Here is a 72,089-nt window from a genome sequence, read left to right as displayed (position 1 = left end):
ACAATTACAAGAGGTATTTTCGTCTTTCTACGTGTGCTACAGAATGCAGCACACATATAAAGAGGAAAAACGTGGAACAATCAAGATATTTCTCCCAGTTGTGTCACTCTTATGCCACCCCTGAGGTGGCATAGGAATCTGCTGCATTCCCAGACTTGTAAATCTGGGAATGCGTCTGATTCCTTCGGGTTCCATGGGTGTTGCATGGGAACAACCCAAGCAACACTCATGGAACACCCCTTTCACACAGTGTTATGCATGAAAGGGTCCCTATTTACAAGGCCATAAAAAGCCTTGCAAGGTGGCTTTGCGCTGCCTTGTAAGTATGGGCTGGCACACAGCGCCACTGGAGCATACAAAAAAGTGATGCACAGGTGGCACAGTGCGCCATTAGGGCCTCATAAATGAGGTCCATAGTTTATCATCAGTAAGAACAGAAAGGCAGAAGAGGAATAACAGCAGAGGTAGAAGAATATAAAAAAACAATGAGAGAGAGCAAAGGCTTTAAAAATCACCTGCAAGACAGAGATAAAGGGACAAGAAGTGTAGAGTGGTGAGAGAGATGGGCATGAGGTGGTCTCAAGGTTAGGCAGCCTTGATATTCAGATATCTTGGTAACTAAGCACTGACTCCAGTACCATCCTCCTCTTTATGTTTGACAACACTCCACCATGATGAATGCCAGATCATCCATTCGTTCATTCATGTTTGGATGCAAATTCTCCTTGGCCACCTGACCTGTAGCTGAGCACATTCCCAAATGATCAACGTGTGACTCCATTCCGCGCCCTCTCGTTGATCAATATCTGACTATAGTCAATCATGATCAGTGTGGCCACATCCCTGAATGATGTGTGACCACCAACCAGAAAATGTCTCATCACATCTCCCCTCTTCACTATCTGGCTGCATGACCTCGTCAGAACCCTCGACCGGTTGTAGACACCATGCCCTTCATCAATGGCTGCCCATTAGAACTCACGCTGCACCTCAATGACACCTTCTCTTGCTCTCTGAAGGAGATACGTTTTGTAATCTGGATCAGCACTTCTGCTCAAGACATTCTCGCAGCATTAGACATGCTCTTCGGAAAGTCTCAACAGATGATGGAAATTTGACATTTCCTGAATCCGTGGTCGGGATTTGGCATGTGGGCAGGACATCTGCGACAGAAGCTCCTTGAATGAGTCACACTCTCCTTTCGCTTCTGGTGGATTTTATTTGAAAGAAAAGGGCATCGTTTGTCAACTTTCTTTGATTGAATATTTACTGGTATTCAGTTCAGCAAATGTTGATTCCTTTTATAAAAATACTTCTAAAAAAGTAAGGTCTCGGATTATTTGTTTTTGGGGAGTTGACAGGGGAAATATGATTAGATTGATCCTACTTGACAGAGCATATACTGCCTGTTGCAAGGCAGAGGGACTTGGAGCCCACCCAATGCTTACCATTTGTTGAGTTTCCTTGCCAGTCTCATTTGCCTGCTTCCTATTCGTGTTCCAACTTGTCATTGTTGTGTTTGTTCCTCACATGGAGCACTGCCTCTGTACAATCTCTTTGATTACATGGCATCACTGCTTCCACTGCTTGCTTCAAGCACTACTTTTTTTCTCTATGTTTAAAGCTTTCCATGAGATTGCATGTGTTTTCGAGCTATCCCTTTTGTGTATGTCTCTTTCCCTCCCCATGTGCTTCTGCTCCCCCAGCTTCCTCGATGTTGCTTCCCTCTTCACTGCTCACTCCCACCTCACTGTATTGCTTCACCGTTCTCCCACCAAGGCTAATATTGCTTCCAGTCCCTTCGTCCATCCACTTAAAACAAATCCTTTTGAGGGTGTTATTTTGTTTTTAGTTACACATTCAAATTAGATTGGTAACTTAATAGAAAAAAAACAAGCAGCTGTGTCATTTTGTAGGTATGCGCATGTATGGTGCATGCACCTACAAAATGACACGGAAAGCCAAGGTAAAGTATTTTTTTTAACTATAGCTGTGCTGCATAATATCTTGGAGGCTGTGCCTGTGGCTAAACATCATTGGCAAAGCCAATAGGTCACAAAGGCGAGACTATTGTCTTAGCTAATGCTTATATTTTCTAGCTGTTCAGCAAGCCTCTAAAAGAATTATGTTGGTGCACCGTTAATCTTCCAACAGCTTGCAGAACCCCTGCAGTTTTCCTTTTCTTTCCTCCACACCAGTACTGCTTAAAAAAACAAACTTACAACTTCTGACTTTTTACCCTACAGGTTTTTACATTCTCTATCAGGGGGGCTTGTTCTTATAATACTAAAAACAAAATGACACTTCCCAGAATGCATTATGCAGATAACCTAAAAAGAGGGACAATTTTTAAGGTGTTTCACAGAAGACAGATATACAGTTATGCCTTCTTGATCTGAGAGCTGGACAAGAGAGGCAAGTGGTCGACTTTTCACAGTCTTCAGTTACCAGGCGCTATAGGGCATTTTACAAGCCCCTTGCGCCACCCTTGTGTCATTTTTGTTACGCTAAGGAGGTGTTAAGGGTGGTCCCCACCATGCACCATATTTACAAAGTAGTGCAATGTGCCAGGTATAATGTATGTGAGGGGGCTGTTCACATACCGGGAGGCACAAAAAAAGGGCGTAGTGAAATGTACAGAATTTCACTGCGCCATTTGTTTCTGTCGTTTTGAATGCCTTCACAGGGCAGGCGTTAAAGTGACACTCCCATAATAACCTATGGGCCTCCCTGTGCTTTGCTGGACTAGTGCCATCATTTATGGCGCTTATCCAGCAAAGTGCCACAATAGCATCATAAATTATGACGCTGTTGTGCTAAGGTACGCCATGGTGCACTGTATAGTAAATACAGCACTACCATGGTGATGTTTGGGGTGGGCAGGGTGTGACGCAAGAAAAGAGGCGCAGTAGAGCTGATGGGCCACTTTCTTGTAAATATGCCCCTGTATGTCTGCAAAGTACAACAAACCTATTGAAAAGGACTATTACAACAACTTCAACAGTTGAGTGGACACACTGTCAAGCTGACCCTGCTGCAGCTTTGTGCCCCACGTGAAAATCAAAAGCTTTTGCTATTTTGTAGTTTTTGATGTAGCTTTACATGGCCCCAATAGAGGGCAGTGAATTTTTAAGACGTGGGCAAAGTGGGCTATAGACAAGGGGCCCAGCCTTTAAGCTCTGTCACTCCCCCTCCCGCACCCCACCCCCCATCCCAACCAATAGAGCCAGCTCTGTTCTGTAAAGTCTTGCCCTGATGAACTTGAACAATTCTTAAACAGTGCTGGTAAAAATACCATTATCTTTTAATTTATTTTTGATATGGGTGAGTCTATTGCAGATATTTTGCAGAGAAATGTTGTGTTTATGTACATCCATAAAAAAGTATTTTAGGTCAAAATTGGAGACTTCACATATGAGAAATTTGAGGGCATCACACGGATTATTTGCAGTAATATTAGTTGGCTACTGCTTTGTTACAATGTTAAAAGAGCATTTCACTATCCCTGAATATTAGCTGCAAACACATAGAATTTGGACGTGCCTGAGGGCTGTCAGTGACCTGGCCAAAGAGGGCATGAAAGAGCTGAAAATGGATCATAAATTCAAAGCTGTTCTGAACAGGGGGCCCTAAAATAAGTTTGGCCCAGGGTCCCCAACATCCTTAAGCTGTCCCCGGCAGAGGGTAAAGCGCGTTATGACGAATGGAAAACATAAGAGCTGGCAAAAGCCACATCTGCAAGTGGAAGATAAATGGCATAAATGGCTTATTAACTACTTAAGTGAGGCCAGTGAGAGTTACATACATTGGTGGTTGGCATGATTATAAACTTAGTGCATTTAAAAAATACACCCTTTTGTTGTCCATACAAACTAAACGTAGGGGGTCTATTTAAAATCTGCATTTTTTAGCACATAAAGAGGTACTACAGTAGTACTACTCACATATTATAAAATGCTACTCACAAACATTCTTGCCACTCCTAGCTTTTCTTTGAGGAGATCTCTGTCCAAATAGGTATATGTTTTATAGGAAATGTGATAGTAACAAAGGAGAGTGGCTGGAAAAACGGGGATACTTGCTACTAAATTGGAGGGGTTATGGAACTTTAAGGGGGGTTTAGGGAGGACTGTGGTAGTACAACCACACATCCAAAAAGGAGTAAGACCATTGCTATTCACAAACTTCACACTGAAAATACTAGTCATAAACGTCGCAAAACAGCACTAAATGCTAGTGAGAATATTTGTAAAATAAATTCAGATTAAGTATTTAACAAACATTTAATGTGAAGAGTTAATGTTTTCTAAAATTGTATTTAATAAGCTGTAGGATACAACTATTTGCTTTTATATATTTTACACATATATTACACATATTTTAGTAACAATATTTGAAATAATTGTTTTATAAAAAATAATAGACTTTAATAATTTTCTGTGTACTTTACCAAAGAGAGATCTCTGTCACATGGCATAGATCTCAACTACATCTGAAAAAGTTGCTAGTATTAACTTTCAACTTGTAAATTTAGGGGCATATTGATGAAAAGTGGCACTGCACTATTACAGCGCCACATTTCTTGCACCCCTTAGCGCCCCCATAATGCCACAATGGTAGCGGCATATTTATAAAACGGCGCACCTTGGTGGTAGTTAGGGTGACTCGCATCATAATTTGTGAAGCTAGTCCGGTGCTTTGCAGGACTACCTTCACAAATTTATGCTAATCCTGCAAAGTACCCAGAGGCCCATTGTAATCAAGGGAGCCTCTTTATAATGCCTGCACTTAGCAGGCGTTATAAAATGGGGCAAAGGAATCTCATAGATTCCTTTGCGTGATTTTTACGCCCCCGTGTCAGAATGCTCCAGTGCATACATTATGCCTAGCGCAGGCATAATGTGGTGCAAGGAGTTACAGAGTGGCGCAATGCAAGTATTGAGTCACATTGTAAATATAGCACATAAGGAAATGCCACCTTAACTCCACATTTGCTTCAAAATAAATGCCGCAAATGTGGCACAAGGTGGCGCTAGGGGCTCATAAATATGCTCCTAAGTCTTAGTTAGCTCCAGTGCATTAGCTGAGGAGAAATTAGACGTAAGGGGTGTATGTCTACACTCGGAAATGGTGAATAGGGAAAAAGTGTTGACTTACACCAAGTGCATGATTATATTTACATATGCGTAAATCTATAGCTGTAAATTTAAAATTGTGAATTGGGCCCGCAGAGAACAGCAGCAAAATAGTAAGATATATAAGATATATACACTTGTGTTGAGTAAAGGTTGTGATTGAAGGAGACATGGAGCTCACTTGAACCTCTGTGTGGTGATAGGAATTTCAAATAATGTGTGTAGTTGAGCTGCTACAGACAGGTTCTATAGATTTGAGGTCAGCAGCAATCCAACAGTATTCCAACAGTGGGAAGTATAGATCATCAGCAAGTGTGAACAAAGTGAACAATGGTAGGGCAGGGTTAAGAGGACATAATTTTAGTTTGCCTTTAAAGAATGGTAATAAGGGAGCAAGTCTTAAAGCGGTTGGAAGGGCATACCAGATCCACGCGGCACTTCCAGAAGAAGGTATGCTTGATGATGGATAGTTTTTGGAAATAATGTTTTTTGAGAAGTAGTTTGAATTTGTTTCCTTAACAGTTTCAGTTTTTATGTAGGGTGGGGGTAGAGAAAGTGGGAGTTCAGGTGAAACACTTTGTATGTTGAATAAGATTAAAGTGTGAAGTTTAGAGCGGGTGTAATTTTGTTAAATTTTCTCATATAAGTGACTGGCCAGGTTGCTGATTGGAGGATGGCTTTGACAGGGTTTATGCAGGATTTAGGAAGTCTGATTTTTATAGAGTCCCTAATAGAGTCAATTACATTCCACACATCCTAATTTTCTTCCAGCATTGACTGAGCAAGAATGTTGTATGTTATACTGATAGCATAGTGGAAGAAACTTAGGTTGTGTGGAATATTTTCAACAAGGGTTCGACACCCGACATGGTGCGATCATTAATATTATTGCTATTATTATTTTTAAGTTGGTAAGGGCAGAGGCATTGGCTAAGCAAGCTTGTTGTATGTTATACTGATAGCGTAGCTGTTGGAAATGGCCCTTTCTGCAAAGTTATCCCCAAACATTTTGCCTTCATCCTCCTACTTTTCGGACCTTCTTTTTTTGGGCACAATTTTACTGCCACACTGACTTGGCATTTCAAACTACTTGCCAAGGCCTAAGTTCCCCTTTTACTACACCTAAGTCACCCCTACGGTAGGTCTAGATAGCCCTATGGACAGGGTGCTGTGTATGTAAAAGGTAGGACATGTACCTTTATGTTTTACATGTCCTAGTAGTGACCAACAGCCTATTTGGTTTTACACTATTGCGAGAGCTGCTCCTCTCATAGGTTAGTATTGTGAATTTCCTTACATATTTTTAAGTGGCAATTTCTAATCTGAAAGGAGTTGCGTTGCCAGGTTTTGTATGTTTGGAATGGTAGTGAGAAATCCTGCTTACTGGTGTAACTTTACATTACTATTTAAGAAATGCCTCTTTTAGAAAGTGGGCATTTCTCTGTGGTTACTACTCTCTGTGCTTTGCAGCCTGACTCCAGTCCACGTCTAGGGCTGAGTGACAGTTATATTTTGTGCATAATTTCCAGACAGCCTCAACACAATAAGAGCTGGATGTGACAGGAGATACACCTGCATTCATCTGGATACTGGTAGTCATTCTGGGCTGGGAGAGGTCTTTTCACCTTACAGGTTGTGTTTTGCCTTCACACAAAGGGCTGATTTACCTCCTACTGATGTTTGGAGCCAGAGCTGGATTGAACGAGGTTTATGTTACATTTGAAAGGGTTCTGTTGAAGTCACCCCTTACATCAAAGGCATTTTCGAGTATAAGTACAGGGGCTCGTACCCCATGTTTAGTGAACACTTTTGGAACTGGTACTGAACCTCTGTCAGAAGGACTGCTGTGCTGCCCAAAGGACTCATCTGGACTGCACTTCTGTTGTTGCTCTGCTGCCTGCTACTTGCTGGATAGCCTAAAAGGACTCACTGGATTGCTTTTCTGCTTGTTGCCCTGCTGCCAGCTACTCCTTGACTGTGGATCACCAGGCACTGTTAGACTGCCAGGAGAAACTGTCATTGTTTGCCCTGATGTGCTGGCCTGCCCCTTTGTGTCCCCAAGTGTCCTCATAGGACAGGGCTGATCCAGAAGTGGCCAGGAGACCATGAGTCCAGCCCTCACAGTCCCCTTAAACAGCGCGTGTTCAGCGCTGCCTTTTTTATTTCCTCTTTTAAACTAGTACATGGTGAGTCCTTCAGTTTTTGCTCTCTCATTACTAGCATGTGATGAGTGCTTTAAGCATAGGCACTGATAACCAGCGTGACCCCCGCTGCTGTCTCGTGCTTTATGGGCAATGTGTGCCGAGCCAACAATCCACATGATCACTGAGGCGCATCACCTAGGCAATAGGGAGCCGCCTCATGGTAACAAAGCTGCTGAGCACAGCCTGACAGAGGAAGCTGGCGTGTGAGTGCTGGGGGCCCTAGTCCCACTCCGGCCCCTCGCAGGAATCACCAGCGCTCCTGGGACCATGCAGGGGAGCCTCCTTGTCCCGACCAGTGCCTAGGTCAGAAGAGACCTCCAATGCGCTCAGGCCATGGTATAGCCAAGCTACGTCCTAGTGGGCGTTCTACTGGGGGAGTCGCATCATTCACCACCACTGGGCACACCGGGTCCAGGAGCTACATTCTTATTGCGCATGTGGCCAAACAACAAGGATCTCCCCGGTGACTTCCCTTTTGCAGCTGGGAGTGAATTTCTTTACAGGGACTGGCTCCTGACAGTTGGATCCTTCCACAGCTGTGCTGTGCACTCGCTGCTTCTTCTACAATCTGTACGTGGGGGCCGGCTCCCTGCAATACTCCTCCATGGGTGTGTGAGTCCCATCCCTCCTTATCTTGGGCAGGTCCTGGGGGCATTGTTTGTCAGGGGTAACATTGCCATAGCACCATTTAGTGAGGTGCTGGAGTGCCCCAAGGAACTCCACCAAAATTACTGCAATACATATAGTAGGCAAGCAGGTGTTCCTACGGCCTATGACTTCTGCCAAACTACCATATCACCTTTAGTAGAAGTACAGGTAGCTCTGTGCTCTGCACTTGGAAGCAAGAAAGCCATATAAAATATGGTAGGACAACAGGTGTGCTGCACCCTATGTGTTTATAGTGTTATTCAATGTGCAATGTGCTTAGGAGGATATTGAGTAATTTATGTGTTGCACACTATGATTATTTGTCTGTTCCATTACTGCATGTTCTGATGCTATCATGAATGTTGTTTGGACACTTGCACAGTCAGTACAATGAGTACCACGACAGCAATCACATAATATGCACATAATGTGTAATTTGTATTGTTTTTGGTCATGGGACATGTATAATACAGACACAGATATGTATCCAGTGTGGACTCTCTTTTGTGGAGTAATTATTGTTCACTGGTGTGAGTGTGCTGCACAAACACTTTACACATTGCCTCTGGGGGTAAGCACAGGTTATCTTTGGTGTGTAGCTTACTTGCCCTAACTAAAGTGGTGGGCTCTACCTGGCTTAGGTGCATACCTTTGCCAACAAGAAACCCCATTTCTAACAGTAGCAGAAGAAAAGTAGGATGTGTGGAACCTAAGGGTTCGATCCCCAGAATGGTGTGATTATTATTATTATTTTTAGTTTAATTAGGTTCTTTATATTGTTTGTGGATTTTCTTTGAATTATTGGAAAAGACTAGAATTGTTTTATGTTTGTTATCTCACTGGCACACTAGGAGAAGAGACAGTTAGTATCCATTAGGCTACTAATCATGAGTTCAAGTGTATTGATTGGTTCCTTAAAAAATCTGTTTAGATCTTCTGATTAGCAAAATGATCAGGTGTCACTGATGATACTTATTAGACTTGTTTCACTGTTATATAAATAGGGAGCTGGCTTTTCTCTGTTTGGTTGCATCTGACGACGAAGGCAGAAGCTATTTGATGATATTGATTGTTTTTGCTTTCAAGGTAAGAATCTAAACCTGGTAGGCATGTGTTGTGAGCTTAACGATTGATTTTTAATTAAGGTGTATGTAGTTATTTGGGTGATTTGGCTCTTTTCCTTTAATTGTGTTGCTAGATGAATTATGGTATTAAGACCTGAAGAGACAGCTATTGTTCGATTGGGAGAACCCCAAGCACAAAGGTCAGACGAACATGAACGCAAACGGAGGAGTGATACATTGTTTCAAGTAGATGCGGACATATGTTTGATGAAGTTATTCATATATCAAGCATACCTGTGGTAAATTGGGGTGTGCTTGTGTACCTGCTAGGCACATTTGTTAATTTTAGGAATTTAAGAATAGGAATCTGTATTCAGTTCTGATATGTTGTTACTAGTAAAGTGGGATAAAAATTGACCGTGGTGCCTATGATCACTCTATTGGGTTGGTGTACCTGGGATTATTGCAGGTTATAAACTGTTTCTTTTAGCTTTGTGGTTATGTATGTAAGATTACATAATGCACTATTAGTTTTTGAAAAGAGTTTCTGTTTTGAGACTTTGAGGCAGATGGCAAAGTTTTGTCATATTCTCTGTGTACACAAAATTATTTTGACATTAATCTTGGTCTGGGGCATCATTGTGCAGTAATGGTTGGAGGTGGGCTTCTTATGAGATTGGGGAATATTGGGCACTGGATATGATGATTGTTTTGAATATGCAACCAAATGTTCTTCAGAAACATTAGGTTTCACATTTTTTATGATTATTCCTATTAATCTTTGCATGCAATATGCCTTTTTGTGTGTGATTTTATTAATTTTTCCTTCATACCCTTAGAATTATCAGTATATTATGTATTTGATGAAAAGTGTTGACAACGTTTCTGTGAATTTGGAGATGTATAGATATCCTTATGGTGTATTTATTTAAAGATAATGGGGGTCATTCTGACCTCGGCGGTAAAATGCCCTTACCGCCGGTCATAAGACCGCCATAACACCGCCGCGGCCGCGGTCAACCGCCACGGTCATTCTGACCCACAACGGCCAAACCTCCAAAAATCCGTCCTCCACTGCAGCCCGCCACATCTGCGGGCAGCGATAAACTGGAGATGACCAAACCTCCACCGTCACGCCAACAGAAATACGCCCATGCCATTACGACCCACGAATCCACACGGCGGTCATTCAAACGCGGTATTCCATTGGCGCTACACACCGCCGCGATCAGAATACACACACATCACCAAAACACAGCCACATTGGACAATTTGAAATACACACACCTGATACACATACACACACCACTCCCACACAATCAACCAACTATAAAACACACACCCACATCACCCACAAACCCCTGCGACCATAATTACTGAGAGAAGGAGAGAGAGACACAGCAGACAATCCATAGCAAGACACACTGAGGCACACTACACCATCACACACACCACATAGTAGCACAAAGCACCACTCACCAACATACTCCTCATCACATACACCACCCCACACCTCACCCACACCACCCCATGGCACCCCAAAGGCACCCACGCTTTTCGGACCAAGAACTCCGGGTCATGGTGGAGGAAATCCTAAGAGTGGAACCCCAGCTCTTCGGCTCGCAGGTGCAGCACACCAGTATAGCCAGGAAGGCGGAGCTATGGCAGCGGATCGTGGACAGGGTCAACGCGGTGGGACAGCATCCCAGGAATAGGGAGGACATCCGCAAAAGATGGAACGACCTACGGGGGAAGGTCCGATCGATGGTCTCCAGGCACAACATCGCGGTCCAGAAGACTGGCGGCGGACCCCCACCCACCCCTCCCGAATTTACATCGTGGGAGCAAGAGGTCTTGAACATCCTGCATCCTCAGGGCCTCGCTGGAGTAGCCGGAGGAATGGACTCTGGTAAGTCCCATCTCAACTACTATATCCCCCCCACCCCACCAGCATGCCAACCCACACCCCCACCCTCACCCCCAACCCCCCAGCACACATCCTCCCTGACAATGTCTCACCAGCACAACCCACCCATCCCAACACCAACTCCTGCATGCCAACACAAATCATGGGCACCCATCACCTAAGCATGACCACTGCACTAACCACCCCCCCCCCACTAACTACCCTCACAACACCTCCCTCAAGGGAATGCCTGCACTGGGGGACAAGGGCACCCATAACACGCACGCTATTGCACACACAGAAACAATAACCAAACTCTCTTACCCCATGCAGGACCCGAACGACAACACACCAGCCAGGAGGGTCCAGAAGTGTCCATCCCACCACCGGAACAGGCCCACACTGAGGATAGCAGCTCTGTCGACAGTGAACCTGATGACCAGCCCGGACCATCGGGGACCTCTGGGCAGTCGGTTCCCCTCAGGCAGCCACAGGCCACACCAGACCCGAACCCCTCTGCCAACACCAGCACAGCTCCCACCCAGCTGGCCCATGCCTCTGTCTCTAGGACAGCTCAATCAGCGGTGTGTCTGCCACTACAGGGCACCCAGGCTAACCCAACACCCCAACAACAACAGGGACCTGGGGGCAGTGGTAGGGGGCACACCGTCCAGGGGACAGAGGCCGGGGGAAACCGGGCAGCTCGGAGGGCTGCTGTGCGACAGGGGGGGGAGGAGAGGCCCAGGGAACCCACTCTCCAAGAGGCCCTCACCACCATCATGGGGGCCTACCACCACTCCCAAGAGACGATGGCGACGGTACTGGCCAGGTTCACGGAGATCCAGGCACAGCAGGAGGAACGCTACATGGGGTTCAGGGAGGAGCTGAGAATCATCGGGACCGCAATGGGGACCATCGTCCTGGCCCTCAACAGGATAGAAGACGCGTTGCGGGACCATGTGGCACCACACAGGGCCCCTGTCACTAGCCCGGACCAGGAACAGCCTACCACCTCCGCCAGCGCTAGTGGACAGGAGGCCCCAACACCACGGCAGGCCACCAGAACCCCACCTCCTGCTGAAGAACAACCACCCCGTAAGAGGAGCCTGAGATCCAAAAAAAAGACAGAGTAGGATGTCAAGACCCCCGCCAGCAGGACATACCCCCTGAACTCTTCCCACTGTCCCACATTGCCACCCTGTCCAACCATGAACTGCCTCTGCTCCATCCTTCCACAGGCAAAAGGACAATGCACCTGTGAGACTGAGAACTGGACTCTGCCATGGACATTACTCCACCCCCACCCACCACCCTTAGAATCACATGTACCAATATCTAGCCCTGTAAATAAATCACATATTGCACACAAATCAGTTTGGAGTCATGCTGTATTATTAGCAAATGTATTACATATTACTGTTCAATATCTGTTCTGTCAATTAGTGATGACAACATACCAATGTCAATACGCTGTAGTTCATGGGCAAACCAAGCAGAAGTCAGGCACTGCGTCATACAGCACTGAGAAGGGAAGGGAAAATCAAAAATTACCCAAAAATATCTGGTGGGAACTACAGAAAGTACAGATGCAGGAGGCTAGAAGCAATTGGGAAATGGCGTGGGTGATTCTTACCTGGGTGTTACTGGAAATACTGTTGTATCACTCTGTCCCTATTGTCTGTGTCGTCCTCTGAGTCTTCCTCCTCTTCACTCTCCACAGGCTCCACGGCTTCTACAACACCACCATCTGGACCATCCTCCTGCAGGAAAGGCACCTGGCGTCGCAAAGCCAGGTTGTGAAGCATACAGCACGCCACGATGATATGGCACACCTTCTTTGGTGAGTACATTAGGGATCCACCTGTCATATGCAGGCACCTAAACCTGGCCTTCAGGAGGCCAAAGGTTCGCTCAATCACCCTCCTAGTACGCCCATGGGCCTCATTGTAGCGTTCCTCTGCCCTTGTCCGGGGATTCCTCACTGGAGTCAGTAGCCACGGCAGGTTGGGGTAACCAGAGTCACCTATTAGCCACACACGTTGTCTCTGTAGCTGCTCCATCACATAGGGGATGCTGCTATTTCGCATCACATACGCGTCATGCACTGACCCTGGGAACTTGGCATTTACATGGGAGATGTACTGGTCAGCCAAACAGACCACCTGGACATTCATCGAATGATAATTTTTTCTGTTTCGGTACACCTGCTCATCGTCTTTTGGGGGTACCAAAGCCACATGGGTCCCATCAATGGCACCAATGATGTTGGGGATATGTCCAAGGGCATAGAAATCACCCTTCACTGTAGGCAAGTCACCCTCCTCGGGGAAAATGATGTAGCTCCGCATGAGTTTCATCAGGGCAGACAACACTCTGCTCAAAATCTTAGAAAACATAGGCTGAGACATTCCAGATGACATGGCCACTGTGGTCTGGAATGACCCACTGGTCAAAAAATGGAGGACTGACAAAACCTGCACCAGAGGGGGAATCCCTGTGGGTTGGCGGATGGGGGACATCAGGGCTGGCTCCAGCTGGGCACACAGTTCATGGATAGTGGCACGGTCAAGTCTGTATCGAAGTATTATATGGCGTTCTTCCATTGTCGACAGGTCCACCAGCGGTCGGTACACGCGAGGATTCCTCCTTCTCATCGCAAGTCCCAGCGGACGGTGCCTAGGAAGGACAACATGGAGCACAGAGTCAGCCAAACCACAGGTACGTACAGACAGCTTGCACAGTTAAAGAATGGCAATGGGTTGAAAGGCGTGTATGTGTGGCAATGCAAGGCCTAGGCCTGTGTGTCGCAGTCAAAATTAAGCCATGTAGGCCCTTGAAATGGCGGCTGCCTGACCTGTGAAGTCGGACAATGGGATGTGAGGTCAATGCGCTGGCGGGGCACACCGTGGCGGTAGGCGGTCGAAGACCGCGGCGCAAAGCCGCATTGGTTAACATTGAAGCCTATGGGTTTCAGGAGCCAATGACGAAGTGCGCCGGCGGTCGCGGTACGCACCGCCGCGGTACGCACCGCCGCGGGCGTGACCGCCATTTTCTATCTGCTTAATCACTCGAGACCTGATCATCCACAGGAGAGGACCTATACTGCAAGTGCTGCTGTGACCTCGGTCTGGAAGATACAATGGCTGCTGCGACTGGGGAAAGGGCCCCTGCCTTCACGTCTGAAGAGTTGGAGAAGCTCGTGGATGGGGTCCTCCCCCAGTATGCGCTACTCTACGGTCCTCCAGACCAACAAGTGAGTACACCGGGTGCACATGGAATGGGCTATGCCTGTGTGGATTGGGGTGGATGTAAGTTGGTGGGGTGGGGGGCGAATGAGGAGTGCAACGCCCGACAGATGAGAGCATGTGCCATATGGCAAAGTGGGTGGGGGGGGCCAATTACATCTAACATGCAGGTCATTGATGATTTCCTCCTTTCCACCCTGTACATGTCAAATAGGTCAGCGCCCATCAGAAGATCGAGATTTGGCGTGCCATCGCCAAGGAAGTCCGGAACTTGGGGGTCCACAACAGACGGGGCACCCACTGCCGCAAGAGGTGGGAGGACATCCGCCGCGGAACAAGGAAGACCGCAGAAACACTGCTGGGGATGGCCTCCCAACCTAGGAGGGGTGCCAGTCCCACCATGACCCCCCTGATGTCCCGGATCCTGGCGGTGGCCTACCCTGAATTGGATGGGCGCTTTAAGACATCACAGCAGACACAAGGGGGTGAGTATCAGCACATTCTCCTATCTTTCTGCGCAGTGGAGGCGTCTGGGTGGGGGAGGAGGGCTGTGGGTGACATTAGGCCAGGGCGCTTTCTGTAGTGTAGTCCTCTCCCTTAGGCATGGCCCTGTGCCCCCGGCCCCCACCTCGGTAGGGTGACAAGTACAGCCATTGAAGGTCCAGCATCTCCCATGTGCGCGTTTGACGTCTCTTGGCCTGTTGTCTTAGTCAGTAGTACTGAGTAGTGTACCCCGAATGCGCGGCTTAGTGCATTAGGCACCTGTGTCTGTCCTCTCCGCCAACGGTGTTGACATTGCATGCACTCAACCTGGTCTTCTTTTTTCTCCCCCCACCCTTTCTCTTCATCTTCTTGTGCATGTGTGCATTAGCATCATCAGGCGGAGGACATTTTGCATCGGAGCACGAGGGAGCTGCAGGACACAAGGCCCTGGTGGGCCCAGGAACAGACACCGAGGGCACCAGTGATCCGGAGGACGAGGGGAGCACCACGACGGGGACCGCTGGTGAGAGCAGCGAAAGCGACACGTCCTCGGATGGGAGCTCCCTAGGGGTGGCGGCAACATCCGTGCCCCCCGCCTCTACAGGTACAGCCGCCACCCAGCGCACCAGCCCCGCCCTCCCAGCAGCCCCTCAGTCTTCGCTCCGTGCCGGTTCGCCCAGGAAGGCGTGCGTCTCCTTCGCCCCAGGCACCTCAGCCCCTGCCCCTGTTGCCCCTGCTGCCCTCAGTGCGGAGCTCATTGACCTGGTAAGGAAGCTCATTGTTGGGCAGACGACCCTTTTGAATGCCATCCAGGGTGTGCAAAGGGAGGTGCAACAGAGCAATGCGTACCTGGAGGGCATTCATTCGGGTCAGGCTGCCCATCAACGAGCGTTCACTGCTCTGGCCTCAGCACTGACGGCAGCCATTGTCCCTGTTTCCAGCCTCCCTCTTCTTACTGCCTCCAGCCTTTCTCTGTCTCCTGTTCCTCAGCCTATCCCATCCACACCATCAGACCAGCCTGCACACACCTCAACACCCAAGAGCAGCTCATCCAAACACAAGCACCACAGATCCCACAAACACTCACCCAAGCAACACCAAGATGCAGACATGCCAACAGCCACTGCCACCCCTGTGTCCCCCTCCTCCTCGTCTCCCTCCTCCCTCCCTGTGACGTCTACACTCACACCTGCATGCACCCCAACATCAGCCAGTGCTTCCATCACCACCTCACCCTCCAGGACAGTCCACACTCGTGCAGTCACCACCCCCACTGCCATTTACACGTCCCCTGTGTCCTCTCCCACTGTGTCTGTCACACCCTCTTCCAAGACACACAAACGCAGGCAGACACCCACCCAACAGCCATCCACCTCACGACAGCCTACAGCACCAGCACCTTCACCCAATGACAGCACACCTGACTCTCCTACAACCACCTCCTCTACCTCCACTTCCATCTCCACTTCTCCTACCCTTTACCTTGGCCCTAAAAAACTTTTCCTGGCTAACCTTAACCTCTTTCCCCCCGATGAGCTCCCCCATCCATCTTCAAAGAGTCCCAAGAGCACCGCAGCCACCACCAGCCCAGCTTCGGGTGTCACTGTTGTGCCTGGGTTCTGGAGCCCACCCTTTGCCAGCAGTGACACATCGATCAGCAGCAAGGACACGTCCAGCCCCCCCCCCGGCAAGAGGACCCGCAAAAACAAGGGCCGCCGTGCGAGGACCGACAGGGCTGCCCCCAAGGAGCAATGTGCGGCCACTTCACCACCCACACCATGTAGGGGAGGCAAGGGCCCGAGAGCCCCATCAAAGGAGCGGAAGGGCAGCAGGAGCGCGGAGAAGGTGGACCCCACATGCCACATCCCAGCTGGGAAGGAGGACACTAAGGAGGCCAGGAGTCCGTCCCCGAAGGGTCCAGAAACGTCACGGTCCGAGGGCGACTGAGCAGGGGGTCGAGGCCAGGTCTGGCTCCCTTGACCTGCTGGATGAGCACCGCTGAACAGGGCCCGCGGTGCAGAAGAGCACCGCTGAACAGGGCCCCGCCGTGGAGGAGAGCACCGCTGAACAGGGCCCGCGGTGCAGAAGAGCACCGCTGAACAGGGCCCGCGGTGCAGAAGAGCACCGCTGAACAGGGCCCGCCGTGGAGATAGGCACCGCTGAACAGGGCCCCGCCGTGGAGAAGAGCACCGCTGAACAGGGCCCGCCGTGGAGATAGGCACCGCTGAACAGGGCTCCGCCGTGGAGAAGAGCACCGCTGAACAGGGCCCGCGGTGCAGAAGAGCACCGCTGAACAGGGCCCCACCGTGGAGAAGAGCACCGCTGAACAGGGCCCGCGGTGCAGAAGAGCACCGCTGAACAGGGCCCGCCGTGGAGATAGGCACCGCTCAACAGGGCCCGCCGTGCAGAAGAGCACCGCTGAACAGGGCCCGCCGTGGAGATAGGCACCGCTGAACAGGGCCCCGCCGTGGAGAAGAGCACCGCTGAACAGGGCCCGCGGTGCAGAAGAGCACCGCTGAACAGGGCCCGCCGTCTCAAGCACCGCTCCGCTGGGCACCGCCGTCTCAAGCACCGCTCCGCTGGGCCCTTCCTCTCAAGCACCGCTCCGCTGGGCCCTTCCTCTCAAGCACCGCTCCGCTGGGCACCGGCGTCTCAAGCACCGCTCCGCTGGGCCCTTCCTCTCAAGCACCGCTCCGCTGGGCCCTTCCTCTCAAGCACCGCTCCGCTGGGCCCTTCCTCTCAAGCACCGCTCCGCTGGGCCCTTCCTCTCAAGCACCGCTCCGCTGGGCACCGCCGTCTCAAGCACCGCTCCGCTGGGCCCTTCCTCTCAAGCACCGCTCCGCTGGGCCCTTCCTCTCAAGCACTGCTCCGCTGGGCCCTTCCTCTCAAGCACCGCTCCGCTGGGCACCGGCATCTCAAGCACCGCTCCGCTGGGCCCTTCCTCTCAAGCACCGCTCCGCTGGGCACCGGCGTCTCAAGCACCGCTCCGCTGGGCCCTTCCTCTGAAGCACCGCTCCGCTGGGCCCTTCCTCTCAAGCACCGCTCCGCTGGGCCCTTCCTCTCAAGCACCGCTCCGCTGGGCACCGCTCCGCTGGGCACCGCCGTCTCAAGCACCGCTCCGCTGGGCCCTTCCTCTCAAGCACCGCTCCGCTGGGCACCGGCGTCTCAAGCACCGCTCCGCTGGGCCCTTCCTCTCAAGCACCGCTCCGCTGGGCACCGGCGTCTCAAGCACCGCTCCGCTGGGCCCTTCCTCTCAAGCACCGCTCCGCTGGGCACCGCCGTCTCAAGCACCGTTTATGGTTCACTGTGCCCACCATGCCTCCTCCTTGACCAGTGGAGACTGTCATCCACCTGATGGACTGTGGCTTTGCACTCTCCAGGATGGTCCAGTGGGCAGCCCACCCACTGTAGAGACATTGAGAGACTGTGGCTTTGCACTCCCCAGGATGGTCCAGTGGGCAGCCCACCCACTGTAGAGACATTGAGAGACTGTGGCTTTGCACTCCCCAGGATGGTCCAGTGGGCAGCCCACCCACTGTAGAGACATTGAGAGACTGTGGCTTTGCACTCCCCAGGATGGTCCAGTGGGCAGCCCACCCACTGTAGAGACATTGAGAGACTGTGGCTTTGCACTCCCCAGGATGGTCCAGTGGGCATGGTGGCTCCTCGTGGATCTGGTGTCGTGGACTCATGTGGCTGTGGTGCCCCCCCCTTCCCTTCCCCCTGAGGTGCCTGTAGTTTTTACATCTGATGCCCCTGCAGTGTTCTCTCCAAAGGACTCAGGTCTCCTGTGTGGGCTTTGCCCTTATTTCTCAAGACTTTGGCCCACGGACATGCTGAATTCGTAGGATGTGCAGGACTTGGTACTTCAGTTATACACTGATGTGTATGTCATTAGTTTTGTTGTGAATATCTTTCATGGTTGACGATAATTTTCTGGAGCTTTTTGGTACATAAATATTTATTCCAAATATGATTATGTCCTAGCATTTTTCAGGGGTGTTTGGATGGTGTCACTGTGACTTGGTGCTCTGCATTGGTGAGTACATAGTTGGGGGGGGGGGGGGTCGCATATGTGTGTGCCCGTAACCTTTCGTCCTCCCCCTCCCGTGTGTCGTAGGTGCAGTACTCACCGTTGTCGTCTGCGCCGGACTTCGTACTCGTGGTAGATGAGAAGGTAGACGAGAGCAGGTAGGATGTTTAATTCGGGTTCCATGCTGTCCTCCTTCCTCCTGGAGTGCGTAGTGGTGAGCGTTTTCCCGTCCGTAGTCTGTTTCCGCCGTGTTTTTATCGGCGGTGCTCCCGCCCCGGAAAAGGTGGCGTATTGGTGAGTTGGAATAGTGTGGGCGGTACATTGTCTGCCGCCTGTCTGTTGGCGGTGACCGCCGCGCTGTTTGTTTGTACCGCCGTGGCGGTCGGAGTGTTAAGGTGGCTGTCTGTGTTGGCGGTTCCCGCCAGGCTCAGAATCCCATTTTTTTTACCGCCAGCCTGTTGGCGGGTTGGCCGCCGCTTTAACACCGACCGCCAGGGTTAGAATCACCCCCAATGTCTGTTATTTTTACCACAATGTCTGCAGTATACATTTACTTCTTATAATTAAACTTCTTATTTTTTGCCATTAGTACTAGTTGTTGCAGACTCCTGTTCCCCCTATCCAAATACATTGATGTATTCTATTCCATCTTTTCACATTCATTTTTATCTTTGTGCTCTTTAAGCTACATGATGTTCTAGTTTTTCTGAAACTATGTTGGGGATCTATTTCTTCTTCCTTCTGTCTGGTTTTGCTTCTTTCTTTGATTGTTCTTTTTCTTTCTCTTATAGTACTGTTGTGGTATATATCATTATTGTATTAGATTATGCTGTAACCAGGTTTGTTTCAAAATTTGCTTTTCTTTGAAATTCTGTGTTTTTATTTCTTATTTGCATTTTTTAGTTAAACGTATAATTATATCATTTATATCATTTTCAGCCTTAAAGAAGCAGATTGAATCCACAAAACACATGTTGGCTCCTTCGGCTGCTGGGAATTTCTGTACTGCAAATTCTTATGTACTGCTCACAACTCTTGTGTCGTTGTATGAAACTTATCACATTGTACAATAATTTCATGTAATTACTGTCTTCAGATTTAGTTCAGGATGATGATATGGATGTGTGATGTATATGTATAAATATTGACCTAATTCAAGCAAATTATTTGAATACTCACTTTGGTGAATTGTGATTTATGAGCCCAAGTAATACTTTCTGTTAATTCATGTGGACCCCCCACCACTCCAGAATATTACCTTTCATTACCTGTCTTTCTATAGCGAATTGGCATAGATCCATTTATTATGACATTCTTCAGAGTAATGTTGTTTCCTCCAAACTTTCCCTACCTGACTTCCCTTGCCATTTATTATTCTTCAGTAGGTTACTGACCTCTTCCTGCAGTCCAGTTAAATCCGCCACCAGAGTGGTACTGTCTGGAAACGGAAAACTGGTTAATTTAAATCTGTTTTACTTGATGAGGTTATGCAGCACCCAGCCACCTATCAATTAGTATAGCAGTAGTTAGTTTAATAACTGCCCTTGTCCTACATATGGCCTGTAACTATTTGCCCAGTAGGTGTCTGCCAGTATAGACAAAAATATCATTTTTCTCTCCTTCCAAACCTAACCTCTAAATTAACAAATTCCTCTAGTTCTTTCTTGCCTGAATTGATTAGGTAATGGTACTGATAGAGATAAAATTTTACTAATACATTAGTGGCAAAGAAGTTAGTATATGGCAATTTACAGCTTTTCATTTACGAGCCTAACAGAGAAATTAATCTGGAAATGTAGAATGTGCAGGTTTGAATTATGATGGACAATGTGTCCTCCATTCGTATTTGGCATCACATTTTAACATGAAAGATATTGTGCATTCATATTCAAGTGAATTACTGAAAAGAATTAACATTGAAAGTATTATTTTTAAGAGAAACAGTAGAAATGAAGCATATTATGATTATTGAATGAACAAAAATTTATCGTACTTATATTGAATTAAATTAATTTATTAACATGAGTTACATGTGTGCAGAAAAATAAATGCCCATTTAAAAGTTTTCTAATATGTTGTGAATAATGATTGCAATTAAATAATTTGCTTTGCTTATTTGATTCAAATTGTAAGGTGCGCAATAGGTTGTATGAGTACTAACTGTATTAATGTGTATTTAGGCTTTCTTAGCTAGACTAGGCCTGAAGATTCGTTTTGCAGCAGTAAAGGAAAATTACTCGCTTATTCTGTTCCCTATGACCTGAATTATTTCCCTAGGTTGCCGACATGCTGTTGAATGTCCTATTGTATTAGAGACACGGAGCATGTTTCAATGTTAACTAAATAACGATATTTGTTCTAACTGTCGAAAAAGTAGGAAGCCTTATTAATTTCATATGAGAATTGTCCAGCTCATCATGTGTACCATGAGAAAAGATCCCCAAGTAACAATCAACTAGAAAATGTAGATTTTGGTGGAACTGTATGAATTCATTGAAATTACCAAATACTCTCTCTGAGAAAATCTGAAATAGTTGCAAACTTGATGGTGTCAGCGGCTACCATTGGATGCTGAATCTTATGCATAAGATGACTCCGCCTGGAGGACTATTTGAAAACCTGTGGATATTTCTAGTTAGAGAAAGACTTTCAAAACTTTCAGTGAGTCAGTCTTGTCATGCCGATGATCTCGGACATGTTGCTGCTCTCTGCTTCTTATAAATCTCTCTCACCTTTCTGAAAAGTAAAGTCATCCTTTCTATATGCCCCACTTGCTTATGCTGGTCAGTGTTAATATGCCCAACTCAATTCTGAACAGCTAACTTTCCTATGTGCAGCCCGCGTTCTGCACTCTCCTGATGCTGCTGTCTATTAATGTTGCGAGAAGGTGATCGCCACTTGATGAAACTTTCCTGTCTGTTGTCCCATGTGGAGAGGTATAAACTAAATGTGGTTTCTGGATTCCTTTTCAGTCTAGATAATTACACCAGTTAATTTTTTATAGGGAGTTACCATAGACAGATGATTTTCCCAATTATTTTTGTCTTTCCTTTCTCTTTTGCCCGCATTTGTTAGCCCATTCCCATACATGCAAGTCCAAATTCATGTTAGAGGTAAGGGTGGCCCAGCCCTGTAAACTGATTGTTAAATAGAATTTTGATGATTTGGTTTGAAATCTGAAATAAATGTGCGTATTTTAGTTTCTCTAATTTATGTTATTATTTAGGATAGTCTAATGGGATTGATGTTTAGTAGACTTAAGGGGTCATTAGGAGTTAGGTGGATGGAAACATCTGTCTGCCAAATTCCTGACAAGGAGACCGCCATGGTACTGGCGGTCTCCCCACCGACCCCATTACAACTTTCCCACTGGGCTGATCAGTGGAAACCATGGTTTCCACCGGTCAGCCCAGTGGTAAAGGTGTGGCAGCATTGTTCATGGCTCATAATTGAGCTGGCAAAAATGCTGCTGCATGCTGGGTGCACCAGCACCCTAGAAATGCACACTGCCTGCACAACAGACAGTGTGCATTTCAAAAGTGCTGGACAGGGGGCCCCTGCACTGCCCGGCAACCTCAAAATGTGGTGGTCGGACCGCCACGTCAGACTCCTAATCAGCCCCTTAATCTCTTTAGACGTTTTGGTCAGCCAATGGTTTTTAATTATGTTTATAGCTTAGTTTTGCTCACCATCTATGTTACATCGATTTTGGGATTGTAATGAAGCTTTGAAACTTTATTCAGCTTAGAGTTTGATTTAGTGTTTAAATTGGTCATGATGTTTAGAATTGTTTATGGTTTTAATGTTGTTGATTTGTGTTGAATGGATCTGACTACCACCCTCCTCACTGACTCCAAAGATGCAGTCGGCTTCTAGTGGTGGGCTAAGGTATGGTGTCTCACCAGAGCAGTTGTGGTTTCTGAACCCGAGGCAGTAAGAAGACCACTGCGGGAGCTCTAGCAGTACCTCTCAAAAATCCTCTCAAACCGTATTGCATGGTTTCCCAAAAAGGCCTTATTATTAATGGCGGCGGTATTAGTGTCCTCTTCTTGTGCTACCAGGAAAGACATCACAAAGTGAGGTTCTTCTCTGACCTATCCCAATGATGTGAAATCCAACTGTGGTGTTAATCAGAAGGACTATTTATTCATCACAGGTAAGCAGACTGAGAGAAAACACAGAGGTAGTGGGTTATTATCTAAGACTGAGACCTGACCACCATGACAAAAAACTCTTGGACTCTTGGACTAACGCGCACCACCAAGTGACACTGTGTTAGGACTCGCACACACACGCTTCTTGCTGCTCACTCACACAATAAATCAGCATGTATGAAAAAAGATGAAACATGTCATAGTGTGTTTATAGCACAGCACTTCCCTGTAACTTGTGAGAAAAATGATCTTCCATCTGAAGACCGAATATTACATTGCATGTTTGTTGTATATAATGATAAAAGCAAGTGTTATCCCATTTGTGAACTGTGTGCCAAGCGGTTTATGGAGACATCGAATTCCTTCATATGAATCATCAGAAGTGTTTGATGACTCATCACCAGCATGTGTCTGATGACTCATCACCAGCACAGCATCCACACCCCTCATGGTTGATGACTTATCACCAGCATGTGTCTGATGACTCATCACCAGCACACCAGTCTATAAATAGAACTGCCAAAGTGCTTCCTGTGCTTGGCTTCGAGTCTTCCTTCTGTCGCAGGTGTTCCCGGTTCAGCTGGAGTTCCGTGATTCTTTCAGGAGTCGTCTTTTTGGTGCGAGGCTTCATCAGAGCTTCCCTCTTTGGAGCGGATTGCTTTCGCAGTGGCCGGAGAATTTACGAGCAGTATTCCATCTTCCTCAAATAATCAAAACATTCCAGGAGAAGTCAGTTCATGAGTAATTCCCCTTTCATCACCGTGTTTGCAGCCTTATTGAGGTTAGTGACCTTTTGGTGCATTATAAAAGTCATTCATCGATGCTGACAAACCCGTGATACAAGACTATTTTCCAAAGACAGCTTGAGAAGTTTTTTTAAAAGCAGCATTGAAGTTAAGTGTTGTGAACTCCTGAATGCATTGCTCGATATCTATGCAAAATTAAATGTTTATTCTGATTTTTGTGGAGCGAGTCTATTGTGTGAAAACGAATAACAAAGAACGAATTCATAAGTTCGATTTTTTTAACGATTTTGTTGCGAGTTACAAAATCGTGCTTAATAGTTGAGCAATTGAGCGCTAATAATTATTGTGACTTTGCTGAAAGACTCGGTGATTGCCCAATCAAATGGTAATAATTATTATTTGGCTGATAGGCTTTGTGATATTTGTAGTTCTTTTGTTTTTGATTTGTTTTTGGTCTTAGAATACCTGCACCAAGCCCTGAGGAAACTTTCTTAGAACAACAGTGACGCTCCTTCTTGAACCAGTGTTTTGTTTTTCTTCCCTTCCCAAATACCTGTTCCTTATCCCTTTCCCCCAGAGGCTATTCGCTCGTTCCCTATTCATTTCAGATATGAGAAAATTGTGTTTAGGGGTGAGGGTTTTATTCTCTTGGCTCCCAGAGAACCTGGAATTCAGGTGAGGGGACATGGTCTTGTCACACTGGTACAGCCAGGCATGGTTCTGACTCTTCTGCACTATGATGATGTGTTATTATGTTATCCCCTTCATGGTTGGATGGGTCAGGGGGGCTGGTGTGCGCTATTGTATTTTTCAGGTAGGAGGATCCCGCAGTGAGTTGGTGCCACTTTCACCACAGCAGCCCCACCAAGTGTGTGGTCCATTTATGTATAAATTAAGTCACACCTCAATACATCACACAGCCCAGTGAAAGAGGGTTAGGGGTTTAATGAAGGGATGGGAGCAGGAACTTAGGGAAATATGTGACAAAGACAAACACTACACAAGAGCTATATTCATCAGGTTGATGAGCAGCACCTCTTTGAATCAGTTGTGGAAGGAAATGAACGACACAGTTCAATTAACTGCATTGCAAACTGTCCTTTAGCCCTGGAGGCCCAAGGTATTATATAGCTAAATGTTTTATCACCCACACAGTTCTAAGAATTATGATTGCTAAAAGAAAAATGATACATTAAATAAACTCCGAATTGGATGGTGCAGCTGCATTGTTCTCAGGATGTCCGTATTGGGTGCCTGGCTGAACCAGTCCAGTAAGCATTAAGCAGAAGTTTTATGGAGCTATCACCTTTTGTGTAGAAAACAGAAGGCTCTGGACTGTAAAATAGCAACAATATTGTAAAGTCAAGGAGAAGCCAAGACAGGAGCTGAGCTTCATGAGGAGTGGAGCAAGGAGCAGAACAAGAGCATAGGCTGCTGCAGTCATTCATGATGACTCATGTATGAATAACTGAGAGCAATTTTACAACCAATCCCAGACAAGTAGCGGTAGGAAGGTAGCCTCTTTCTAGCCTTGTTACCCCCACTCATAGTGAAAACCCTATGTTGTCAGTGTGTTTGATATGTGTCACTGGGATCCTGCTAGCCAGGACCCCAGTGCTCATAGGTTTGTGACCTATATGTGTTCCCTGTGTGGTGCCTAAGTGTATCACTGAGGCTCTGCTAACAAGAACCTTAGTGTTTATGCTCTCTCTGCTTTGTAAAATTGTCACTGCAGGCTAGTGACTAATTTTACCAATTCTCATTGGCACACTGGTACACCCATATAATTCCCTTGTATATGGTACTTAGGTACCCAGGTTATTTGGGTTCCAGGAGATCCCTATTGGCTGCAGCATTTCTTTTGCCACCCATAGGGAGCTCAGACAATTCTGACACAGGCCTGCCACTGCAGCCTGAGTGAAATAACGTCCACGTTATTTCACAGCCATTTTTCACTGCACATAAGCAACTTATAAGTCACCTATATGTCTAACCCTCACTTGGTGAAGGTTGGGTGCCAAGTTACTTAGTGTGTGGGCACCCTGGCACTAGCCAAGGTGCCCCCACATCGTTCAGGGCAAATTCCCCAAACTTTGTGAGTGCGGGGACATCATTACATGCATGCACTGCACAGAGGTCACTACCTATGTGTAGCGTCACAATGGTAACTCCGAACATGGCCATATAACATGTCTAAGATCATGGAATTGTCACCCCAATACCATTGTGGTATTGGGGGGACAATTCCATGATCCCCCTGGTCTCTAGTACAGAACCCGGGTACTGCCAAACTGCCTTTCCGTGGTTTCTACTGCAGCTGCTGCCAACCCCTCAGACAGGATTCTGCCTTCCTGGGGTCTGGGCAGCCCCGGCCAAGGAAGGCAGAACAAAGGATTTCCTCTGAGAGATCGTGTTACACCCTCTCCCTTTGGAAACAGGTGTGAAGGGCTGGGGAGGAGTAGCCTCCCCCAGCCTCTGGAAATGCTTTGATGGGGACTGATGGTGCCCATCTCTGCATAAGCCAGTCTACACTGGTTCAGGGATCCCCCAGCCCTGCTCTGGTGCGAAACTGGACAAAGGAAAGGGGAATGACCACTGCCCTGACCAGTACCTCCCAGGGGAGGTGCCCAGAGCTCCTCCAGTGTGTCCCAGACCTCTGCCATCTTGGATTCAGAGGTGTTAGGGGCACACTGGACTGCTCTGAGTGGCCAGTGCCAGCAGGTGACGTCAGAGACCCCTTCTGATAGGCTCTTACCTCTCTTGGTAGCCAAACCTCCTTTCTTGGTAGCCAAACCTCCTTTTATGGCTATTTAGGGTCTATCCTCTGGGGTATTCTTCAGATACGTTCCTCTGCACTTCCCTCTTCGACTTCTGCCAAGGATCGACCGCTGACTGCTCCAGGACGCCTGCAAAACCGCAAACAAAGTAGCAAGACGACTACCAGCAACATTGTAGCGCCTCATCCTGCTGGCTTTCTCGACTGTTTCCTGGTGGTGCATGCTCTGCAGGCTGTCTGCCTCCACCCTGCACTGGAAGCCAAGAAGAAATCTCCTGTGGGTCGACGGAATCTTCCCCCTGCTAACGCAGGCACCAAAAGACTGCATCACCGGGCCTCTGGGTCCCCTCTCATCCTGGCGAGCGTGGTCCCTGGAACACAGGAGCTGGATCTAAGTGACCGACACAGTCCAGTGATCCTTCAGTCCAAGTTTGGTGGAGGTAAGACCTTGCCCCACACCAGACAGCAAACCTGTGTACTGTGTGATTTGCAGCTGCTCCGGCTTCTGTGCACTTCTCCAAGGATTCCTTTGTGCACAGCCTAGCCTGGGTCCCCAGCACTCCGTCCTGCAGTGCTCAACCCTCTGAGTTGGACTCCGACGTCGTGGGACCGTCCTTTTGTGACTCCGGTTTCACAAATCTTCTAAGTGCCTGCTCCAGTACTTCTGCAGGTGCTGCCTGCTTCTGCGGGAGCTCTCTGATTTGCTGAGCACCCCCTCTGTCTCCTCCTCCAAGGGGCAACATCCTGGTCCTTCCTGGTCCCCAGCAGCACCCAAAAACCTCTACTGCGACCCTTGCAGCTAGCAAGGCTTGTTTGTGGTATTTCTGCGTGGAAACACTTTTGCAACATCCATAACGCTGTGGGACATCTTCCATCCAAAGGAGAAGTTCCTAGCCCTTTTCGTTGTTGCAGAATCTTTGGCTTCTTCCACCCGGAGGCAGCCCTTTTGCACCTTCATCCGGGGTTTTCTGGGCTCCTGCCCCCCCTGGACACTATTGCGACTCTTGGACTTGGTCCCCTTCCTTTTTAGGTCCTCAGGTCCAGGAATCCGTCTTCAGTGTTTTGCTGGTGCTTGTGGTTCTTGCAGAATCCCCCTATCATGACTATTGTGTATTTCTGGGGTAGTAGAGTAACTTTACTCCTACTTTCTAGGGTCTTGGGGTGGGGTATTTTGGACACCCTTAATGTTTTCTTACAGTCCCAGCAACCCTCTACAATCTCCCATAGGTCTGGGGCCCATTCGTGATTTGCATTCCACTTTTGGAGTATATGGTTTGTGTTGCCCCTAGACCTATGTTCACCTATTGCATCCTATTGTGATTCTACATTGTTTGCACTACTTTTCGTACTGTTACTTACCTGTTTTGGGTTTGTGTACATATAACTTGTGTATAATACTTACCTCCTAAGTGAGGGTATTCTCTGAGATACTTTTGGCATATTGTCATAAAAATAAAGTACCTTTATTTTTAGTAACTCTGTGTATTGTGTTCTCTTATGATATTGTGCATATGATATAAGTGGTATAGTAGGACCTTTGCATGTCTCCTAGTTCAGCCTAAGCTGCTTTGCCATAGCTACCTTCTATCAGCCTAAGCTGCTAGAAACACCTGTTCTCTAGTAATAAGGGATAACTGGACCTGGCACAGGGTGTAAGTACTACAAGGTACCCACTATAAGCCCTCCTACAGTAGCTGCAAGTACGTGGCTGATCAATCTCACAACTGTCATAACATTTAGCCAAGTGCAACCATCATGTGATGATGTGACTGACATCCACATGTCTGTCTCCAATTACAGTCGCCCCCCTACCACAACCACATAAAAGAGGAGTGTGACATATGAGCCAGCACACTAGCTACTCTGCATTGTCCAAATCAACATACTTCTCTCCATTCCACTGGGCTGAGTAGGCCTCTTAGAGTCATCATCGTGTTGGCTTCCTTTTGAAGTAGATAGCTTCCTTATTCTGGCTGTTGAGGTACTCCTGCCCTGAGTCCTGACTCTAACTCTGAGTAAGGGATCATTCTGACTCCTGCCCCAAACGAGAGATAGCACAGCTGTTGATGTGTAAAAAGAGCAACATAATTTGAGCATTTTGTTTAGATTTGTAGGGATTGGAGGGATATGGTGGGCCATGGTTGTAACAGGCCGGACGGTATGACTGATACCTTTTTTCTATGTTTATTTGTGTGCAGGTCAGCGCCCATCAGAAAAAGGGTATATGGTGTTGTAGGAGGCTGGACTGGCTTGTAGTGAGTACCAGGGGATACTTGCACCTTGCACCAGGCCCAGTTATCCCTTATTAGTGTATAGGGTGTCTAGCAGCTTAGGCTGATAGATAATGGTAGCTTAGCAGAGCAGCTTAGGCTGAACTAGGAGACGTGTGAAGCTACTACAGTACCACTTAGTGTCATATGCACAATATCATAAGAAAACACAATACACAGTTATACTAAAAATAAAGGTACTTTATTTTTATGACAATATGCCAAAGTATCTTAGAGTGTACCCTCAGTGAGAGGATAGGAAAAATACACAAGATATATATACACAATAGCAAAAATATGCAGTATAGTCTTAGAAAACAGTGCAAACAATGTATAGTTACAATAGGGTGCAATGGGGAAACATAGGGATAGGGGCAACACAAACCATATACTCCAAAAGTGGAATGCGAACCACGAATGGACCCCAAACCTATGTGACCTTGTAGAGGGTCGCTGGGACTATTAGAAAATAGTGAGAGTTAGAAAAATAACCCTCCCCAAGACCCTGAAAAGTGAGTGCAAAGTGCACTAAAGTTCCCCTAAGGACAACGTAGTCGTGTTAGAGGAATACTGCAGGAAAGACACAAACCAGCAATGCAACAACTGTGGATTTCCAATCTAGGGTACCTGTGGAACAAGGGGACCAAGTCCAAAAGTCACAAGCAAGTCGGAGATGGGCAGATGCCCAGGAAATGCCAGCTGCGGGTGCAAAGAAGCTTCGACTGGACAGAAGAAGCTGAGGTTTCTGCAGGAACGAAAAGAGCTAGAGACTTCCCCTTTGGTGAACGGATCTATCTCGCCGTGGAGAGTCGTGCAGAAGTGTTTTCCCGCCGAAAGAACGCCAACAAGCCTTGCTAGCTGCAAATCGTGTGTTTGGCGTTTTTGGACGCTGCTGGGGCCCAGGAGAGACCAGGAGGTCGCAAATTGGACCTGAAGAGAGAGGGGACGTCGAGCAAGACAAAGAGCCCTCACTGAAGCAGGTAGCACCCGGAGAAGTGCCAGAAACAGGCACTACAAGGATGCGTGAAACGGTGCTCGCCGAAGTTGCACAAAGGAGTCCCACGTCGCCGGAGACCAACTTAGAAAGTCGTGCAATGCAGGTTAGAGTGCCGTGGACCCAGGCTTGGCTGTGCACAAAGGATTTCCGTCGGAAGTGCACAGGGGCCGGAGTAGCTTGCAAAGTCGCGGTTCCCAGCAATGCAGCCCAGCGAGGTGAGGCAAGGACTTACCTCCACCAAACTTGGGCTGAAGAGTCACTGGACTGTGGGGGTCACTTGGACAGAGTCGCTGGATTCGAGGGACCTCGCTCGTCGTGCTGAGAGGAGACCCAAGGGACCGGTAATGCAGCTTTTTGGTGCCTGCGGTTGCAGGGGGAAGATTCCGTCGACCCACGGGAGATTTCTTCGGAGCTTCTGGTGCAGAGAGGAGGCAGGCTACCCCCACAGCATGCACAAGCAGGAAAACAGTCGAGAAGGCGGCAGGATCAGCGTTACAGAGTTGCAGTAGTCGTCTTTGCTACTATGTTGCAGGTTTGCAGGCTTCCAGCGCGGTCAGCAGTCGATTCCTTATCAGAAGGTGAAGAGAGAGATGCAGAGGAACTCGGCTGAGCTCATGCATTCATTATCTAAAGTTTCCCCAGAGACAGAGACCCTAAATAGCCAGAAAAGAGGGTTTGGCTACTTAGGAGAGAGGATAGGCTACTAACACCTGAAGGAGCCTATCAGCAGGAGTCTCTGACGTCACCTGGTGGCACTGGCCACTCAGAGCAGTCCAGTGTGCCAGCAGCACCTCTGTTTCCAAGATGGCAGAGGTCTGGAGCACACTGGAGGAGCTCTGGACACCTCCCTGGGGAGGTGCAGGTCAGGGGAGTGGTCACTCCCCTTTCCTTTGTCCAGTTTCGCGCCAGAGCAGGGGCTAAGGGGTCCCTGAACCGGTGTAGACTGGCTTATGCAGAATTGGGCACATCTGTGCCCAAGAAAGCATTTCCAGAGGCTGGGGGAGGCTACTCCTCCCCTGCCTTCACACCATTTTCCAAAGGGAGAGGGTGTCACACCCTCTCTCAGAGGAAGTTCTTTGTTCTGCCATCCTGGGCCAGGCCTGGCTGGACCCCAGGAGGGCAGATGCCTGTCTGAGGGGTTGGCAGCAGCAGCAGCTGCAGTGAAACCCCAGGAAGGGCAGTTTGGCAGTAAGAGGGTCTGTGCTACAGACCGCTGGGATCATGGGATTGTGCCAACTATGCCAGGATGGCATAGAGGGGGCAATTCCATGATCATAGAAATGTTACATGGCCATTTTCGGAGTTACCATTGTGAAGCTACATATAGGTAGTGACCTATATGTAGTGCACGCGTGTAATGGTGTCCCCGCACTCACAAAGTTCAGTGAATTGGCTCTGAACAATGTGGGGGCACCTTGGCTAGTGCCAGGGTGCCCACACACTAAGTAACTTTGCACCTAACCTTTACCAGGTAAAGGTTAGACATATAGGTGACTTATAAGTTACTTAAGTGCAGTGTAAAATGGCTGTGAAATAACGTGGACGTTATTTCACTCAGGCTGCAGTGGCAGGCCTGTGTAAGAATTGTCAGAGCTCCCTATGGGTGGCAAAAGAAATGCTGCAGCCCATAGGGATCTCCTAGAATCCCAATACCCTGGGTACCTCAGTACCATATACTAGGGAATTATAAGGGTGTTCCAGTAAGCCAATGTGAATTGGTAAAATTGGTCACTAGCCTGTTAGTGACAATTTGAAAGTAATGAGAGAGCATAACCACTGAGGTTCTGGTTAGCAGAGCCTCAGTGAGACAGTTAGGCACTACACAGGGAACATATACATGCACACCTATGAGCACTGGGGCCCTGTGTGACAGGGTCCCAGTGACACATACATATAGGCCACAAACCTATGAGCACTGGGGTCCTGACCAGCAGGATCCCAGTGACACATAACAAACATACTGAAAACATAGTGTTTTCACTATGAGCACTGAGGCCTGGCTATCAGGATCCCAGTGAGACAGTGAAAACAGTGACAAACACCCTGACATACACTCACAAACAGGCCAAAAGTGGGGGTAACAAGGCTAGAAAGAGGCTACCTTCTCACAGGTGTGCCATCACCAAGGATGTGCGGACCCTGGGGGTCTACGACAGGCGGAGCACCCACTGTCGCAAACAGTGGGAGGACCTGAGACGCTGGGCAAGGAAGACGGCGGAGGCCCAGCTAGGGATGGCCTCCCAACAAGGAATGGGTGCCTGTCGAACCCTGACCCCCTTGATGTTCCGCATACTGGAGGTGGCCTATCCGGAGTTGGATGGGCGCTTGAGAGCATCACAGCAGCCACAAGGGGGTGAGTACAGTTTAAAAATCTGCAAATTGCACGTGGTGGGGTGTTATCTGGGTGGGGGTTGTGGGCCTGTGGGTGCCCCTAGGCCAGGTCGAACATTGCAGCGTAGGTTCCATGTTGGGCAGGGTCTGTTCCACTCCACCCCCAAACATGCTAGTGGGCACCTACTACTGGGCAGGGTTCTGTGGGTCTCAGGTATGCTGCAATTGACGTTAGGCATTATTCTCCATGGCCTGGTGACTAGCATTGTGAATGGTAGTGCATCGCCTAGTGCATAGGGTTGTTCCCTGTGTGTTCTGTATGCCAACGGTGGTGTTGCTGCTGGCATTGACCAAGTGTATCCTCTGTCTCTTCCCCCCTTTTTGTTTTGTCACCCTGTCCTTCTGTGCATTAGCATCATCTGGCAGAGGAGCAGAGCCACCGATGACGGAGGGAGCTCCATCCCACAGGGCCGAGGAGGCCGAATCTACTGACTGTGAGGGCACCAGTGGGACGGAGGGTGAGGGGAGCACCATGGCGGAGTCTGGAGGGGACAGTTCTGACAGTGATACCTCCTCCGATGGAAGCTCCCTGCTGGTGGCGGACACATCTGTTCCCACCCCAACTACAGCTACAGCCGCCATCCCCCGTACCAGCGCCGCCCTCCCAGCAGCCCATCAGCGAGTTTCCCGTGCCCGCTCACCCAGGAGGGTGGGCATCTCCTTCGCCACAGACACCTCAGGCCCTGCCCCAGTCAGCCCTGCTGCCCTGAGTGAGGAGTCTATTGACCTCCTGTGATCCATCTCTGTTAGGCAGTCAACCATAGTGAATGCCATCCAGGGGCTGGCAGGACATTTGCAGCAAACAAATGCATTCCTGGAGGGCATTCACTCTGGCGTGGTGGCCCAAAAGAGATCATTCCAGGCTCTGGCCTTCTCCCTGATGGAAGCCATTGTCCCTGTCTCTAGCCTCCCCCTCCAACTTCCTCTACCCAGTCCCATTCCCCTCAACCCCAGCCTATCCCAAGCACACCATCAGACCAGCATGCACCCAAGACAACACACAGGAGTGGCTCAGGCAAACACAAGCACCACACATCATCACACAGGCACTCACACAAACACCATCCAGAATCAGACATGCCAACATCCACTGCCTCCACTGTGTCCCCCTCCTCGTCCACCTCCCTCCCAGTTGCATCTCCACTCACACCTGCATGCACTACATCCTCATCCACTACCTCCATCACCATCACACCTATCACTACATACCCCTCACTGGCAGTCACAACCCCTACATCCATGCACACGTCCCCTGTTCCTCTCCCACTGTGTCTGTGCCCCCTCCTCCCCGGGTACACAAACGCAAGCACTCAGACAACCAACAGCCATCCACCTCACAACAGCATCCAGCCAATGCACCTGCACCCAAACACAGCAGACAGACACCTCCAACCACCACTCCCTCTTCCTCCACTCCCAAACCTTCACCCTCTTACCGCCCCAGTGTCCCTAAAAAGCTTTTCCTCTCCAACCTTGACCTCTTCCCTGCCGCTTCCCCCTCCCCCATCCTTCACTTCGGGCCACCCAGTCCACGGCCACTGTAGTTTCGGCAGCTACTGCAGGTGTGCGCGGCTCCAAGAACACACCCATCAGCACTGGCAGTGTGCTTGCACCAGCTGCCAAGGAACAACCACCAGCTGCCATGGGCAAGAAGGCACCACCAGCTGCCAAGGGCAAGGATGCACCACCAGCTGCCAAGGGCAAGGATGTACCACCAGCTGCCAAGGGCAAGAAGGCACCACCAGCTGCCAAGGGCAAGGGCAAAGGGCCTGCAGGGAGGAGGGACAGGAGGCCTGGTGCAGTGACAGGATCTGAGCCCCCACCACCAACCATGCCGCTTCAGCCATCCGAGGCTGCAGGGGAAGGGCTGGACCCTCCCCCACCACCTGCAGCACCGCCACCAGCACCGCCAGCAGCATCGACAGCAGCACCACTGACAGCAGCCGCAGCCCCAGTGGGCAGCTGTCCGAGGCTGCAGGTGAAGGGCTGGAGCCTCCCCCAACACTGGCAGTACCGCCACCAGCACCAACACTGCCACCATTGTACAGCTGTCGCCGCTGGTGGATAGACTGTAGTCCTGCCTCCATGGAGTGTCATGCATCCTGCCCACAGCAAATCTCGTGGATCTGACACTCCCCATGTGCTGCATCACAGGGCACAAGGCCCCCTCCAGAACCAGTGGAAGAAGGCATCCACTCACTGCATCCTTGCCAGGATGAAGCACACTGGGCACAAAGCCCCCTCCAGAATCAGTGGAAGAAGGCATCCACTCACTGCATCCTTGCCAGGATGAAGCACACTGGGAACAAAGCCCCCTTCAGAACCAGTGGAGAAGCCACCCACTAGAGAGACTGTGGCATTGCACTCCCCAGGACCAAGCAGTGGGCAAACCACCCACTAGAGAGACTGGCCTTGCACTCCCCAGGATCAAGCAGTGGGCAAACCACCCACTTGAGAGACTGTGCCCTTGCACTCCCCAGGACCAAGGAGTGGGCAAACCACCCACTTGAGAGACTGTGGCCTTGCACTCCTCAGGACCAAGCAGAGGGCAAACCACCCACTTGAGAGACTGTGGCTTTGCACTCCCCAGGCCATCGCAGAGGGCATGTAGCCCCCTCCAGGAGCAGTGGCATTGTACCATCTTTCTGGCTGAGGTGCCCCCCTTCCCCTTCCCGCTGAGGTGCCTGTGTATTTTCGACCTGATGCCCCAGCAGTGTTCTCTCCGTACTGAGGCAGGAGTCATGTGGGGCCTTGGCCTATGTGATATGGCCCTGTGGCCCACGGACATTATGGACTGGGCAGTGTCCCTTCATTTGTATATCTGTAAATACTGTTTTTATTTTTTTGGACGTATTTCTAGTATTTTATATTATTACACTTGCTTTCTTAAAATCATTTTGTCCTTGCATTATTCCTCAGGGGTGAGGGGTGTTGTTGTTGCATCTGGTTGTGTGTATGTTGTGGGGGTGGGGGTGTTGCGTGTTGCATGTGTGTCTCACTCTCTTTTTCCTCCCCCCTCCCCTGTGTGCTAGGCGGCAGTACTCACTGTGGTCGTCGGTGCCGGCGTTGGTATTCCTAGTGTAGGAGGAGGTGGACCAGTATGGGGAACACCTGCAGTTCGGGCTCCATGGCGTCATGGTTCTTCCTTGAGTGTCTAGAGGCAAGTCGTTTCCCTTCTGTGTACTGTTTCTGCTGTGCTTTTGATGGCATTGGTACCGCCCCGGAAAAGGTGGCGGATAGGCCAGTTGTAATAGTGTGGGCGGTACATTGTCTTCCACCTGGCTGTTGGCGGTTACCGCCGTGGTGCTTCTTGCCACCACCATGGCGGTCAGTGTGTTAAAGTGGCTGTCTGTGTTGGCGGTTTCTGCCGTGGTCATAATTCCATTTTATTTTACTGCCGGCCTGTTGCAAGTATTACCGCCGCTTTATCACCGACCACCAGGTTGTAATGAGGGCTTATATCTTCTTTTTTGAGAAAGTCTTTGTAGTGCTTTCCTCTTATTTAGTTTCTAAGCACTAACATAACACAACAGAAATGCACTTCTGAGGTCAAAGAAGACTTTTATTGTTATTTTATTCTTCCCCAACCACAATGTTTATGAATGAATGACGAATTAGTAGCTTTCAAGTCCGCGTTAATCAAACAAAATATATCAGTTTGCAATATACACAGCAGGTTATATTTATAAGATATTGAATGCAAAGCAAAACAAATACTTCACCGTGTAGGAACTATTTACAGCTACATCTTTCTAAGGTCTGCAAGCTGAGACCCCTGTCAGCCGCGAGAAAGAGTGTCATCTACCCACACGGGATGCTGGCAACTGGCGCCAAGCTCCAGCACGAGGTCCGGCAGATTCGAATCTGACTCTCTGCAGCCTGTTACATTCGTTACAAAGGTGTGCCCCCTCCTCTCAGACCTGGGAAACTGAGCAAGCCTTTTGGAGACTGGCCAGGTCTCCAAGACTACTCCTGTTCCCAAGCTCAAGGGAAGAGAAACGACGCCCATGTACTCTCTCTTATCAGGTCTAGTCTACTGTGAGAGCAAAACATCTTGGTTCTCTGGTGCAAAAACACAGCTTGGAAAAATACAGAACTATTCTCAACTGCAATGTCTAACTCCACGTTAAAGGCAATGGGCAGCTAACCTAAATATCAAATGCAATGTCATGTTAAAGGCAATAGGCAGCTAACCTAAATATCAAATGCAATGTCTAGTGTCATGTCAAAGCCAATAGGCATCTAAGCTGAATACAAAATGCAATGTCTTATATCATGTCAAAGCCCATAGGCAGCTGAGCTGAATACAAAATGCAATGTATAATATCATGTCAAAGCCAAAAGGCAGCGGAGCTGAATACAAAGTGTAATGTATAATATCATGTCAAAGCCAATAGGCAGTTAAGCTGAATACAAAATGTAATATATGATATCATGTCAAAGCCAATAGGCAGAATATCTAATAGCATGTCAAAGTCAATAGGCAGCTAAATTGAATACATCATTTCAAAGTCAATAGGCATGCAATGTCAAAGCCAATAGGCGGCTAGACTGGATACAGCATGTCAAAGCCAATAGGCAGAATACAGAATGTAATGGCTAATGCAATGTCAAAGCCCATAGGCGGCTAAACTGAATACAGAAAGCAATGGCTAATGCCATGTCAAAGCCAATAGGCACAATACAGAATGTAATGACTAATGCAATGTCAAAGCCCATAGGCGGCTAAACTGAACAAAACATACCATGTGCTACTGGTGAACATTGAGCAACTAATATGCGCAGTGGTGAAACACAAAGTCATTGGTCAAAACAAAACTTTATCAAATGGCAGGACATTCCGCCCTTTGACCAATGAATTTTTGTTTCACATATCTCATATTTAAAAAAAAAAAAAAAACATCAGCACAAAAAAAAACATTATGATCAAATCAAATTTCAATGATCAAAGCAATCCCTGTAAAGCAATAGAAGTGAATTAACACATTGATCTCATAACCTTTCACATCAGATACATCTACATGGAAAAGACTGGGCAATTTTTTTTTTTTTTTTTTTTTTTTCTGAATGAGTCTCTAATTCAACAGTGTTAGCAATTTGATGTGGCATGAGTTCTGCTCATGTAAAGGTGCACGGTCCACCTGAAAGGTTTTCTGGAAGGTAAGCAAAAGTCAGAGTTCCATACGAGAGGGAAAAAAAAAAAAAAAAACACAGCAAACAAGTTGAACTTGAACTGAAGGCGCAGTTTGCGCAAAATGGATCCATGGTGCTGGCACTTTACTCAGCCAGGTTCAGGTTGGGGATTCGGTCCCTTCCCCGACCCCACACGCACACACCGGAAGGGGGACCACACAGCGCACTCAGGGACAGTGGCGAAACGTGGTAGGATCTGCAAAAGAAACAAGTATGACTTTTCTTGCAAATAACATTTTTCATTTAAACTGCACCCTTCCTCTTTCTTTCCCTGTTTTATAATCAGCAGGACGTTTTTGGGGCCCTTTGTTATATTCTCTGCAGGTTCTGGAGGGTCACTTGGAGCGTCAGCCAACACATCAGCACTGAGGTTTTTATCTGCTGCACCACAGCTTCCCTTTTCTTGCACTGTCAGAAGGGCTGGGGCAGACTCCTTCTTTACCAAACCTCCATTCACTGCATTTTTGCCAAGTTGGGCCATTCTGTCTCCAATTTGTATGAATGAATCAGATTCTTTTCTAGGTATCAGCATAATTTCGATTTTTCCTTGGTAATTTGCAGCAACCACTCTCCCTAAAACCTGATCAATTTGCCATTTCTGTTCTGGTAACTTTCCTCTCCCCAACTGCTCTGTGACTGCTTGCATGACAGATTGCTTTTGTGCGTGCTGCACAGTTTTTATCAAATCTAGGGGAATGTGCATCTCTCTCATCTCTGCCCACCTGTAAGTGGCCTTTTCACATTTCTGGGGCACCCACATAGCCATCCCCACTAAGGCAGAATTCTGGGTGAACACTTCTCTCTCTGCATTTTTCTCATTAACATCTGCAAGGTAATTGAACCAGTTAGGTGCTAAAACATTATCAAAGAACCAAAAATCAGCATAAAAATGACACATCTCACGTAGCTCTTGCTTTAAAATCTGACACACATTATACAACTCTGTTCCTTCTAATGTGCCAGAAAGCAACATTTCAGTCAATGAATCATTAGTAAAACAAACATGCTTTTTATCTTCAGTAGACACGAATTCAAATGGTGCACACAATTTCATTGGTAACTCTTTTATCTGTGGTACTCTAGCCCTGTCTTGCAAGTACCAGATCCATTGTATGATTCTAGCTAGGGTCAGTATTTTCTTCCCTTTTTCTTGAGTTACATGTACATCAGTTTTTCCTTCTTGCACTGCACAGAAACCTAAAGTCTGCATTATTTCATTTGCCAAATCACAAACGCGCAGCTGCATATTATTTTTCACAGTGACCATGTACAAAAGTGTTAGGATTTCTCTCAAATGAGGGCTATTCTTTATCCAAAAATCAAACAAGCTAATGAAACTCGGGGTGTCTTGCTCTAAAATCCTTCGTTTTACTTGTGCATTTTGCAACGGTAACTCGTAAATCACATTCTCGTCAGTGTTATCAGTTAAGGAATGCACTTTGGCTGCCAAAAACCCTGGCTCACACGGAAACTCAGTGCAGCTCGGAGCTGTCTTAACCCCCTCATTACTGGAATGGGACAAGAAAGATTCTTCAAAAACAGCCCTTTTATAACTTTCAGTCTTATTTTGAATTATTGTATCCTGGCTACTTTGCTCACGTAAATTCCTATTTTCATGTTCCAACTTCCTACATTTCTCCTGCATTTCTCTGTAAGCAGATAAAGGTATCCAGACCTTTCTGTCATCATTACTTCCAAAAGACACGTTTTCTACATATATACAACGGGAATTATTTCTCAAAACAACATCAGGCATTTTAGCTACACATGCATTTTCTTCTGTAATTCCCCAAACAGAAAACAATTCACAGTTTTTCTTAGCACCATCAGGCAGTTCATCAACACATGTATTCTCAGACATGGTCTGCCGTGCTACTGTGATTCTCCAAACAGAAAACAATTTCTGTAATTCTCCAAACAACAAAAAAACAATTACACTTTTAAAGTGTGCACTTAGAAATCTACTAACTCGTCAAACCCCTTTTAATCACCTCTTAATGACCGACCCCACGACTCCAGGTACCAATTGTAGTGCTTTCCTCTTATTTAGTTTCTAAGCACTAACATAACACAACAGAAATGCACTTCTGAGGTCAAAGAAGACTTTTATTGTTATTTTATTCTTCCCCAACCACAATGTTTATGAATGAATGACGAATTAGTAGCTTTCAAGTCCGCGTTAATCAAACAAAATATATCAGTTTGCAATATACACAGCAGGTTATATTTATAAGATATTGAATGCAAAGCAAAACAAATACTTCACCGTGTAGGAACTATTTACAGCTACATCTTTCTAAGGTCTGCAAGCTGAGACCCCTGTCAGCCGCGAGAAAGAGTGTCATCTACCCACACGGGATGCTGGCAACTGGCGCCAAGCTCCAGCACGAGGTCCGGCAGATTCGAATCTGACTCTCTGCAGCCTGTTACATTCGTTACAAAGGTGTGCCCCCTCCTCTCAGACCTGGGAAACTGAGCAAGCCTTTTGGAGACTGGCCAGGTCTCCAAGACTACTCCTGTTCCCAAGCTCAAGGGAAGAGAAACGACGCCCATGTACTCTCTCTTATCAGGTCTAGTCTACTGTGAGAGCAAAACATCTTGGTTCTCTGGTGCAAAAACACAGCTTGGAAAAATACAGAACTATTCTCAACTGCAATGTCTAACTCCACGTTAAAGGCAATGGGCAGCTAACCTAAATATCAAATGCAATGTCATGTTAAAGGCAATAGGCAGCTAACCTAAATATCAAATGCAATGTCTAGTGTCATGTCAAAGCCAATAGGCATCTAAGCTGAATACAAAATGCAATGTCTTATATCATGTCAAAGCCCATAGGCAGCTGAGCTGAATACAAAATGCAATGTATAATATCATGTCAAAGCCAAAAGGCAGCGGAGCTGAATACAAAGTGTAATGTATAATATCATGTCAAAGCCAATAGGCAGTTAAGCTGAATACAAAATGTAATATATGATATCATGTCAAAGCCAATAGGCAGAATATCTAATAGCATGTCAAAGTCAATAGGCAGCTAAATTGAATACATCATGTCAAAGTCAATAGGCATGCAATGTCAAAGCCAATAGGCGGCTAGACTGGATACAGCATGTCAAAGCCAATAGGCAGAATACAGAATGTAATGGCTAATGCAATGTCAAAGCCCATAGGCGGCTAAACTGAATACAGAAAGCAATGGCTAATGCCATGTCAAAGCCAATAGGCACAATACAGAATGTAATGACTAATGCAATGTCAAAGCCCATAGGCGGCTAAACTGAACAAAACATACCATGTGCTACTGGTGAACATTGAGCAACTAATATGCGCAGTGGTGAAACACAAAGTCATTGGTCAAAACAAAACTTTATCAAATGGCAGGACAGTCTTTCACAATCAGGTTTATGCAATGTGCCAAACACAGGTCCCTGAAATATCTACTATCTGCCATGACCTGGACTGTATTACTACCATTGTCTGTGGCACCAAATGAAGTTCTGAGACCTCTGGGTTGCAGCCATTCAAAACTTGCTTTTAAAGTCTTCCAAGAGGTTTGCAGCAGTATGGGATTTCTCCTTGGCGAACATCGCTACTATTGTATGCTGCCAAAGGCCCTTAAAAGCTGTTGCCTAACCCCCACAAAAGAGATCCAGTGTGCAGTGATACACATGTAATTAGTTGCTTGACAACTGGTCCACATGTGTATCGTCAGGTGGATAGTGCTGCAAAGCTTGTCCAACCAATTTCAGCACATCATGATTGAGCGTTGGAACATCAACTCTGGCAAAACAGGTGTGGCTGGGAACCTAGAATTTTGGGCAGATGGCTGCCACAAATTCTAAAAATCCCATTCCTTTCCCAAAAGAAAACAGGAGGAAGTCCAGCACTAACATTTTGGCCAGCTTCCCATTGTACAAATGTGCCATTGGGTGGTTACATTCGTAGGGCCCCTCCTGCCTAGACATGCTGGTAATAATAGCTTGGAAGTTTTTCATTTATGGTGCCACTGCCACAGGTGACTTTTGGAGAGAACCAGGAGGTGGTAGACTCAATGTGCATCTTGAGATAGTCACTGTGTGGGGTGGTGTCTCCATCTGAGTCTTGTACCATTTTGAGGTTGCTGATAAGGGTGATGCTGGCATGCTGCTGGGGACGTACCTGCTTTGTATAAGGGCTGTCACCCTCTTCTTTCTCATCTCCTCCCACAGTGATCACAGCTGATTCCTCTCTCATCACCTCCACCACCTGCAGCATTTTTAAGATGCTCCTCCCACCGGATTGCATGATGTTTTTTCATATATGTGTTTTGGCCTCCAATACAATAGTGTGAACCAGGCTTACCACAATGAACACTCGTGTGGAAAATGGAGCAAATTGTAATGCTATCCTCGTGCTTGCTAATCGTGAAAAAATCAGAAACTGGGGAGAACTTTTTAGTGCACCACTGGTGCCATGGCCAATGCCTGTGGAACTGAAGGTAGGTGGATGTGTTGATGATTACCTCTGTGCAGTGCATACTTTGACTGAGATAGTGGTGGATGCAGACCTCAGCATGGCCCTTACAAATATGGAAGCTGTGATGGTGGTTGTCGAACCAGCGCAGCATCACTCTGAGCAGGTTAAATAGGAGGGGAAATGTCGGTGTCCTCTGAGCCGGCTTCTATGACAATGACTGGCTTGTCCTCCTCATCCCCTTTCCCTAATTCCAAGGCTTTCAGGAACTTTCCTTTTCCCTTGTCTCTCATGGCGAGTGTCAGACTCAGCCTGGGACCAATCCATGTCCAGATCATCAGAAGGGGGGCTTGGAGAATATGGTAGAGTACCCTTTGATTTTCTTGCTGGAAATCAGGAAGCCAATGGTTCAGGAAGAGGTACATCTTACTAAGAAGCACGCTAAACATCCTGTTCTGCTCCTACTTCAGGAAGAACTGTTGCTGATTGCAGCTCCTGTTTTCCACTTTGCTTAGTTTCCTGTGACAATTGGGCTGAGACAACTCCATTCTGACTCAGTGCTTGTCGCCATGATTGCAGTGGCTGCCTTGCTGAGAGACATGGGATTATGTTGGACTGGTGCCATTGTTGATGCTGGAGTGGTGTTCCTAGCTTGCTGCCCAAAGGCGGTGCAGCAGACACACAAAGTTGCCTAAAAAAGGAGAAGGGCCGCAAGCCAGTGGTGGCAATCCATTTCTTCTTCTACTCTTCACCGGCCACTTTCTTGGCAGCACCTTCTGTTTGGGGCCATCTTCAAGCTCTGTCAATGGGCAATTAGCTACACAATCAGAAGCAGAGGAGCCACGTGTTGGGGTCATGTCACTTTGTGCTGGCCTTCTGTCTGGCAGTACTGTGGGTGAAATCTCTTTTTCACCTCAAAGCAAACAAACAAAAAAACATTTAGTGAAAAATTGCATGTTTTCAGTTTGAATTATTCATAGTACAGACAATATAATTTAGTGAGGTTATCCCCAATAATTAACAACAATAGTGTATCCATTCCAATCCACACCATAACATAATATTGCAATAAGGATAACAACAAACAGATGTAACTGTGCATCTAAGGGGAGACATCTGTGGCAGGCAGGGAATGCAGGGGAAAAGTGAATAATCCTTGAAAAATGAATGCTGTTGTGCACCTAAGGAAGGCAAAGGGTGCAGGGGAAATGACAATCCTTAAAAAATGAATTCTGCTGTGTGCCTGTGGCAGGCAGGGTGTGCAGAGGAAAATGGTGCAACCCTTAAAAAAAATGAATGGTGTTGTGCACTTATGGCAGGCAGAGGGTGCAGAGGAAATGTAATAACCCTTAATAATGAATGCTGCTGTGCGCCTATGGCAGGCATGGGATGCAGGGGAACATGACATAATCCTTAAAAAATGAATGATGGTGTGTGCCTATGGCAGGCAGGGGGTGCAGGAGAAAATTACATAGGCCCTGATTTAGAACTTTGCAGATGGGAATACTCCATCACAAAAATGACAGGTATCCTACCCATAGTATTACAACCCCATTATATCCTATGGGAATTGTAATACGGCTGATGGGATATCTGTCACATTTGTGACGGAGTCTTCCATCAACCAAAATCTAAATCAGGCCCATAATCCTTACAAAATTAATTCTGATGAGTGTCTGTGACCTAAGAGAAGAAGACCTATGGCAGACATGGGGGTGGAGAGAAAATGTAAAAAAATATATAAATAATAATTGCTGGTGTATCACTAGGAACTATGAGGCAAGGCCGGGAAGGGAAAATGGAAAAAATGCACATAATATTATACACACTGTTCATACAATACTACAATGATCCTCAAGCACATTCAACTGATATCAGGGAAAAAATAACAGAAAATTAACACCTACAGACCTCCTTGAGGGTAACCTATGGCTTCGATGTGTACCACCAGATCCCATGTAACATTCTGGAACACCTTACCCTTCTCAATAATGGGACATATAGCCCTCTGCAAAATGGTAGTCCCAACATGTTTATTATATTTCTTTACTCATTTACCAGTTAATTCCTGCAAAAATGTTTTGAGATTTAAACAGTATCCTTTTTGGACTGAATGGAACACGGGTCAGCATTGCATAGCACTGACCAAACTTCACCTCACTCCCAAATCCGAAGGTCTCATAGCCCCAACTACAGTGGGCTGAATATTGGCTGGCTGGACACCACCAGACCGAGACAAGCTTTACGCCGGGCCAGATCTAAGAAGGTATATTGCACACTTTGTTGTTCTCCCAAGATGCCCAGGTGGGACCTGTCGCTCTGTAGCTGGAAGTAGCATGCAGTTGCCTCCGTAACACATTATGATAAACCAAGGGTACAAATGCTTATGCCTCAGCAATACCCTTACTGGGATTCCCGGCATGACCAGTGCCGCTTTCCATGCATGACCTCCCCAACTGGGGACAGCTGAGCTAACTATTATGGGGGACTTATAGGAGGATGGCCACTTCTTAGTTTTTCCAGCCTTGTGTGAAAGCAATGAACTCCCAGCTAGTGAGTTTCTAACTTATGGCAGGATCTACATGGCAACTTTCCATCCGTGGCAAAACCTCCAAAATTAACCCCCAACACATACTGCACTACAGACATTTTATACTATTGGCCAGAGGAGATGGCTGGTCGCCTGGCTGTACAGAGGCCTCCGGGCCCACACCAGTGAATCTCTACAGGCTGTTCAATGAACCTTGAATGATGAATTGAATCTACTGTTTAATGACAAAGACTGTCAAGCAGTACTTTAATACCCATCCCTAATTTTGCATAATGTACGATTCCGTTTCATTTAGACATGCATATTCCATACAGCCTACCTTACCCCACAAAGGCTACAGTCTATATTACCAGGACATCCCCGAACTGTCCTCGCTGTCAGTTGATCCCAGCCCACCTGACGCACATGTTATAGGACTGCACGCAGCTCCACTCCTTTTGGGCATTGGTCCTCCGTGTTACAAGGCTCATGGATAGGCTGCTTGACCAATCTATTTGGGTGGTACTTCTTGGGTATTACACTTGGGCTGTAACAGCCATGTTTACAACTTGGTTCCTGGATCTTGGTCAACGTCTTGCATGCTGAGCTATTACTCATCAGGGGAAATCTAAGACTTCCCCCTTGCTGGTGAGGTGGCACTTTGAACCCAGCACTGAGCCCAGGTGGAAAGTACCACTTTAAGACGGGAAGACCAAAGTGGACGGAGACTTGTCTCAATACCTGACTTTTTGGATAAGCTAGTGCACTACCATAAATTACTGGTTAGCAATGATGACCTCCCTGTCTGAACATAAATAGATCAGACAACATAAGCTACAGTCATCTTGATGTCTGAATGCTTCTGATCCCCCCTTTTTTTCCTTTTTATACCCCCAAGAATAGCCTAGGCTGTGGGGCCTCTTCATGCCTATTCTGCACTTAAGGGGGACCCACCACGGTACTCCCATGCACACGGAACAGTTATGCCTTTATTGTTTGTTATTTTTTGTGGAACTTTGTTTATGCTGAGTCGCTTGTCCTAAAGGGACTGTTATTGAAAATATGTCCTCTATACATTGTAGCCTGCACATGCTGACAATCTGACCTGGTGTAACCTACAATGTGCTTCAGATTCCAAGCCCTCTCACTGTAAAATCAATAAGGAGTCCACTTCCCTCATGACGGTATGCTTCATGTGCCTCTCCAGGTCACAGAACAGGTTTGTGTCCTTGCATTACCAGACAGAGAAAGGTCTAGGCGCACACGCGAGAAGACAGGGTTACCAGTTTCGCATGCAGTTGGGCACTCTTGGCAAAGGTGTACCTTTATTCACCATGCGGTGGACATTCATTTGTCAACAGTATTCATGGTTTTATAGCACAAATAGGAGGTGAGTGGAGCAAGCTATGCTTCATCCTGATAACATATGAAAAATAAATTGGCTAATTAATGCACATTAAAGGTAGTTCAATGTGATAGCTTTGTGCAGGCGGAGTTTACCACCGGTGATCTGCAAGTCACAAGTTTGACCCCCTATGAAGGCCGACTTAGACTTTCGTCCTTTGAGATCAGTAAATTGAGTGCCAGTTTTAGTAGGGTGGTGTTAACTACGTTCCAACCAAATGGTATCCATTTCACTCATCTCCCAAAATAGTTTTGTTCTATACCAATGCCTTGTAGGAGTTCAAAAGTATACCTTTCGTTTGCGCAAAAATCCCTTTTGAACCCAATTTAGCTATCTTAGTAGGATTAATTAAATGTACGATTTGCTAGTAGAAATTTGTAGCAGGCATGTAATCCGCTGATCAACCAATAAGAATAGGAACTTTTCATCTGCAGGCTGAACAAGGATCTCTTAAATATGGTGACACTGCAGTATGTTACTAGGTTGTGAACATCTGATCTCCAAGTTACAAGTGCTCTGATATACCAGCATATTTACATAGATCGCTGCATCGGGTACCGCTTAGTTCCCTACTAGCAGCTCGACGGAGCCACGAAACGCAGCTGATAACATACTTAAGTGGGATATGTTTCTAGTGTTTAATCAATGATAATAAGTCACGTTTGAAGCTTTCTGGGGTTAACTTGGTCTTTAATTCTTCTAGGTGAATAAAGTAAACCCCAATAAGCTAAATATTGATAGCTCCAGAGCACAGAATTAAAAGACAGTAAGCCTGTGCTGACAACTGGCATGTAAAAACACAAGTAACAGTGTGTGTATGCACCTAGGTTTGGGCAAAAATACTACAAGGACGTGTTACTTTTATGTCGGTGAAGCTTAAACTCTGGATTCTGTCTGTAGCAATTGTGGTCTCCCTAGGTCAGCTGCATTCTTCATGGATTTGCACCACAGCAGTCCTAGAGGGTTGGATGAATATTTCCTGTTACAACAGACAGGCTCCTCAGATACTCTGAGTCCTGCCTTGAATAAAGTGGAAAGAATCCAGAGTCCATAGTGGTCACCGCACCACCAGCCCCACAGGTCTTTCCAAAACAAGGGGTACAATGACTGCCCAGTCCTTACGGAGAAGGGCGGTCCATCAATGAATACCACAGTAAGGTAGGAGTGTCCCCATAAGGTCATTTTTGGCCATCTGAGGTCCTCTCAGAAGGGGCTACTCTAACTTACCATAGGCTCAAAATGCCGTAACCCGTCTTATTTGATAGAAATTGAAGGAATCTAACACTCAGTAATGTCAGGATTTCAACCAGTGACCTGTAGGTTACACATTAAGGGGCAGATTTAAGAGACCCTAGCTCCACCTTAGCACCGCCAAAGCATACTTTTTTTTTTACGCTGAGGCGGCTCTAAACTGGCATCTTCCCTGTGCCTTATTTACAAAGTGGCCCAATGCATGCATTAGGCCACTTTGTAAACCCTTGAGCCACATTATACCTCCAAGGGGGTCCCGCATACCATTATTTAAAATGGGCCCCAACGAACTCTGCAGGAGTTGTGCCAAAATGTTAGCGCTACTCCTGCAGAGTACATCAATAGCATCAAAACAATGACGCTATTGCTCCCTACTCTGCGCCATGGTGCATCGTATTTTAAATACAGCACACACATGGTGGAAGTAGGGGGCGCTAAGGGGCACACGGAAAGTGGTGCTGTACTAGGTGCAGCTCCACTTTTCTTAAATCTGCTCCTAAGTGTTCTGACCTCTTCTAGCCCATATACTCATCCTACTTTCAGTCATCACATATCATAAACTCTGCTTCTGTGTAACCTTTTCTTGCAATTTAATAAAATTAAGTCGTCTTCTAGCCTACCGACTTATCTAAATTTTCAATTGCATGCAGGGCCAGCTTTAGGGCTGTGCAACCAGTGTGGCCACACTGGGCGCTGACCTGGAGAGGGGACACTGCCCTTAGGAGGGGCGCTGTGTTCAGCAATAACATACGATTTAAAAGAGCCTGCTGAAATCACCTGCTGCAGAGTTGCTTGTGCGCCCAGCTTTCAGGCAGTAATATAAATGACATGATAACCCTTTTGATTAACGTTCCTGCTAGAGAGAGACATTGTGGGAGTTTTGAGGCACTATAAAGTAGCATAGAGTTTTGATATGCCTGCTGCAAAGAACAGATCGGTATATTATGTGGATACCTGAGTGGATTAGTAAAGCCAACCTTTACTAGTGCTTTAAAACAAATGGAATCTATTTGAGAAAGGGGCTATGGAAAGACGGTTTTGAGGGAATCTGTGGAGGAGGTCGTATGGGGAAAGCGGGTGCCAAAAAAACTTATTGCATCACTACTAAAGCCATCACTGCTTGCATGAACTCACAATAATAATCACAAATACGCCTACTGACAAACTGGGACAAGAAACAGGATAACATGATTCTGTTTCCTGAGAACACAAGACTAACCTCAGTAACCAACAATATACAGCAGTAACTAACAACCACTGAATTAACCACTAACCTTGGACTACGGAGCAGTTTATTACCTGCCATAAAGCACTTCAACATCTCAGATTTAGAAATATTTTGTATCCAACACTCACAAATTTGCATGCATTCTGATATCCATACCAGTCCATTCAGTGTGCACCCATGATCAAACAGTGGTAACACTCTTCAAATAAAAGTAAAACAGGAGTCCAATTAAAAAAATTATATATTTATTCTATCTTCATCTTCTCAAAGCTTTAAAAATCCACTTGTAGCCAAATCCAAGCCAACATGTTTTGTCCACTAGGGGCTCTTCAGGGCTACAATGACATGCACATCAAATTATTACAATGTGTTGACCATTAATTTAAAAATATATATTTTTCATGGCATTAAAAACAATAGTGCTAACACCATTCTTATGAAAAAATGCTTCATCAAGCACCACTCTTCCTACAATGTTCTATTCTGTCAGCTCATCTAAAATACATTTACTAACAATGTCAATCTCATCTAAGACCCGATAGTTAGCACATGCCTTCACTAACTTCCAGGCCACTAGTAAACCCAATCCATTAGTTCATCCTAGTAAACCCCATCCTTTAATTCACCCCTCATCCTCATTATCTGTGATTAAAATTAGGTACAATGGACCCCAGACATATAGAGATCATACCTCGTGAGTGTCTTATTTCATGTATTCAGTGGAATGTGCTCCTCGTGTCCTTTGTATTACTAAGATGTGTACAAGAATGGGTCCTAACTGTAGTGTTGAGGGCCCTAGGCCCTCATGCCTCCAAATGAGGTGACGCAGACACAGTGGTAGGGTTCTGTTAACTGGCCACAGGCACGTGCGCCCGGCCCTTTTTATTGGCAGGGCCACCTGACTGGTGACGCCTGTGTTGGATGGGTGTGGGGTGTGTGTGTAAGGCCAGCCCTCAGCTGAGTGGCTGGTGAAACACTAGAACGAGTCCAGCTGGACTCTACATCCCTCCCAAACTTTATTAAGGAACAAAACAACAAAGTCCAACCTGTGGGAGAGAAACACAAACACAAAATATATACGGAGTCTCTTCAGGTGCAGGTGCATCTGGAGCAGTGGGGAGTCCATTGTACACAGTTCTGGAAGGCATTCTGACTCTGTGGATGGCCCACCTCCTAAGACTGCAGATGACGTGATGGCCTGGTGCACCTGGGTGTTCAGCTGCAGGCTTCCCTCTCGTGCCAGAACTCCATTGAACTGGAGTCTCCTCATGGCCCTTTGGCGGGCTGCCACCGGACTGTGTGGACTGTGCTGGCCTATTGCAGGCCAAGCAAAGGCGTTGCAGAGGAACCGCCTTCAGGACCACATCCTAATCTCACATGGAGCCACAAGGTTTTTTTGATGCAGGGTGAGCTTGCTAGAGCCGTCAGGATTCAGATGCTCTGGCCATAGTGCAACAGTCTTTGGGTGACCAGTCTCTGTATGTGACCTCCATGCTTCCTGATGCCTGATGTGGAGCTGTCTCAGATGCATCTCTCGCATCAGGATGCCTTTCTCACTGGAATTCCCTGGAAGGCCTTGCACCTGGATTGCCACGGGACTGCGTGGACTGTGCGTGCCAACACAGGCCGCGCCAAAGGAGTCGCAATGAACTCCCAACAGGGCCACGTCCAAGTCTTGTGCAAACCCAAGGGTGGATGGTTCAAATGGTCTGGTCTGGTCTGCTCTCATCATCTGGTGTCTGGTTCATGGGGCTCATGGCAGGTGTTCAGGTGGTTAGTTTCCAAGTTGCCAGAGATGCCTGGTCAGCGTCGGTTCTTGTTGCTGACTCTGGCTCCACTCAGGTGGTGCTGTGCTCCTTCGGTAGTTGGGTGATGCACCTCATCAAGATGCAGATCAAAGAGGTGGCGGCGTCTTCGTCGGCAGAAGGATCACTTGATGGACTTCGTGGCCACTGGCGGGTCTTGCCTGGCCTGTGCAGTTGGCGACAGGGATGCCGTCGCAGCCAAGCAGCCGGTGACAAGTGGCAGGACGGTCGCAATGAAAAGCGTAGGGGTCCACCCGCATAGCTGTCTTCAGTGACGTCTGATCACCCCGGTGGATGTCTTGTGCTGATGGATACCTTCTTAACTGCTTGCACAAGTCCTCAGTTGTGTCGCTCTTCTTTCTTCTGCTTGCGCACCTGTGATGGAGTCGATCTGTGGAGTGACCAGCCTGTCACACTCCTCTCTTCTTCTTGTCCTTTCTCGTTGTGGCATCATGCTACGCTCTCTTCTCCTCTTTCCTCCTTGGTGTGGCGTCGTGCCACAGGTTGCTCAAAAATACAAAATACACACACATCTCCAAAACACTGCCACATTGGACATTTCGAAATACACACACCTGATACACATACACACACCACTCCCTCACACCCAACACAATATAAAACACACACCCACATCACCCACAAACCCCTACGACCAAAAATACAGGAAGAAGGCCAGAGAGAGAGCACAGAATAGAAAATACCACCTCACAGAGGCACACAACACCATCACCCACACAACATCCACGCACAAAACACCACACACCACTACACATCACTACACTCATCACCACATACACCACCTCACACATCACACACACCACCCCATGGCACGCCAAAGACACCCCCGATTTTCTGAGGAGGAGCTCAGGGTCATGGCGGAGGAAATCCTACGGGTAGAGCCACAGCTATTTGGAGCACAGGTGCAGCACACCTCCATAGCCAGGAAGATGGAGCTATGGCGAAGAATAGTCGACAGGGTCAATGCAGTGGGACAACACCCAAGAAATCGGGAGGACATCAGGAAGAGGTGGAATGACCTACGGGGGAAGGTGCGTTCAGCGGTCTCCAGGCACAACATCGCGGTACAGGGACTGGCGGCGGACCCCCGCCTCCTCCCCCACAACTAACAACATGGGAGGAGCAAGTCTTGACCATCATGCATCCAGAGGGCCTCGGAGGAGTCGGTGGAGGAATGGACACTGGTAAGTCAAATCTTAACTATCAGATCCCCCACCCTACCTGCATGCTGTCACACAACCCCACCCGCACACCCTCCCCTATCACTCCAACTCCACACCAATGTACTAAGAACACAAACCACACATCCCAACAACAAGCCCTGCATGACACAACTAAGCATGGTCACCCCTCACCAAAGCATGCTCACTGCACATACCCAGAACAACCCCCTAACCATCATCACACAAGCCCCCACACAGGAATGCTAGCACTGGGGTACACGCCCACCCACCCATTGCACACCATGACACACACACATGCAATAATCATGCTCTTATGCCCCTGCAGGATCACGAAGGACCGTCACCACACCGGAGGGTCCAGACATCTCCACTCCACCCACAGAAGAGACCCACAGTGACGATAGCAGCTCTGCCCTACTGGAGCCTGATGACCAGCCCGGACCATCGTGGGCCTCGGGACAGTCGGTTCCCCTTGCACAGGCACAGCCCAACACTGACCTTCCACCCTCTGGTAACACCAGCACAGCACCCACCCAGCGGGCCAAAAACTCCGTACCCAGGATAGGTCAATCAGCTGTTTGTCCACCACTACAGGGAACCCAGGATTACCCACCACCCCAACAACAACAGGGACCTAGGGGCAGTGGTAGTGGGCACACGGTCCAGGGGACGGAGGCACAGGAACACAGGGGAACTGGGAGGGCTGCTGTGCGACAGGGGGCGGACAGGCCAAGGGAACCCACTCTCCACGAGGCACTATCCTCCATCATGGGAGCATACCACCACTCCCAGGAGACGATGGCGACGGTCCTGGTCAAGTTTCAGGAGACCCGGCGCCTGCAGGAGGAACAGTATCTGGGCTTCAGGGAGGAGCTCAGGACCATCAGCTCCGCCTTGGGCACCATCGTAGGGGTGCTGAAGGACATACAGCAGACCTTGAGGGACACCGTGGCACTCCAAGGGGCCCCTGACACTAGCATGGACGATGAACTGCCCACCACCTCCGCCAGCGCTAGTGGACAGGAGGCACCGCCACAGGACCACCACACCAGCACCCCACCCCCTGCAGACAGACAACCACCACGCAAGCGGTCCCTGAGATCCAGGAACAGGACAGAGCAAGATGGCAGGACCCCCGCCAGGAAATGACACCACCCTGATTGTCCCCCCACCGTCCCACTTTGTTACCCTGTCCATACTTTAACTGCCCCAGCTCCACTTCCTATGCCCAGATGGGCAGTGCACCTGTGAGACTAATAGACTGGACTCTGCCATGGACATTCCTCCACCATCATCCATCACCATTTTACAACCCCCCTCCATTTTTGAGCACTTAAATAAACACCCTTGAACCACAAAGCATTCTGGAGTCAGTCTATGATTTTGTAAAATGTATGATCAATGACAGTGTCAAAATGCTTTTTCTATTGTTAAGGCAACATACCAATGTCACACATCACAAGTCCTTGAAGGATGCATGCAGATGACACACGTTGGTAACCACACCTGTGAAACCGTAATGGAAAGGAACAACTCAGTTACCAAATAATCCCATTCAATTACACACTGGATAGAGTAAGACGTGTGACAGTGAATGTCAGGTTAAAAAAGAAAATGTTCTCACCTGTGTGTCACTGGAAATATTGCTGTATGACTGACTCCCTGTAGTCGTTGTCTTCTTCCTCAGCTTCCTCCTCATCGCTGTCCACAGGCTCCACAGCTGGCACAACACCGTCATCTGGACCATCCTCCTGCAGAAAAGGCACCTGGCGTCGCAAAGCAAGATTGTGTAGCATTGAGCAGGCGATGATGATCTGGCACACCTTCTTCGGTGAGTAGAATAGGGAACCACCTGTCATATGGAGGCACCTGAACCTGGCCTTCAGGAGGCCGAAGGTGCGTTCGATCCCCCTCCTAGCCCGCCCATGGGCCTCATTGTAGCGTTCCTCTGCCCTGATCCTGGGATTCCTCACTGGGGTCAATAGCCAGGAAAGGTTGGGGTAACCAGAGTCCCCTAATAGCCACAAACGGTGCCTCTGGAGTTGACCCATCACATCAGGGATGAAGCTATTCCGCAGGATGTATGCGTCATGCACTGAGCCAGAGAACATTGCATTTACCTGCAAGATGTACTGGTCTACCAAACAGACCATCTGTACATTCATCGAATGATAACTCTTCCGGTTCCTGTACACCTGTTCACTCCTGTGGGGGGGGACCAAAGCCACATGGGTCCCATCAATAGCACCTATGACGTTGGGGATATGTCCAAGCGCATAGAAGTCACCTTTCACTGTAGGCAAGTCTTCCACCTCAGGGAATATGATGTATCTCCTTACGTGTTTCAGCAGGGCAGACAACACTCTGGACAGCACGTTGGAAAACATAGGCTGGGACATCCCTGATGCCATGGCCACAGTTGTTTGAAAAGACCCACTTGCAAGGAAATGGAGCACTGACAGCACCTGCACGTCAGGGGGGATTCCAGTGGGATGGCGGATTGGTGACATCAGGTCTGGCTCCAACTGGGTACATAGTTCCTGGATAGTGGCACGATCAAACCTGTAGGTCACGATTAAATGTCGCTCCTCCATTGTCAACAGGTCCACCAGCGGTCGGTACACCGGAGGATTCCGCCATCTTCTCAATTGTCCCAGCTGACGGCGCCTAGGAAGGACAACAGCGAGGATCGAGTCAACTTTTTTTCAGGTATGTACCCACAGTTACACAGAACACGACACCAAACACAAAACCCTTCCTGTATGTGTGTTGAGTGTAGGCCTAGCTATGTGTGACACAGAAGTAAATGGAGGCATGTGGGCCCCTGAAATGGCGGCTGCCTGACCTATAAACTGGGACAATGGGATTGTGAGGTAACTGCGTTGGCGTTGCACACCGTCGCGGTAGGCGGTCGTAGACTGTGGCGCAATGCTGCATTGGTTTACATCGGACCCTATGGGTCCCGGAGCCAAAGAGGAAGTGCGCCGGCGGTGATGATACGCACAGCCGCGGACGTCACCGCCGCGGACGTCACCACCATTTTCTATCAGGGCCTCTTATATCTGCATTATCACACAAGCTCTCTACCTTACGCACCTGCAGCTGCTTGGCGCAGCATTACTACTTACAGGTTTACCATTATACTAAGGTATGTTCTTATTTAACCCACTTCTTTCTCTTTCTCTCTCTTTTCTCTCTTTCAAGTCTGAATTTTATCATAAATCTCTCCTCCAGACTACCTTCTGTGTATATTCCTACGCTTATTCTCTATTCACCCCCTTTCAACTTAAGTAGCTATTCACAGTTGTACTGCTCTTTCCCTCTTTGGTTCATCTCTCTTACTTTCCTTCCAGCCCACTCAACTAATCACTGAGCTACTTTGCTACTTAGCATCACCACTTACCCACATCGGCTAGCTACCACAGGTATGAGTTACTTGTGTGTGCCCTCCGGGGCCCCCCGCCCTTGTTACTTTTCTGCTTTCCCAACATGTGCATAACCGTATCTCCCCTTTCTTTGAAGTTTCCACTCACTTTCCTGGTTTGTCTTAGTCCTGCACGAGTCACTTACCTGCATACTTATTGCTAGATAACACTGTTTCTACCTACGTAGTACTTAAGGTATAAGCTTTCCAACACTTTTATTCTCAACACTATCCACTTGATCACGGTGTTTTACTCTGTATCTTCATGCTTCACAACTTGGGTCCCAACTACTACTTACCTTTATAGCCATGTTCACTAATTACTCACTTACTCAAGCTCGTACCACTGGTTACCAGATTCTGGGTCCCACACCAAAGTTTTTTTTTTTTAAATTACACCCACATATAGATCCAATGTTTGCTTTCATTACTGTATTACAGCCTTGATGAAGTCACCTGTGTGACGAAACACGTGTTGGCTGTATCTCCATGATGACTCAATGGCTTTGAGCAACTATAAATAAAGACACTATCTGCAAACAGGATCCGTGACTTGTTTCAACTTCATACTTCTTCTTCCAACCTACAGAACGACATCAGGAATATCTATTCTTGTTTTACTGTTGGACTTTACATTCTGTGTGCTGTGGCCTTCTTGTCCCATGTTTGCCTAGGGTACTCCTAGTACCCTTTTTGGTGCCTACTGGGTAGTAAGGCACTGGGCCGCTTTGCACCGGACTTTGCTCGTACTTCTTTACTCTGTGAATACTATTTGTTTACTGTTTAGAGGTGCGGGGCCTTTTTTCTCTTTTCCAAGTTATGTTCTATCTGAACAGGGTGAGCCGCACTCTAATAACATTTACCATTTAACTACATTATCTGTATTTCTTCTGATCGTAGGGATTACCCTCTCCTTAGGTTACTCAACATGGCTTCCTTTGACGACAACCGGGACACCTTAGCTGCAGAGCTATTTTCCAGGAAACCCTTAGCTCCACGCACCACAGATCCCACACCTTCCAAGGAAGGACTAAGACAGAAATTCATTAAACTAGAGAGGCTCAGGAAACAAGAACTAGCCCGCTGGTGGGACATTACCACTCTCAAACGTTATTTGGAACTTAAACAAGTCCCTAGAGTACTGCGAGTGATTATATTCCCATCATTTGAAGACCTTGACCCTGACTTACTTGGGGAATGGGAACACCTTATCTCCTCCACCTCTTTTAGTATGATTAACATACTGATTAAACACTCAGACAGAAAACGCACCAAACTACTTCAAGACATTACATCCCTGGAGGAGGAGATTAAAACTCTTAACCTCCCAGAAGCAACTGACAAAAACTACACTATAATGAGGGAGATACTCACTGGTTATCAATTATACATAAAGGACAAGAAAATGCGAAAACTTGTGAGAGATGACAATGACTACACTAATGGTAGGATTTATACCTTTGCACGAAGGTTTGATCAGGTTAACAAAGACTCTAGCAACAGACCCACCATTTCCAACACGCCTGCTCGTTCCATCACGGGTAGTTTATCTGACATTTCTAATGTATCCAGTGATTGCTCAGACCCACCTATGGAAGGGTCCTCTGTCAATATAGTTCCACAAAACACAACCCAACAGTCAAATTCTTTTTTAGAGGAACTTGGCCGATACAGGAAGGGACTACGGCAGAACTACAACAGATCAGGCATAAACACAAACCCACCCGCAGGGGGGGCAGGAAACACCACAACAAACACCAGGGAGGGCATGACAACCCGTTCCACCACAAAAACGCAAAGGCCCTGAGTGATCTCTCCTTACAACTAATCCCCATCACTTCGGAGGAAACAGTACAGGTTATGAATCTTTCCAATTTGAAAGTGTCTGTGCATGAAATAAATGTGTTAAAAAAGGGTCTGGGCTTCTGTCCTACTTCTAAGACTGACTACACTAATATACACATAGATCTCTTCAAATTCATACATAATCTCAAACTGAAAAAGTTCTTCCACAACAAACCTGATACCAACAAGACTGCTCGTGCGACACTACCTACTTGTAACCAAACCATTAGGGACCTTCAGGATATCCATACGGTTCTGTCCCTGGATAACACATCTTCACCACCACCCAGTTTTGATGAACTATTGACTGAACTCAATATTATACCTAATTTAGAAGTCAACAGTGGGCTCAAACCAAATTCCATGTTTGTCCCCACTTTGCCTCCAGACAATCACATCGACGTCTTCTACAAAGCCGTCAGTACAGAACTTTACATCTTGGAGGACAAAAATAACACATGTACCCATAGACCTACCAACAATCTCAACTCCTATGAACTCCGTGCTTTGCATAAACTCTCTACATGTCCAGACATAGTCATCAGGGAGGCTGACAAAGGGGGTAATGTTGTCATCATGAACAAGATTGACTACATTGCAGAAATAGACAGACAACTCAATGACACCCAGTCCTACTCTATACTGCCGAATAACCCTCTTTCCAACATTACCAGCTTGATTAGAAAGAAACTGACATTTTGGAAAATTCACTGTCTCCTGACTAATCTAGAATACAGATTTTTGTACATTGAGGCGCCCCGGGCTCCCTGCATATACATTCTACCCAAAGTCCACAAACCAGGGGGTTTTCCTCAAGGCAGACCCATCTTCTCAGGGATTGGTTCACCTACGGAACATATATCTGAGTACATTGACTCCTTTCTCCAACCCTTGGTACACAACCTACCGCCATACATACAGGACACCCGCGATTTGCTGTGTCAACTGGAAGACATCGAATGGACAGAAGACTGTATGTTTGTTTGTCTCGACGTCAGCTCTCTCTACACGTCCATTCCCCTGGAAAGGGGATTGGAAATGCTCCAACTCATACTTAGTGCCCGAGATGCCACACTGTATGAGCACACATGTATGCTTCTTGACCTCACACGGTTAGTACTAGAGAACAATGTATTCCTACACGATGGCAGATGGTTTCGACAATGTCAGGGTGTAGCCATGGGAGCTAAGTTCTCCCCTTCATATATCTTTACATGGGCCAATTTGAGAAAATACACTTATGGTCCAACTGTCCGACACATCTCACCGAACACATCCTATATTGGGGAAGATATATTGATGATATTCTTGCCATCTGGACTGGCAACGTCTCAGACCTCAGTATACTTATTGAACACCTCAACACCAATGATTTCAATTTAGTCTTCACTCATAAAGTGGACACTACCAGAATTGAGTTCCTGGATTTACTTTTGTACATCACCAACAACAAGATCATGTCGAGACTTTACAGGAAACCTACTGCCTGCAATTCTGTTCTGCATGCACATAGCGCCCACCCCCTTTCACAGATCTGGGCCATCCCATACGGAGAAATGGTCAGGATTCGACGCAACTGTACTGACTCTGATGTATTTAAACAGGAGCTCAAGAACCTGACTCATCGCTTCCAAGCTAGGGGTTATACCAACAAACTCATCTCGGGAGCCAGCAAACGCATATTGAGCAAGAATCAACACGATTTACTGATCAAAAGCCGCAAAGAACCAGTGGCCAAGGGTTCCCCTAACAGCAGACCGGTCTCCTTCATTACCCAGTAAGGCCCTACGAGTAAGGCTGTACTGCGCATTCTCAAAAAACACTGGCATTTGTTAATGTTGGACACGTGCCTCAAAGACTCAATAGGCAGGTCACCGACCATCGTACACAGCAGAGGTCGAACCCTTAGGAACATTCTGTGCCCTAGTTTTCTCTGTCCCTCCCCTCAGACACTGCCTACAGGGTGGATTCCAGAGAAACCGAATGGCTTTTACAAATGTGGCTGCTGCATATCCTGCCAACTAGCCCTCAACAAAACCATTTCCTTTTCCTACAACACAGTGACCACACACCATATTAAAACTTTCATGAATTGTAACACAAAGTTTACCGTCTACTGCATGATATGTGTATGTGGTCTGATCTACGTTGGTAGTTCCATTCGCCCATTGAAGGAACGTATACAGGAACATGTCAGAGCCATCAGAAATGTCAACACTAACTATCCTTTGGCAGTCCATTTTAACACTTCACACGGGGAACAGGATCTCCTGAACATCAGGTTCCATGGCATCACTCAGGTCTCCAACTCACCGAGATGGGGTGACAGAACCAGAGATCTGCGTAGATGCGAGTCCAAATGGATTATAAAACTCTGCGCAGTGGAACTAGGCCTGAACACGGATTGTGAACTACACTTCTTTCTCGCATGATTGCTCTTTTCCTCTGTCTGCAACAATGTACACAATATTATTTTCTAAACTCTCACAATATTGTGGTTTACTGTGTATCCCACTAATGTAATTATGCATATATACAATTTTCTAACTGCTGCTACCAACTAACTATTGCATTTCTTGGTCTCTGCTCTTTCATGTTTCATTTATTGTCGCAACAGTACACCTATATGCTACGATTTGACAGTTGCACCCTGACAGGTATCCCTGCCCAGCGTTGCACTATTACATTCTCTTATTATCATTGGACAACTTCACACTGTCACGCTCTATAACCTATAGCCAGATATGCCGTAGTTTCTATTCACACTCTCCACTATCTAATTACTTTAATTGGTCTCACTGTATGTGCTTTGTTGCCATTTTTCTCCTCCTCTCCTTCCTATTTTTCTTCTTACTTCCCTCTTCCCACTTACGGTGTCACTTTATCTTCCTTACCTTTGCCTTATGCACTTACCCGGTGCCTAGCATCAATATTATCATTGCCGCATCCTCATTCACACCTTGACAGCGTTATTTCCTTTACATCACACTTTCTCCCATTTACACCCAAGATGACCGCCGTTTAAGCCATTACAGCGTCTAAGCCATTACAGCTTTATTTCCTATATATTACACTTTCTCCCATCTACACCCAAGATGGCCTCCGTTTAGCCATTACAGCCCAGTCCCTCCTTTATCTCTACTACACTTGCATTTCCGACTTCATTAGCGAGCATTATCCCTCGCAGACCATTACACGATCTCGCGACCACGGGAAGCTCACCGCTAATCTTTTTCCTGGTAAGTGACCAACTCGTTTTCACTACGTAATCTGTAGCGTTTACTTCACAGCGTTTACTTCACCGTTAACATGACCTTTTAATTCCGGCCATTTCCACTTATTGTGACTCGCATTCACATTGTTCTCTGTAGCGTTTATTTTACCGCGAACACTAGTTTACATTTTCTGCCATCTCTACTCGCTGTTTCTTTGCCCACGCTCCTGCAATTACTTTTTAAACCTCGTTACACTTTGTTTAAATCCTCACTAGCTGCCCACCACCATATGGGCTGTTTCTACTTTTTTAACCACGGTTTACTTAAGGTTGAGCTACGTGCCCAACACGACATTACTGTGTGCTTCGATTCTGCTTTTTTCAAACTAGTTTCGGTTTAACTACGGGCACATTACCGCGTAACTTAATCTTCACTACCCGACCGCACGGTCTGGTTTCACTTGTACTTTGACCACATTGGCTCCCTTATGTCCATATTCTTCGTACAATTTTACATTCACGATATTATGTCGCTTTTAGCTTACCTGCTTTTCCACACCAACCTCCGTGGTTAGTCTTCCCGTGCCTGCACTCCTCCCTGTTTTTAGACTTTCTTGTTACCTCTCACCTTGTCAGGTTTTTTCTCACTGTTTTTCTCAATACTAGACTTACTTGTAGCCCTGAATCTTATTACACAACCCTTGACTCGGATCTTGCTCTATATCACATATCTAGATTACATTGCCTATTGTTCCCCTTATCCAGGATATAACCCAACGTGATTTCATTATTTTTTCCTGGTACCTTCGTAGGTTATGATCACAGGCGTATCAGGGCCTCTTATATCTGCATTATCACACAAGCTCTCTACCTTACGCACCTGCAGCTGCTTGGCGCAGCATTACTACTTACAGGTTTACCATTATACTAAGGTATGTTCTTATTTAACCCACTTCTTTCTCTTTCTCTCTCTTTTCTCTCTTTCAAGTCTGAATTTTATCATAAGTCTCTCCTCCAGACTACCTTCTGTGTATATTCCTACGCTTATTCTCTATTCACCCCCTTTCAACTTAAGTAGCTATTCACAGTTGTACTGCTCTTTCCCTCTTTGGTTCATCTCTCTTACTTTCCTTCCAGCCCACTCAACTAATCACTGAGCTACTTTGCTACTTAGCATCACCACTTACCCACATCGGCTAGCTACCACAGGTATGAGTTACTTGTGTGTGCCCTCCGGGGCCCCCCGCCCTTGTTACTTTTCTGCTTTCCCAACATGTGCATAACCGTATCTCCCCTTTCTTTGAAGTTTCCACTCACTTTCCTGGTTTGTCTTAGTCCTGCACGAGTCACTTACCTGCATACTTATTGCTAGATAACACTGTTTCTACCTACGTAGTACTTAAGGTATAAGCTTTCCAACACTTTTATTCTCAACACTATCCACTTGATCACGGTGTTTTACTCTGTATCTTCATGCTTCACAACTTGGGTCCCAACTACTACTTACCTTTATAGCCATGTTCACTAATTACTCACTTACTCAAGCTCGTACCACTGGTTACCAGATTCTGGGTCCCACACCAAAGTTTCTTTTTTTTTTTGTTTTTTAAATTAAACACACATATATATCCAATGTTTGCTTTCATTACTGTATTACAGCCTTGATGAAGTCACCTGTGTGACGAAACACGTGTTGGCTGTATCTCCATGATGACTCAATGGCTTTGAGCAACTATAAATAAAGACACTATCTGCAAACAGGATCCGTGACTTGTTTCAACTTCATACTTCTTCTTCCAACCTACAGAACGACATCAGGAATATCTATTCTTGTTTTACTGTTGGACTTTACATTCTGTGTGCTGTGGCCTTCTTGTCCCATGTTTGCCTAGGGTACTCCTAGTACCCTTTTTGGTGCCTACTGGGTAGTAAGGCACTGGGCCGCTTTGCACCGGACTTTGCTCGTACTTCTTTACTCTGTGAATACTATTTGTTTACTGTTTAGAGGTGCGGGGCCTCTCACCCTTACTACCCTTTTTTCTCTTTTCCAAGTTATGTTCTATCTGAACAGGGTGAGCCGCACTCTAATAACATTTACCGTTTAACTACATTATCTGTATTTCTTCTGATCGTAGGGATTACCCTCTCCTTAGGTTACTCAACATGGCTTCCTTTGACGACAACCGGGACACCTTAGCTGCAGAGCTATTTTCCAGGAAACCCTCACCATTTTCTATCTGTTCTATCACTAGATACCTGATCTTCGACAGGAGAGGACCTACACTGCACGTGCTGCTGTGACCTCGGTCTGGAAGAGACAATGGCTGCTGCGTCTGGGGAAAGGGCCCCTGCCTTCACTGCTCAGGAGTTGGAGAAACTGGTAGACGGGGTCCTCCCACAGTACACGCTACTCTACGGTCCTCCAGACCAAAGGTAAGTACACTGGGAGCACGTTGTATGGGCTAGGCCTGGGTGGAGAGGGCTGGTTGGAAGAGGGAAGGGGGCTGAGTTCAGGGAACATTGATGCATGTGAATGAATGTGCCACATGGCTAGGGTAGGCAGGGGGGCCACGCACATTGACGGTGTGGTTGTTAATGACTTCTCTTCTTCCCTTGTGTATGTCATGTAGGTCAGCACCCACCAGAAGAAGGACATCTGGCGTGCCATCGCCAAGGACGTCCGGACACTGGGGTCCACCAGAGACGGGGCACCCACTGCCGTAAACTATGGGAGGACATTCGCCGCTGGAGCAAGAAGACGGCGGAGGCTCAGCTGGGGATGGCCTTCCAACGTGGGATGGGTGCCCGTCGCCCCATGACCCCCCTGATGTTCCGGATCCTGGCGGTGGCCTACCCTGAGTTGGATGGGCGCTTGAGGGCATCACAGCAGACAAAAGGGGGTGAGTACAACATCATTCTGTGGACTTGGCGCGCAGTGGAGAGGTCTGGGTGGGGGAGGAGTCCTGTGGGTGTACCTAGGCCAGGCAGACATAGGTAGACTAGGCCCCTCCGTAATGCAGGCCATGTGGCTCCCTACCCCGCCGCAGTAGAGTGCCAAGTACAGGTATAGATGCCCCTGTGGCATCCATGTGTGCAGAGGTCCACCATAGCCATGTTGGCCAGATCCCAGGAATAGTATCTGCAGAGGCCAGGAGCACGGCGTAGTGCAGGGGGCTGCTGTGTCAGTATTGTCCGCCAACGGTCGCGGTATGCCATGCACTCAACCTGTCTTTCTTCTGTCTCCCCCCCCCCCCCTTTTTGTGCTCTCCATGTTCTTATGTGCATCAGCATCATCAGGCGGAGGTACAGTGGCACCGGAGCAAGAGGGAGCTGCATCCCACATGGCCTTGGAGGGCCACACCACGGACTCTGAATGCACCAGTGGGACGGAGGGCGAGGGGAGCTTCACGTCGGCCACCGGATCACCAACCAGCGACACGGACTCGTCCGACGATGGGAGCTCCCTTGTGGTGGCGGCACCATCTGTGCGCCCCACTTCTACAGGTACAGCCGCCACCTCTCCTACCAGCACCGCCCTCCCAGCAGCCCCTCAGCGTTCGACCCGTGCCCGCTCACCCAGGAGGGTGGGCATCACCTTCGCCCCAGGCACCTCAGGCCCTGCCCCAGTCACCCCTGCTGCCCTCAGTGAGGAGGCCATTGACCTCCTCAGGTCACTCACTGTTGGGCAGTCTACCATTGTGAATGCCATCCAGGGTGTAGAAAGGCAGTTGCAACAAACAAATGCATTCCTGGAGGGCATTCATTCTGGTCAGGCTGCCCTTCAGCGAACCCTGCAATCTCTGGCCTCAGCACTGATGGCAGCCATTGTCCCTGTGTCTAGCCTGCCCCCTCCAACCTCCTCCACCCAGACCCAATCCCCTGTACCCCAGCCTATCCCAAGCACACCATCAGACAAGCATGCACACACCCCTACACGCATAAGTAGCTCAGGCAAACATTGGCACCACTCAACCCACAGGCACACACGCAAGCATCACCCACGTGCAGACACAGCAACATCCACTGCCTCCACTGTGTCCCCCTCCTCGTCGTCTCCCTCCTCCCTCCCAGTCTCGTCTATACTCACACCTGCATGCACTACATCTACAGGCACCAGGACTCGCACCAGAACACCCAGCACCACACCCCGCTCACCTGCACTCACCACCTCCACTCCCATTTACACGTCCCCTGTGTCCTCTCCCAGTGTGTCTGTGACGCCCCCTCCTAAAGTACACAAATGCAGGCACCCACACACCCAACATACATCCACCTCACGACAGCCTCCAGTACCTGCACCTGCACCCAAAACACCTAAGGTGACACCTCCTACAACCACCTCCTCTTCCTCCACTCCCAGACCCCCTCCAACTACCCATCCCAGTGTTCGTCAGAAACTGTCCCTGTGTAAAGTTGACCTTTTTGCCCCCACCCCTCCACTTCATCAGTCCCGTCGTAGCGCCTCAGCCAAAAAGCCTTCCCAGTCCTTTTTCACATTATTGCAGGGAAGGGGTGCGACCCAGGGCATGTCTGTAGTCTGGTGCGCGACAGCACCATTACGGCTCCCTTGTAGCGGCCGCCTTCCCTGATGCTGCGGGCTGGTCTCATGGCATTTCTGAGTGGGGCAGCCCTGGGCATTTTTCTTTTCACCCCAGTTCGTGGCAGCACCGTCCTGCCACCCTCCTCATGCCCACAGCAGTTCTCCCTCGCCGGGATACGACCGGCAGCAAGGGGGGGTGTAGCGCCCCATTTGGGCAACAGCAGCCTCTTTAGCGTTGCATGCCATTTCCTTTCCCCGCTCTGCGGCGGCAGTCTGTCGGAGGGCGGGAGAGGCACACCATGCTGGGAGGGTTTCCTTCCTTGCACCCCTCTGGCTAAACCCAAGCCCGGCAGGCTGTTGGACACTGCTCATGTTCCCCTCCCCCGTTTCCGGGCGGGGGGTCACTGATCTTAGCCCCGTGTGACCATCCTGGCACACCGGTGATCTTTGTGCTCGCTGTGGGTGAGGGTGGTGGGGGTGCCGTAGCCACAGGCTACTCTCCCCTCCTGACCAACAGCAAAACTGCTGCTGGTGCGCACGTGGGGTCGTCGTACCCACTTGTCGCCATTGTAGTGTTGGGGGCCCTAGGCCCTCATGCTACCAAATGAGGTGACGCAGACACCGTGGTAGGGTTCTCTTAACTGGCCACAGGCACATGCCCGGCCCTTTTTATTGGCAGGGTCACCTGACTGGTGACGCCTGTGTTGGACAGGTGTGGAGTGTGTGTGTAAGGCCAGCCCTCAGCCGAGTGGCTGGTGAAACACTAGAACGAGTCCAGCCAGACTCTACACTAACAAGTGAAAAAATAGACTGAAATGTATCTCTGAGGCTAATATTTATTTACACCCCGGGCTCAGTAAAACATAATAATCGCTGTCACAGATGGCGTCATCCACAAAAAAAGGATGATAGTCTGCCAACATTAAAGAGTGAAGATGACATACATGTGTAATCACCATGTATGTGTTGGATAAAGTGAGCAAGACTTCCCCTAACTGATACCCCGGAGAATCTAGTCAGCCCTGCCACATGCCATCGCAGGCCACATTAACGCATTTCAGCTATTTTCTCCCATCTCGGAAAGCGCGTGACATCGTCATGCAACGTGCGGCACGTGGCAGGCCTGTGCGGCATGAGATAATTAATTAAACAAAGCACGTGTGGTACTTCACAGCAGCACCATCTGCTACGTCTTTACCCATTGCAAGTCTGGGACTGAGGTGATAAATATTTCGGATGGCATGATAATGAATGGATATTATGTGCCCAGATGGCGTGCGCATGCACCTACCCTTCACAGGACTTGAGTATAAACTAAGTTTCATTTAAAAGTGAAGAGCCCAGCAGAACGATCTGTCACAAGACACAAAAAGTGAGGAAACCGTGGGGCTAACACCGACTCAAACCATTTCACCGTAAAAAAGAGTGAAACTTAAACTCTTAGAAAAAATGTTGGACAGCTTGGTCATTTCAGCGACGTTTTCCCCGGGTGCCTGCAGCAACTCATCAACCGTTGCTGGGTAGCGGTTGAAAACTAACTGACTGAGTATTTCGAATCTCATTTAAAAATATGAATTTCCCACGACAATGAATCTCGGGTTACAGTGTAGATGTCCTAATTTTGCCATCTTACCTCATTCCTTTCACTTAATCATGAAATGCTCTATTTCTGTCTGTTTCTATATATGGGAAGGGTGTGCATTGCATCCTGCAGCAGTGTCCACAAACTAAACCTCATTGTAATATCTAAGATGACTATATGCCAGTATAATTAGTTTTTTATGCAGTGATTCATACTGCACTTCTATCGGTTGTAAACGCTTTATCTAACAGTTTATTATGAAATGTAATGAAACTCTGGTAGGTCTCGTCTCAAACTGTGAGCCCACACCCCACTTTCCCCTTTACAAGGTCACTACATTTCGTTGTTTATGCAGGTGCAACATATGTTTTCAGCTTTCAGTATGATTCAGTTAGAAAAGGGAAGTTTGTTGCGGTTCTATCATAAGCACTTCGGGAATGTTACAGTTATTTTAAGGAAATTCATAAATTACGGTGTGAAAAGGGATTATGTGTGAAATGTGTCTAATTACATGGACATGACTGCTTTTCTATACTTGCAATAGTGTCACTCGAAGTGTCACACCTAAGGAACTGAATGTCAAACAAATCATACCGAAAACATGGAAATATCACTTATAAGAACAATGAAGACTTGGCAGATATGGGCAGTGTTATGTAAATGAGATTACAAAACAGTACAAAATTTGTGGAGCTACCATACCACACATGCCAACATTATATAAGATTCAAATGGGAGATTTAAAAAAAGATAATTGGGAGAATGTAAATCCCCCGTTTACATCTATTGAACCAGAGGCAATTTCAAGGAAGAGACAGTCATTTTTGGCTTCACAAAACAGGAGTTTCCTGCCTGAATCGGGTCTATTGACATGCATTGCCATACACTTCGCATCACAATTTACAACAGCCCTGCTGAGTACCACACATCAGTGGTTAGACTAACGCATTTTAGTGCTGGTGTCCGCTTTACAGCACTAAAGTGCATTAATCATGCATATTATAGCTTCTCTGCGGACCGAGGAGGTGCTGCACATTATAATAACAAAAGCAGCCACTGCCAGAGTGCTGTACTGCTGGCTGACCCATGCACAATTATGAGCTCACTTACTCCCAGCTGGAAGGGTGAGCATTGCTATGGGCTAAGTGGTGTCAAAACTCTTCCACTGTAACATGCAGGGTCGGATTGGCAAAGTGGGCAATCGGGCACTAGGCGATGAGCCGGTGCCTCATTCCCTCTGTGGGGTGTTTTTTTCTTCCCCTTTCCACAGAGGGCACATGACAGAGAGAGTAAAGCAGTCTCGCTGGGTTGTCAGGTGATGTTTTGACTTTGGGCCAACAGCAGCTGTGGCCTTTACTTAACCCTCTCCTCTGCCATGGCATTGCCGTGAGGCAGTGGTGGGGAGGGAAAGGAGTGTAAGAGAAGGGCCCATGCTGGAGCCAGGTGTTTCTATGGCTGTTGAGAGATTATCACCTTTTAGCCAGTGTCTTTCCTCTGAATTATCCCCTCACCAGTGCTTAATTTGAGCAGGTGGTTTCCGGTGTGAGGCAGTGGCACTTATTTTTAAGGGCTGGTACATATTTTTCTTCTTCAAGCATTTACTGGGAGCAAAAGACACATGGGAAAGACGGAGGAAGAGAAAAATGAAAAAGCGTCACAAAGGTAGAAAGCAGAAAGCTGTAAGAGTGAGCTGAAGGGGCAGGGAGTGGCTGTAAATGGATTAAAGAGGACCGAGATGGCTTCAGGATTGCGCTGCCTCAGTATTCTGTCTCACACATTTAATTGCTGCAGTGGCCCATTTCAGAGGAGAACTTTGGGCATCGGCATCTTTTATTTACAAATTAAGCACTGCCTCTCACCCATCCAGGCTCTGATGGAGGAGGTGTGTGCATTATCTACATTGAAAGTGGCCTGAAGGTCACAGCTGCCAAAGATATGGGGAATCAGATATGAGTCCCGGCGAAGCTCAACATCCTGTGATGCTGAGCAAATCATTTCATCTCCCAGACCCTAAAATAAAAATGAACCTAATCTTATGAAATGTAACTGGTGCTCATGAATATCGCTCCAATGCACTTGGGCCGAGTGCATATGTAAAAAGGATTCTTTAAATAAAAAAATCTGTATTTTTGACACAGCTTATCTGTCTTTGGTTAGTTTAACTTTCAGCAGAGCCATTGGAATTATGTGGCAGAGGAGGCCCAAATTATGTGGCAGGTATAAGGCAAAAAAAGCCAAAAAATTTGGCAAAGTGTGGAAAAGTTTGAGATAGTATTACTTTCTTATTTTGTCATTTTAAATTTGTTAATACGGTCTGGGCATTGGTTGCACCTCATTAGTACCGATTTAAAACACAAATATAGCAATAAGCAACACAGTTGACCAGTCAATCTTTGCAAAGGATCTTCCACTGCACAGCAACACATGTTGCTGCATTTTTAGTAACTTTTGAACCCTTTGACCCAGAAACACACATTGTTTTTGTAAAACTTGCAGATTATGCGGCCGATGATGGATTGTGTGTCAAATGTGTCAAATCTATAACTATGCAAAATTGCTGTGGTTCTAGCTATTAGTCAAATATCATTAACGGAGCTAGAACACATTTTAAAGTGCTTTCCCTCATGTTTACTGTTCAAAGCATTTATTGATAAGAGGAAAAAAGACTGAATTTGGTTTGATTTGGTTCATTTTTGTATCGGCCAGGACATGAAAACACCAGCAAGGGCAGTAACATACCATCCAGGTGGCAAACCTAGCCAGATTAGGTGTTGTTGCCATTTCACCTCACCCACCTGGCCAAAATGTAATTGATGTCTCATTTTTCAGAGTGGGACAAATTAAGGCCCATATTTATACTTTTATTGCGCCGCATTTGCATCATTTTTTAATGCAAAATATGATTATATTTTGTAAGTTTGCACCGCTTTTGCATCAAAAAATAACACAAGTGCGGCACAAAAAAAAGTATAAACATGGGCCTAAGTGTTCTACTGAACACTGATACAAAATTTCTATTTAATTCACCTTAGTCCCTGTCTGGGTTTTCTATGTTGCAGAATCTGGGGTCTGATACTTAAGTCATTCTGTGCTTCATGTTAGATGCACAATTTTGCTTCTATGTTCTTTGTCTGCTTTTTTTTATTGAGGGAGGGCCTAGGATTGTGCTACGATAACAACATTTTGTTGTGTTCATATTTTACAGTGACTCCCTCCTCAGCATGTAATGGGGACATTGCTGGGTGAGGTTTATGGCATTCCTTTCCCTCCCCAGCAGAAAGGAACATTCCAATTTCCTACTTACCTCCATATGGCCACACCCCTCTCTCACTCTGCTGCCTGTATGAGTGGGAAAACAGGAGGTCTGTGGGTTTCTGCCTTGCGACTGTGATCACACCCCCTTTCTCAGTTAGCCAGTAAGGCAGACTTTCTGGATTAAAGTAGGGATGACCGGTCATAGATTTCCATCCCGCCTATTGATTACATGCTCATGTTAGCCAGGTGACTCTACAGTGCCCACCACTAGAAGAATCTTATCGAGCAGTTGCAGCAGGATGTCAGAGCAAAGAGTTGACCAGTCAAGCTCTCATGCACACAGAAGGCCTGCTGAAACAGGCTACTGCTTCAGTCTACTTCTTCATCTCTTTAGGCCCCAATCTTTTCCTGCCTTTACCAGGAGGAAGGATTCCATGCTTAGGCCTTCAGTGTCCTTATCCAATTCCTAAGGCTTAGGCAGAAGGTAGGTCCGACAATCCCATAGAGAACTACAGAGTGGCCACCTAGCCTTTTATGTTCAGTTACTCTCCTAAACGAGCAGCATCGTAGGGCCAAACTCCAACTGTGCATGGTAAAAAGAAAACCTAACCTCATAATTCTTTGTTTTTGCAGGTTCTGTTTCCCAAAGCCCATTCATTGTGAATTGGATAGAGAAGAACCCATGAGAGTTAAAATCTTGGTTTTGTTCCCAGAGATCCTGACTTCACTCTTTACCATGTGACTTTGTAAGATTTCTGGTTTCCTTAATGATCAATGTGTAGCACAATGTTTGTTGCGAATGGGTATCTTTCAACCTTGTGCAAGATGTTTAGTGTTCAATTAAGCAAATAAAGATGTTATTTTTTAAGCTCCAGTCACGGAGGTGTCCTAAAGACTACATTGGTCAAAATCTACATAAATTCAGGTGAAAGCTAGACCTGTGAGGGCACTAGATTTTGTAAATAATGAGGAGCTTTAGATGTTGTTTCCCATATCTGACTTGTAGACATTTTTTCCCTCTCTGTTATTACTGATTTGATTCTCAAAGGCCTAACCAAGTAGGTCATAGTGGAGCTATGTTACTGGCTCTATAAACTTTAAAATGCTTAATACACAAAATATTCCTCTAAAAATTAGACACCTGAGACAAATTAAATGATGCTTTATGAAACGGCATACTTTGTGAAAATGGGCATCTTTTTTGGAAGTGCCCTGGCCTAATTGTGATCCCAATCCGACCCTGGTAACGTGCAGTATATTGTGGCTTCTGCAGAACTTAGGCCCTCATTACAACCCTGGCGGTAAATGCCGCCTACCGCCGTGCTGATGGCCGCCAACATACCGTGAGCGCAGCAATAATCCGCAATGGGTATTATGACCCACACATAGAAATCCGCCACAATACAGACACCCACACAAGTCCGCCAAGACCAAAGGTCAGTGATCAACTGGCAATACCAAAACCCACACTGTTACGTCAACAGGAATACGCCCACAGTATCACGACCCACGAATCACTGCAGCGGTCTTTCAATCGCAGTAAACCATTGGCGGTATATTCTGCTGCGCTCAAAATACACACACACTTACAAAACTACAGCATGTTGGACAATTCAAATTACACACACCTGACACACATACACAACCCACAACCCCTTACAGCTAAAAAAAAAGCGACAAAGCACAGAGAGACAACCAAGGAGCACCCACTCAATCAGAGGCACAGAACGCCCTCACCCATACACCATTCACGCACATCACACCATACACCACAACACATCACCCCACAAATCACCCCACACATCCTCACACATATCACTGACACCACATCCATGGCACCCCAAAGACACCCCAGGTTTTCTGAGGAGGAGCTAAGGGTCATGGTGGAGGAAATCATCCGGGTAGAGCCACAGCTATTCAGATCACTGGTGCAGCAGACGTCCATTGCAAGGAAGATGGAGCTATGGCGGAGAATCGTGGACAGGGTCAACGCTGTGGGACTGCACCCCAGAACTAGGGATGACATCAGGAAGAGGTGGAACGACCTACAGGGGAAGGTGAGTTCCGTCGTTGCAAGACACCAGATAGCTGTACAGCGGACTGGCGGTGGACCCCCACCTCCTCTCCCACAACTAACAACATGGGAGGAGCAAGTCTTGGCGATCATGCATCCTGAGGGCCTCGCAGGAGTAGCAGGAGAACTGGATTCTGGTAAGTCAAACATTAACTACTTTATCCCTCCCCTACCTGTATGCCATCACGAGCTCCTACCACTACCCTCACTCCCATCACTCCATCACCTCACATATACCCCACCATCACAACCCTACTCAACGTCACCGGAGAGGAGGTGGCAGCTACATCCAGTCTGCCCCCTGAAGAGGCCCACAGTGACAACAGCAGCTCTGCACGCCTGGATCAGGATGACCAACCTGGCCCATCAGGGGCCTCTGGACAGTCGGTTCCCCTGCCACAGTCCCAACCCACCACAGAGCCTCCTCCCTCAGGAAACACCAGCACAGCACCCACCCAGCGGGCCCATGCCACTGTCCCCAGGACACGTCAATCAGCAGTGTGTCCACCACGACAGGGACCCCAGGCAACCCCACAAACCCAGGACAATCAGGGTCCTGGGGTCAGTGGCAGTGGGCACACGGTTCAGGGTACAGAGGCACAGGACAACAGGGAAGCTGGGAGGACTGCTGTGCGACAGGGGGAGGACAGGCCCAGGGAACCCACTCTCCACGAGGCACTCTCAAACATCCTGGGAGCATACCACCATTCCCAGGAGACCATGGGCCAGGTACTAGCCAAGTTGCAGGAGACCCAGCGGCTGCAGGAGGGACAGTACCTGGGGATTAGGGAGGACCTAACAGAAATATACACCATCCTGGTCACCATTGCAGGGGTGCTGGCTGACATGGGCAAGACCATGAGGGAGGCAGGGGCATAACAACGGGCCCCTGACACTAGCCAGAGCGATGAACAGCCCTCCACTTCCGCCGGCGCTAGTGGACAGGAGGCCCCGCCACTGGAACAACAGGCCACCAGCACCCCACCCCCTGCAGAAGGAGAACCACCCCGCAAATGGTCCCTGCGATCCAGGCAGAA

The 72,089-nt window shown here is 47.5% G+C and overlaps 1 protein-coding gene across 1 annotated transcript; it reads right to left on the bottom strand.

Moving 5' to 3' along the window:
• Positions 1 to 35,594: 35,594 nt before the first annotated feature.
• On the bottom strand, positions 35,595 to 40,624 carry LOC138260023 (uncharacterized). The gene is made up of 2 exons (XM_069208092.1): positions 37,968 to 40,624; positions 35,595 to 37,441 (listed from the first exon to the last, which is right to left on the bottom strand). Exons 1-2 carry the CDS (start codon positions 39,104 to 39,106, stop codon positions 37,330 to 37,332), a joined length of 1,251 nt encoding a protein of 416 aa, XP_069064193.1. The 5' UTR covers positions 39,107 to 40,624; the 3' UTR covers positions 35,595 to 37,329.
• Positions 40,625 to 72,089: the final 31,465 nt, after the last annotated feature.

This window comes from Pleurodeles waltl, chromosome 9 (genome assembly GCF_031143425.1).
Source record: "Pleurodeles waltl isolate 20211129_DDA chromosome 9, aPleWal1.hap1.20221129, whole genome shotgun sequence".
In the NCBI taxonomy this organism is placed as follows: Eukaryota; Metazoa; Chordata; class Amphibia; order Caudata; family Salamandridae; genus Pleurodeles; species Pleurodeles waltl.
Note: the sequence above shows the minus strand (reverse complement) of the source record. Positions and strands in the feature narration are given on the sequence as shown.

Coding starts and splice junctions, on each gene's coding strand:
- LOC138260023 (XM_069208092.1), bottom strand. CDS start 39,106: ATGTCTGAGAATACATGTGTTGATGAACTGCCTGATGGTGCTAAGAAA. Junction 37,442..37,967: donor TGTGAAAAGGCCACTTACAG/GTGGGCAGAGAT, acceptor TTTCTTTTGCAG/ATCCTACCACGTTTCGCCAC.